Genomic DNA, 72,089 nt, shown 5'->3' on the forward strand with positions numbered 1-72,089 from the left:
GGGTAAGATTTAACAGCTAAGATCACATGCTATATCTATGTATAATGAAAACTAGTTTATGTCATTCATGAATAGCTAGGTCATGCTATTTTCAAACACATTTTTTCCCTTTATAAAATCTATGTAACATAAAATAATTATGAATGCATTATACATATTTTTTTATTCATGACAAAACTTTGCTGTCATAATGTAAGTGACTTACTCTTACGTATGGTAGTGTTACTATTACAAATGTCATCTACATCAAAACAAATTTTATCTTATTTGTTGGACGAAAAGACATTCTACAAAATTGTAGAAATAATGATAATTTAAATCTCATCGACTAACTGACCTTAAACATTTTCCTTTGTTTGTAATGATCAAAATGATTTGGTATATTTTTTTCATATTTCTTTCCATAGTGTAGTGTTAGTTTACAAACACACAACCAAGTGATCGCACAATCACACTCTTTCACTGTCTCCCCTATGAAGAAAATGATTTTTTGAATTTCTTTTAAAAGAAAAATATTAAAGAAAATGAATTCTCAAATATATCTCTTGTAACAATAACCCTGCTCTACTTTAAAATACTGAAAATGTAGTTTTATATTGGATTAGGGAATGGGTAGATAATGAAATTTATCGGGTCCAAGGGAGGTAACTGCTATAAGTGAATATAAAATTGTAAAGGCAGATTTTTGGGATGTTTACAGATATTAAATAATACCATTAAGAGAAGCATTTTTATATTGTATTTTTATAAAAGGTTTGTTATGTAAACCTCAAACTAAAACATCAAATAACTGACTCCTAACACCATTGTGACATTTCAAACCTCAGAACAATCCCTGTTATAGAATTGGCAAAATGTAAATTCTGTTGTCAGGCACAATGCAGTTAACTATAACACAAATCTGATAAAGCTGGACGGACTTTTGGCAATTAGAGCATATAAGACACATTAAAAATGTACAGGGTAGTAGAAAAACTGTCATCTTTGCCAAGATATGTAATATTTTCATAACATACCACAAAATATCAAATGATTTTCAATCAATCCAGTTGATGTAGATGAGGTATATGAACAAGATCTGATCTTCAAAACAAAAGCTTAATAATAATTTTTTTATAGTAATGGCCATTTTGTAAAATTAGTTGGGATTGTACACACAACTCAAAGCTCCAACATCTGCTAAATATGTCTGTATCTGTCAGATTCTGTATCCTGGACTAGTATTTTCATTTAGAAAGAAAGATATTCTCTCAGTCATTATTCCGAGAATCAAGGTCGCAGTGAAGATAAAGACCATTCATTTTCCTTGATAAGAAATATCTGTGAACTGATGCAAGACAATGATCTTGCAAGATTGAAGAAATTAAGTTTCAAGCCAAGGAATTGATTGACTTCAATTTTGATTTGAAAATATCAAAATATATATAAATTGTGGTAACTATATTTCATTCAGTTAGTCCATCCATCATTGCAGACACAATGTTAGATGTTAAATATTCTTTCATAATGTCTTCAGAAATGTTTTTTAATAAAGTCTCATTAATATAGTTTACAATGCTAACAAAAACAACACGGTTCATGACTTAAGTTGTGTATAAGAAATTACATTGTTATCAAGATAGGGGATTGCCCACTACAAAATCTAACAACATCTAGCACTACTGATAAGTGGCCATAATTTTGAAAGTCTCCTCATTTTTATCGTCTTCGTCATTGATAAAGACCATAACTTCTACACTACCAGGCTTGGTGACAGGTGTAAACCGTAACCCGATAGTCTGAGTCTCTCCGCCCTCAATCTCGAGCCTTGACTCCCGGAACTGTAACAGGTCCTCGCGGTTGTTGAGAAGGTTAAACACCTTTTTGTGTGGGTAAGGATTTGTATATGGGATTCGCTTGCTGCATCCCTTTCCACCGCCCATAGGGAGAACAACATCGAAGGACCGGGAAACCATTGGGGCGCGACAACTCACACATACCAGCCACGAGCGTATAAGCTGATGGTATTCCACATCCACAACGTTTATATAGAAGAATTTGTTGCCTGCTTTCATTGGTCGAACAGCGACAGTCAGCTCATGGACAGCTCCAGCTGTCAGCATAAACTGATCACTAGGGTGCATCTGCATTTCATTGGGGTGTGACGAGTAACAACGAACCAAGCGTGAAGCTTGTGTTCCTCTACAATATAGAACATGTATTTGTACCACATAAACCCGTGACAATCAACAACAATTCACTCCTGATAGATCTTGATTGAATAAACACAATATTCATAAATTACTTCAACTTAAATCATTTACCAAGAATCATTCTTTGACCTATGATCATCATAGAGAACCATTTCAGTATTTCACTGTTTAATTTGTCTAAATTCAATTTTTGAACTGTTTGCCTGTGACTTTTGTGTTTGTATACTGACCTCAGGAGAAGATCAAAGCGGCTAGTCTGGCCTTCTACACATGCCACGTCTACACGCTGTAAGGCGTGTACATAAAACTGCCATATCTGTACTGGTCGTGTCATGAATGGATCAAAATACATCGCCACAAAGAACCTTTTACTCTGTGGAGATGGACCCATGGCCACCTAGAACAAATAAAACATTTTTTTAAAAAAAACTCTTTTTTTCCAATATTTGCATAAACTAGAACACTGACAGGTCAGCAAGGGTCCTGTTGTGTGACAGTATTCCCCATAATCATCATAAACCCATCTGCAGATATCACTGAGATTGACGATAGACATTTTTGTCTACAAAACAATTGTAACTATGATGTGCCTTTAATCTTTTGTCAGTTGACTTCTTCCTTAATTTAGATCCACTTTATACTTGACATTTTGCCCCAAAGGTCAAAGTCGTTGACCTTGATAAATTGGTCGATAAATACCTAAAGCTATCAGCCAGGAACTAAATTTGTGGACAAACAGATGGACAGAGTACACCAATACAAACTGGGTAGGTACTCATAAATAAAAAAAAGCAGTACCATCTTGTCCTGGTACTCTACATTTTTTTTTTCTTCATTCTGCCAATTCCCCCGCCCCCGGTCGACAGATAAGCTGAAATTTTTGCCTATTTTTTTTGTCCACATCATATAGTTGCTGCTTCAGTATTTAAGCTGCACACCCAACTCATGAGGAAAAAGTTGTGACTTATAATCTTGAAAATACGATAATCACTATTTTGCAACTATATCTTTGATTCCAAGCCCTAAGTATCTGATTTCAACCAATAAATGCAATAGACAATTCTTTGTATTAGAAAATCTGTTTTCACTTTTCAAAAGCTGCTTGTATTAGTTTAACATTAATCACAAATGCCAAGATGATGACAAACCTTTAAAAAGACATCTGTAGGCTCCCCGGGCTGTGTACTCTTGCTGTCACAGATCACATGACTGTTGCTGCACCTAACAAACACCTGATTCAGGCCTGGTCCACCAATGGGAGCACCTGGTTAATTAACATAGATAAAACACCATACAGAAATGGAGCTAACATATAACAACATACAGATCATATCTGATGCAGAAACAGAGGTAAGGCTTACATCTGAATTGACATGAATCTATAGCTTTTAAGTAGTCATACATTTCATTATTCTGATTAATTCTGATGAAATATTTCTCAACCAATTTTTTTTTTCACATCCAAACATGAACTGATAGACTAATATTTCCTTGAAAATGTCTAAATATATATTTCAGCTGTCAGTGTTAACTCATTGTGCAATATTTTCTTGATCTGAGTAAGGAGGTGGGCTTATTAAAAGACAACACCAAATGATCTGCTGGTATTTCTATCAAAAACTGGAATAAATAAGGATAGGCTTATTGTAAAATAGTGTACTAATATTTCCTTTTTGAGTTCTGTTGCTCTCAATAAGTCCAGCTTACCTGGTAAAGACTGGAAAGGTGGCATGCGAATAGACTTCTTTAGGAAGGACTGTTCTGGATGGTAGAACCTGAAAGTCTGGTCAATGATGTGAGGCTGGGGCTCCACCTTTACATGTAGGATAGACACTGGCTTACCATCCTCACTCTTAAAGAAAACCTGTAGGAGAGAGAATATACCAATCATAAGAGGGAGGTAAAAAACAAACAGAAAACCATGACAACGTAAAAATGTTTGAGAAATATCAGACAAGAGGATAATGATCAAAAGGTACATTGTATACCCTTATTACACTAAATCAGCCAAGCGTAACCTTTGACAGTTTAACCCTGACCATTGACCAGCAAAATCTAATAAAGTACCAAAGTACCAACACTGAAATTCAAGCAGGCTCAAAAGCAAGGGCTGGGCTTATTTCAGTACCATCGTCAGTAATTCTAGTAAAGAACAATAAAAATTGGCAGGTTTACAACCAAACATTGACCTAACATGAAGACTTAACTTCACCAAGTATCACCTGATTCTGATACTGAGCAGAAACAAATTTTTTCCTATACAATGCATTGTAAATATCTACATCTGTTATGGTTTTTTAGGAACAATTGTGCAGGTTTATTACTTTCTCATATCAAATTTTCTGATACTTAATCTTGAGATTTAGGGACTGTATAGATCTGACATATTGTGTACTCAGTGTTTTAATCTAGTCTGAACTAGAGGAAAATGTTGTGGTCTTCATTCAAACTGACCTTAATATCTTTCTCATTCATTGTCTGTGTGGGAGGTTTCTTGATGTCTTCATCATCCTCACTCCTCTGTTTGAATGGATCCACAGGCCCCTGAAAAAATTAGCCAATGATATATATAGACACCACAGGGCCCTGAAAACATAACCCATAATATATACAGATATCACAGGGCCCTGAAAATATAACCCATAATATATACAGATATCACAGGGCCCTGAAAATATAACCCATAATATATACAGATATCACAGGGCCCTGAAAACATTACCCATAATATTAAGATATCAAAAGGCCCTGAAAACATAGCCCATAATATATACAGATATCACAGGGCCCTGAAAATATAACTCATAATATACAGATATCACAGGGCCCTGAAAACATAACCCATAATATATACAGATATCACAGGGCCCTGAAAACATAACTCATTATCTATACAGATATCACAGGGCCCTGAAAACATAACCCATAATATATACAGATATCACAGGGCCCTGAAAACATAACCCATAATATACAGATATCACAGGGCCCCGAAAACATAACACATACTGTATACAGATATCACAGGGCCCTGAAAACATAACCCATAATATACAGATATCACAGGGCCCTGAAAACATAACCCATAATATATACAGATATCACAGGGCCCTGAAAACACAACTCATAATATATACAGATATCACAGGGCCCTGAAAACATAACCCATAATATATACAGATATCACAGGGCCCTGAAAACATAACCCATAATATATAGATATCACAGGGCCCTGAGAACATAACCCATAATATATACAGATATCACAGGGCCCTGAAAACATAACCCATAATATATACAGATATCACAGGGCCCTGAAAACATAACCCATAATATATACAGATATCACAGGGCCCTGAAAACATGCCCATAATATATACATAACCGAAAACATAACACATACTTTATACAGATATCACAGGGCCCTGAAAACATAACACATAATATATACAGATATCACAGGGCCCTGAAAACATAACCCATAATATACAGATATCACAGGGCCCTGAAAACATAACCCATAATATATACAGATATCACAGGGCCCTGAAAACATAACCCATAATATATACAGATATCACAGGGCCCTGAAAACATAACCCATAATATATACAGATATCACAGGGCCCTGAAAACATAACCTATAATATATACAGATATCACAGGGCCCTGAAAACATAACCCATAATATCAAATGGCCCTGAAAACATAGCCCATAATATATACAGATATCACAGGGCCCTGAAAACATAACCCATAATATATACAGATATCACAGGGCCCTGAAAACATAACCCATAATATACAGATATCACAGGACCCTGAAAACATAACACATAATATATACAGATATCACAGGGCCCTGAAAACAAAATATCTATGAAAAATCTAATCAATGAACTTTGTCAAACACCCATGAATGACACAAAGTTTGATTACATGCATTAAAAATATTGTTAAACAAACGTCAACAATCAGTGAAAGCTACTCCTGACCCGATGGTGTTTGTAATACTGTCACATTGTACCTGTGGTTGTACACTTTCGTCCGCTGAGAATGTCAGGTATTTAAAAGGAATCTGTACAGTCTCCTTCGGTCGTAAGAAGATCTCCACGTGGTGTGACTTGCTTTGTTTGTTAAACATGCCCTCTTCAACCTCACCCTGCAGTTCATACAACTTCTTAAAATAGCGCCACTCTCTCGGATCTGTCACAACACTACAAAACAGAAGGAAAACTATAGGATGTCCCCTTAACCTGGAATACTGACTGTAATGTTAAGTGTTTATACTCCTATTAACTGAACACAATTTATCAAAATAATTTTGAAATTAAAACTTTACATCAATGTCTTAATCAAGGATTTTAAATGATTTTTCGTTTTCATTTTTTTTTTGCACCTTGGCATGCAAATATTAAAACTAGGACAAGTTTTGTAAAATCTTTAGTATGAAATAAAAGCACATCATCTTAGTATAAGCAATGTTTACCCCAAGTTTCCTTATCCTAGTTTTAATGTAAGCAAAGCAAAGTTTGCAACACAAAATTTTAACAAAGGACAATAACTCTGAAAATTAAGGAGTTGCAGGCTATAAATTTGATAGTGTGTACATTCTCTTTGTATGACCAATGTATACACTAAGTTTCATTGTCCTTGCCAAACCACATATGGACATGCTACCCTGCAAATTTTCAGGAAGATTAAAACAAAAATTGAGGCAGCCATTTTGTTGAACCATTTTCAGTTCTTGACATAACAAAATGTGTTTATTTTGTATATTACATGTGTGATATTACAATAAATTCTGATTATTTGCAGCCAATGAAAAATGCTCCAGGGTAAAATACACTAGTACTAGTGACATAAACAGAGACAAAATACAGACATTCTGAGAGGCTGGTCCTCAGAGACAAAAATACAGACATTCTGAGAGGCTGGTCCTCAGAGACAAAAATACAGACATTCTGAGAGGCTGGTCCTCAGAGACAAAAATACAGACATTCTGAAAGATTGGTCCTCAGAGACAAAAATACAGACATTCTAGAAGGTTAGTCCTCAGAGGCAAAAATACAGACATTCTAGAAGGTTAGTCCTCAGAGGCAAAAATACAAATATTCTAGAAGGTTAGTCCTCAGGGACCAGAATACAGGCAAAGGAGCTTTACCTAGTTAAAAAAACTTACTTTAATTCTTTATCCTCAAATTCAACAACTACGGTTTGCTGCACATTGAATGGATTTTTGAAGACATATTCAAAGAACTCGGCAGTGCCAAAGGATGGATGTAGTGTGTAGGTAGTAGATATAGTCTGGCTCAACATATTCATGATTCCATCTTTCTTGGTCTGTAGACGGTAGATCTCCATTGTCTTGTAGTCTCTCATACGTTCTGACTTTTCTGTTTTGTAACTCTGAAATGTTTAAAAGGTAGTATTACTTTGTGTCCTTACTGATGTCCTCATGAACAGAGATTTTACAAGGCATCAAATCATCCATTAACAGAATAGAAAAACAACTTGATAGAAGCTTTAATATTGTCTCATGCTTAAAAGACATAAAAATCTTAAAGTTTCATTAAAATTTGATTTATTGACTGAAGATGAGGTCAAATTGATTTCAGGTACAATATAATCATTTCTTAATGTCATAAATACGAGTACAACGCATTGATGCCATCTGAAGACCCTATTAGATGGTTTGGAAAGGACTTACATAGGCATAGCCTGTTGTCTGATCCTATCAACACATGAAAAGTTAATCAAATTTGTTGAAATTGAAAGACTGTATCAGTTTTCATGATCATATTCATTCAATTTGTCTACAATCCTGTACTGTAACAGATCTTAATTGCTATTTTAGCTATAAGCAAAAAAAAGCCCAAACTCCATAAAATAAAAGCTTTCTAGTTCATAGTTGAATGAGTTACCAGAAACAGCTCACCATTATTGTGTTAACTTTGTTGTCGATGCCCTGAGCTTGGCGAACAGCGTGGATACGGGACAACTTCCTGTTCCTCTCAGAATCTCCCTCACGGTTTGTGTCCTTCTCTGGTACCACCTGGTCTTTATGTGACGTCAGCATAGCCTGTACTTCCTGATTTGTGTCGGCCAAGTGTTTCGCTCGAGCTATCTTCTTCCACTGGGACATACCTATAAACAATCAAGACATGAAAGCATGATGATGTATGAATCTGGACAGATATATTTTTTTCCCAAAATCTACTTTTTAACACGATGGTTATTATATAAATAATATCATTTATGTCTGAATTTTTTTCAAAATAATTCCAGATGTCTGGAATACGAATTCTTATCATAAACAGGTTTTCTTAGTTATTTCACATCAATTCTAGTCATAAAATAATAAAAAAGATCATATATTTGCTACTTATAATACTGTTATAATCTGGATGAATATTAAAGATTTAGGAAATTCCTAAAACTTGGTAACAATTAAACAATGTAAAAACAGAAGTACAAAGATTGAACAGACAGTTAATTCTGGTACTCGGAAAGAAAATTAAGTAAAGATGTAAAAGTAGAAATAGTGACATCACACTGGGATCTATCTAGGCTGACTATATATATATACACGGAAATTCCAAGGAAAATTTACAGCTTGGAGACATGGAGCAATGTAGTTGTTAACCTACTGAAACAGTGAAAACTACAGGGACATTATTGCATCAAAAGGCTTTTCTATATATAAATGAGGGTCATTTTACTTCTGTATCAAAAAAGCCCATTTTATACAAATTCTGATGAACACAAACAGGACATTAAATAGGGCCTCTACCACTTTAATAGATAATCAAGTGTATCACATTGGAGTATCACTGCATTATTGTATCTTAAAAGAGAAGGGCATTATATAAAGGTTTCACTGACTATATGAAGAGAAGGACATTATATCAAGGTTTCACTGACTGTATGAAGAGAAGGACATTATATCAAGGTTTCACTGACTGTATGAAGAGAAGGACATTATATCAAGTTGTCACTGACTGTATGAAGAGAAGGACATTATATCAAGGTTTCACTGACTATGAAGAGAAGGACATTATATCAAGGTTTCACTGACTGTATGAAGAGAAGGACATTATATCAAGGTTTCACTGACTGTATGAAGAGAAGGACATTATATCAAGGTTTCACTGACTGTATGAAGAGAAGGACATTATATCAAGTTTTCACTGACTGTATGAAGAGAAGGATATGATATCAAGGGTTTACAGTGTTAACTCTACCTATGGAGATGGACATTTTCCTAAGATTACAAGAATTTGAGTCTTACTATAAAACTGGTATTCGTTTTTTTTTAGTTTCTATGACTATGTCCGAGATAATTCGGAGCAGAATTGTCAGGCGGAGAGTGTTAATAATGAAACTGTTACCAGGAGTAGTGCTAGAGGTAGAGAATGAACCCGTGAGTCGGCCACCTGGATACGAACTGTTGCCTGCTGTCTGGGACATAACCCGTGGGTTTTTCACTGTCGGGATCGTCTGTGCTGTAAATATCATAGCAAGTCTAGTCTAAATCTAGCTGGTAGAGCAGCTAAAGGTGATGTTCTGGTTAGACAGGTAAAATTAGTAATAAATATAAACATAAAGGAAGTTAATTAGAACTAAAAATGTAATCTACAAGTTAACTGACGATTGAAATAAAGTTGTCTTAATGATCATAACAAGAGGTCCACAGGGCCTGAACTGTAACCTGAGTCAACTCACCAACAATCGGAATAAATATAAAAAGATAAATCTGAAGTTGTGACTCATTGTTTTAAAAACTTTCATGACATAACGCTGACCTCATAAACAATTCTTTACTTTATCCCCTCCCCAGGGGAAAATGTGAGGTAGGGCCCTGGGGGTCATTAATTTTACAATTTTGGCAAAGCCCCTCTTAACCCTTCAATTGGGGAGTATTTGATTCTACCATATTTGGGTATTGAGAAGAATATTTTTGAAATCTCTTGACAATTCCATGCTTTTTGGTTCCACTGATCAGGCCATGGAGATCAGCTACTGTCAGTTATATAATCATGCATATCATCAGACTGTAATCCTTTACTACCAAAACTTATCAAGTTTGATCTATTTCTAACAGAAAATAAAAAATCATCCTCAAAATGTGTTTTTCCTCATTAAATCATTATAATACATACATCAGTAAACTCTTTATTTATCACAAAAACAACTTCCAGCTATCAAAGTGTGTACCCTTTATATACCTATCCATAAAGAGGTGCCAGGTTTTATAAATACATTCTTGTATGTACAATGGACTCTGTCTAAACCGTGCAATCTAGATATTTACCTAATCCGGTCAAATAAATAATTGCCAATTCCAACAATAGATAGATTCCACTGTATACATGTAGATTACAGCCCATAATTTCCTGAATTTATGCCCATTTTTGTTTTGTTTTTTTTTAGTTTTTGCTTTTGTTTTTTCAAAGGTACAGGTGGTAAACTTCATACAGGTCATACTGGTGAAGATGTAAGTCCAAAACTATAAAATCAAAAATTCCGATTTTCTTTTTAATTATTAAGACAACCAAATCACCTCAGTCATCAAACTTGCAGTTTGTTGATATTTGCACAGCTCTGTTGTTTGAAGCATCTTTAAATAATTCATACTTTTTAATTATCAAAAATTTATGTTTTCTTATGTCTTAAGTATTTTCAATATCATCACATCAAATTTCAATAAAAAAAAAGTAAAGATCTAACTTTAGATTTAATTCATGCCCATATAAGGTAATGATGCTTCAAACAAATGAGGCATGGTAGCAATAGCAGTAGGTAAAAATATAACTATAAAAAAAATAACAAAAAAAGTCAGCTATATATCTGAAAAGATGAAAAAATATATAGCAAACATGATGAATCAGAATGTTTAAGATGCAATGGTTCTATCAATAAATATTTTTCATATTTTATCATTTTTGTGACAATTTTATCAAAACTGATTTTTATCCAATTTGACTTATGATATTTTTTACTAAAAAATACCCCTAACTTAAAAGTCTGGACTGGGCTTATTTGTGAGCAAGCTCCTGTTTGAAAATTGGCAAAGATTGTTCAAAAGGAATATAGAAAAAAATGATACAATCAATTATTAGATCAACAATATTAAGAGAGATTCAGTTTATAACAAAATATTCCCTCTGTTAGAGCTAGTTACATATTCCACGTCAAACATTCCGATTCAACACGAGAGAGAGGTGTACACTAAGTAGATACAGTAAAAGTACAGATATCATAGTGGTTCTTTACTTTTCTTGCCTCCAACATGAGTTAACAGGGAGTTTATTGGTTTCAATTGATCTGCAATAAAAAATTCATGACAAAGTTTTCTTCATAATTATGTCATAAAAAGTTTTTATCAATCTTAACTCCAACACATACTTACCACACAATAAATATTTTCTTTTTTATATCAATGAACTTATTTACTGACAAATGATAAGATACAGAACAAGCCATGGACATTTTTCATGTTCAACTTTAAATTAAAAACACTTTTGAAAATTAATTTTACTTTAAAACCATGATAATCAAATAAGAAGTAGATTAATAATAAAAGATTCATGTTCTTGTTAAAACGATTGTTATGGAATAAGATACGGAAAAGACACCTTCAATTTTGCAATAGCCTGTTTCTCAGTAAAAGTTTTTTGTATCAATATTTCGAACATATTTCATCATTTTTTTTGACAAAATCCTATCTGAAATTTTATAAAATGAAACATGGAGTTTAATTCTAAAATCTGTATAATAAAACAGCCAAACATTATCAGGAATAAGTACTGTAAGATAAAGTATGTCATTGACGTACCTGCTAATGTTGACTTGGGATCTGTTTTTTGTCCAATGTTTGCCATTCGGAGGTGAAGTTTGCCTTTAAGGGAGGTTTTCACTCCAATTGGTTGAATTCCGCCAACATGGTTAATATTGCTGTTGACTAAATTTGGATCGTTTTCATACTCAGTTGTTATGACGTCAAGTTCAAAAGTCGTCTGTACAGCTTCACTTCCACATCGACACAAATACTAAAATGGAGAAATTTATTTGTGAATATGTTTTCTTACCATAGTTTTTTATACAAACTTACATAGCTATTTCAATTAAACATTAGAAAAGTTTAACGTGTACTCCATATCTTTTGATTACAATTTTTTCAAACATTGTATGATATGAAGGATAATGTTATTTTTTAACAATAACAGTGATTAAAATTCAAGTGATTCATAATTTAATATACAGATATGTAAAAATCAATAAAATATTTCTCAATACAATGTATCTTATAAAACCATACTACGTAATTTTTTTATGAACTAGTGAGCTTGATTTGATATAGTTACAATGATATAAATGGCGAGTTGACAGTGTTACAGACACAAATCACTTAACATTTCCTAAGAACAAATCTTGTTATAGTGTTTGATAAATTACTCTTTTTCCAATATGATCTGAATTTTCCTTCTCAAAAGACTGCAACCCACATTCTGTTTCTTTTATGAAGCACCTGACCTAAGACTCCAGCACCCAGATTTAACAGTCTCATTTTATTTGAAATCTGAATTTTCATCCTTGACCTCAAGTTTTACAGTGTTAATTGTATAGCTTTCTCCTTAACCTCTGACTCTTGACCCTTGACCTATACTTTCAAATGACTGCACAAGGTCAATCCTCTGTCTGACCTCTGACATTTAAGTTTGACCCATGACCCATCAGTAATCCTGACCTTAAGCTGCACGGCACATGATCCCATGAGTAGAAGTGTGTCTCCATCCCAAACATCTATATGTAGGACCTGCTGGGAGAGGTGTTTCAGGAATAAGGTATTCTCACCAGGCTTCATGCAAGCTGGGTCCATGTGATATCGCACCTGTTATTGGAAATTCTATAATTAGAGCTTATATCAAGAAAAAAATCAAAGAAAATTCTTAATAGGGCTGTATAGGAAGCAATGTAAATATATAACTCAGACAACTAAGAGCAAATGAAAAAAATAATTCAATGTATATAATTAGGCTGAAAGTTGAGACATGAATCAAAAGAAATAATTAAAATAACCAGAATTTTTAATAAAATATATAGCAAAAGAACATAATACAGACTTGACATTATGTCTGGATGTCTTCTGTATTGTAGACATAGTACAGACTCGACATTATGTCTGGATGTCTTCTGTATTGTAGACATAGTACAGACTCGACATTATGTCTGGATGTCTTCTGTATTGTAGACATAGTACAGACTCGACATTATGTCTGGATGTCTTCTGTATTGTAGACATAGTACAGACTCGACATTATGTCTGGATGTCTTCTGTATTGTAGACATAGTACAGACTCGACATTATGTCTGGATGTCTTCTGTATTGTAGACATAGTACAGACTCGACATTATGTCTGGATGTCTTCTGTATTGTAGACATAGTACAGACTCGACATTATGTCTGGATGTCTTCTGTATTGTAGACATAGTACAGACTCGACATTATGTCTGGATGTCTTCTGTATTGTAGACATAGTACAGACTCGACATTATGTCTGGATGTCTTCTGTATTGTAGACATAGTACAGACTCGACATTATGTCTGGATGTCTTCTGTATTGTAGACATAGTACAGACTCGACATTATGTCTGGATGTCTTCTGTATTGTAGACATAGTACAGACTCGACATTATGTCTGGATGTCTCCTATATTGTAGAAATAGAGATGTGATCAAAGAGCTTTCGACTGCTTTTTAAAATAAAAGTCGTAAATTAAATCTGATATATAATTCGCACTCCTATATAATGACGAGTCAACCTCTAGACACAATATATAGCATTGAGGTTTATCAGATACATAATATTTACAATAAATCAAGCTCTTTATATGTCATATTTAAATAATACACTGGTCTGTCAAAGTAAATATACAAATAACACTGAGACCAACCTCCATGCCTGGGGGACTCTGAGATATAGTTCCCTTGGATTCAATTCTCTGAAGGATGTATGGCACTGAGTAACGATCAGATGATAATTCATTTTCAGGTTTGGCCAGCATCATTCTTGAAGTGTGAAAACAAAACATTTGATTAAAAATGTGTAAATAGCCTTTTTATAGATAGATGTAATGCTAACGCATGACTTGTATACTTTAAAGTAAACTACTTGCATTATACCGGTATATACAAATCAAAATTTCTTTAACGTTCATATCACTCATGTTTATAAAAGAAAATGTTCTATCTACATGATGTGAATAATGAAATAGAAGGGGAAATACAATTATGATTATGCCCTCATTAAATTGGATGAACTAAGTATTTATAATGTACTGTTGAGGATTAATGACCGATCTGTAAATTGTCCTGAAGAGAGCAAAACCTCACTGACCTCTCACAACTGACTAATTAAGAAAGGCTCTGAGTGATTATATATACAGTTAGACTGACAACTTATACATGACCTATATATTGACATTTCTACAGTGACCTATATATTGACCTCTCAGTGTTGACCTATATACTGACCTCTCTGTTGTGACCTGAGGACATCGGTAGAACTGGAATGTGAAGAACACAGTACTTGTTTCAGTCTTAGGTCCTGTGGCTTCAAATGCCATCATTCTAAAAATAAATAAAAGATATTTTAAGAACACAGCACTCACAAAAATCACCCAGTTTTACAAACAATAATAGATACACCTTACAAGCATATATATACAGTTCTCTACTTTCTGGACAACTTTTCAGGAATATATGAGAGCTAGAATAAAAGGCTCAATTGCTTAATTGAAATGATTTTCGTTGATTTACATCCAGCATCTTATACATCTTATATAATATATACAGTTACTAAAATGTTTATCACAACATCTAATTATTCTTTAAATGATCTATTTACAAAATATTTGAAATCAGGTACATAATGAGATCTGTTGTTTTCAGCCTGCCTTGAATAATTGTACTAACATGTAACTGCTTTGTTTCACACTCTTGAGATTATTATTGTGTACTTTTGCCCCACAGACATGTTCTTGGCTGGAACCTTGAGGTTTAAATCATAACTTTTTTCTGTTGTAGAAGACAGCACTTACTTGGAAAACGCCAGAAATTGGAAGACAATTTCATTACACTGTAGAGGGTCAGCGTTCTCCTTAGTGAGGTCAAGTCTACGATCCTGTCTTGGATCAATGACTTCAGGTGGTTCACTGTTTCTGTCCAATATCGGCTGGAATCCTGCATTGAAGAGTCGGGCATACGCTGCTCTTGACAATCCCTGGGCGCTATGATATAACAAAGAAAGTGTTTTATCAGGCAGGGAAGATACAGTTTGTATGACAGATGCTACACCTTAATTTGTCAAACTCTTGATCAGAAAGTGCTATCTAAGCAGGATATTTAGAATGCTCTACAAAGTCTTTGACAATTTTTATATCCTTGACATTTCCTTAGCCAAAATTCTGTCATAATTTTTGTTTAACTCATTTCCCTTTTAACAGATACAACAATTCTGATATGGCTGTGGTTAATCAATTTTTTTAGAGTTATGATAATGAAACTTTTAATATCTTAATTTGATTTTCATTAAATCTTTAATATTTTAATTAAAAATTTCACCAAAATAACAAGACCATGGAGAATTGCAACTTACAATTATTTTAGTTTTTTATTCTTAAAATTTTGGAATTTAATGGATGATTCTATTCTCTTAAGGGAGATTACTCCCACTAATCAGAATTCCATTTTTTTTTTTTTTTTTTTGGTTGTTACAGATTTAGACTTACCCAACATTAGCATGGGGCTGTACCACTATGGGGGCATGGACAGGGGTGAAAGGCAGTTCATTCATCTCTGTGGACATCCCCACCTGTCGACTGCTTGCGGACTGAAACCAGACATACAGATCTAGTTTAAACCAGTATGACAATCCCAAGAATGATAAATACATATTTACCAATGTAAAAAGGAATAATGAATTTATTCTATATATGTATTGAAATATTTTTCCTTTCTGCTTAGAATTTGACACAATTTCCGTACCATGTGTGAGATTTCCATTCCATAGAGACCCTGCTGTGGACCATACATGGACTGTTGTGGCATGCCCTGAGGGAACATATAGCCCTGAGCCCCGGGAGGGAACATCTGGGGGGTTGACATCACACCCTGGGGGCCCATTCCTTGTTGCATCATCATCTGCTGTTGTTGCTGTTGCATCATCTGTTGCTGGTGGCTCATGCCACCCTGTTGCATCATCTGTGGCACCTGTAGTGACATTGGGCCACTACCCGGAGTTCTGCAACAAACAAAAGTTCTATAATTATATATACTGTGTACACACAAACTGAATGATATATCAGTCACATTTATTGGACTGGATGTTGTGACGAAAAACGAAAAAAAAAATATTGATGTAACAAATAAAGTTTCAGAAAACAGGCAAAAATTGTTTACTATAATTTAAGGAATTCAAAACATATTTATTAGATCTTTTTATTTGCTTTTTCTTTTCTGTTTTTTTATTGGGGTGGGGGGGAACTGTTTATCAATACATTAATCTTTACTTTATCATCACAGCAGTCACAAAACAATTATTTGCTGCAGGTAACTGATAGAAATATCATATCATATTTTCCCCTGAAGTTCCACGACTCGTTAATGACATGGACATAGGGGTACAATTATACATGCTTATTTTGAATTCATCCAAACGTAAGAAAATAAATAAGAAAAAGTTATTCCAATGTGATGTAGACAGAAAAATCTCAACCTATGGGATAAAATTTTTTAAAGTTAGAAATTTAGCAAAACCTCACTTTGTCAAATGAACATGTTTAAAAGCAAGCACACACAGAAAATTTCCTATTAACATTTCTTAATATTGACACAAAAAGCAATTTCCGAATGACATTATGTCAATTAGATGTAAATATCTTAAATCAAAAGTAGTGATAGAGTAAGTGTACAAATATTGATTGTAATCAATCACCTCAGTGTATGTGATTATAAGGTGAAGTGGTCTAGATATTGGACAGGGAAAACCTTCCCGTGGATAGTGTCTTGTAATGGTTGACTTACATAGGGTAGGTGCTAATACACATGATTATGGGAATACAACACAATTAAAATGTTTTGAAATGTTGTTTAGAAAACTTACTTCAAACAGGAATATTTACAGAAAACAAAAAAAAAAAAAAAAAAACACAACAAACATCTCTGCAGCATCTTGACCCAAAAAGGGTTTGTTTTTATAAGTGGCCAACCAGTTACAATAAAAGAGAAGATATACTGATATCGATAAAGTTCACAAAGTTTTCAAAATTAGACCTAGGGGTAGACAGAAACATTTTCAAATTAAATGGTAAAAACAAACATCTGTTCAGAACACAAATATTTTCTGTAATCTTCCACAGTGATATTATTACATTAATCAAAATCACAGAACATCAAATTGAAGAAATGAACCAAAGACTGGAATTAAAATTCACAACACACACATCATTCACAACAAAAAAAATGAGTGTTGTTACGGAGTGGTGTGAATTATTTGACTATAAATGCATAATCTTACAGCTCTGTTGTACCCCGTGCTGTGGTGGCCTCACTTTGGACTACTGAGGCCATACTAGGTCGCCTCATATCCATTACACCCTGATTACCATACATCCCAATACCTCTGTAAATATGTAGTAGCACCACATTTAAACAGGGAAACAAAATCTTTATTATCTCCCTTTACCCTTATATTTTATTCAACATAACCCTCCAAACAAATATGCACATAATTTACTTAAATGCAATTCCGATCTGGACCGCAGACAACCACCTATATGCTACTGTGCAATATGATAATACAGTAGAGACAATCATATTAAAATTAGAGGAACTTGAGAGATCTCTAGTAACAGGGATTGATGGGCTACCATGTTCAAGGTAGTTGTATAGGCTAAAATTTACACAATATTTTTCTGCAGACTTATTTTCAAACCTAGGCCTTCATTAACTTTATCAAAATTGTAAATAATATATTAACTATTGAGTCATTGCATCCACTGTTCTGTTCCACAGAGGAACCAAAGTTTACTATATTTTACATACACTGTACAAACTAGAACATATCTGCAACAAAATGCAACACATGAAAAGCCAACACCCCAATATATGAATTTGTATATATAAGCAGTAGTTTCTGTAAGTTTTATACATATAAGTCTAGAATATCATTTTTTTAAAATTGTTCCTCGTATATGAATTCCATTACAAAGGGAGAATGGGGTTTCTCAAAATTTGTGTAGTTTCTACAGAAAAAGCATGAACCAAAATTAAAATATCTGGGTCCCAAACATCAGTGATTGAAATGTGACCTTTGAATCGGTAACCATGACCTGTAACCATGACCGGTAACCATGACCGGTAACCACCTTATTACAATAAGGCCTAGATGTTATAATACTATGAGTTAAGTATGAGCCAAATCTGTTGAGAGGTCCTCAAGATATGACATTGATTCAAAATGGGACAGGACTGCACTGAATGGGAAAGACATGGATAGCATGACCTCCCCATAAAGTAGAGGGTGGGTGTTTCATACAAAACTATGGAGAAACATGAGAACAATTCCTGGGGTGTTGGGGACCAAGGATTAATAATCTTTTTTCTGAAATCTCTGTCTTACCTTGGAGTCCTGCCAGAGGGAGGTTTCCTGATGCCCGAGTCCAACATCTCACTTCCATCACCACTCTGAACCGAGGCCATGGACCCTGGCATGTACCCACTACCTGCGGGCATCATGCCACTCATCCCTGGCATCAAGCCATCAGACATCATACCCCCTGGACCGAGCATGGCAGAATTCGGCATACCACTGTAAACTCCCTCCTATAATCAATGTAAAATTGTAGCAAGTCCAGTAAAAATAAGTTAAATGTTGACTGAGAAGAGTTGTTTTTTTTCTTTTTAAATTAATAGACTCTTTTTTGCAAAGAAACCTTTAATTTTCAGTGGGAAAATTTTAATTTAGAGATACTCTTTTAAAAACAATGATTATGACCTATATACATAGTCTTGTTCCCTGAGGACCATTTCTATCTTACCTGATCTTGGAAGGAGAAAGAGAAAACCAGGATTCCTCTAACAGTTTTACTGACATAGTCTTGTTCCCTGAAGACCATTTCTATCTTACCTGATCTTGGAAGGAGAAAGAGAAAGCCAGGATTCCTCTAACAATTTTACTGACATAGTCTTGTTCCCTGAAGACCATTTCTATCTTACCTGATCTTGGAAGGAGAAAGAGAAAGCCAGGATTCCTCCAGCAGTTTTACTGACATAGTTTTGTTCCCCGAGGACCATTTCTATCTTACCTGATCTTGAAAGGAGAAAGAGAAAGCCAGGATTCCTCCAGCAGTATTACTGACATAGTCTTGTTCCCCGAAGACCATTTCTATCTTACCTGATCTTGGAAGGAGAAAGAGAACGCCAGGATTCCTCCAGCAGTTTTACTGACGTTCTCATGCTGCATCTTGGTGTCTGGCAGTTTGTAGATGAATTCCTCATCAGGGGCAGGACTTGGTCCTCCATTTAATGCCAATCTGATTTCATATGAGCTTTGAGCTAAAAATGGGTTCCATGCTGCCCAACGTATTGAGACGGTACGTGTGTTTCCTCTGGCTACACGGCTGGAAACCTGATTACAACATCAAACACACAATTGAAGCACTGTACTATTCAAAATCTAAAACATAAGCCAGAATATTAAAGAATTGAATTAAAAGAAAAATGCTCACAGAAACTATAAAATATATTCAGACATGTTTTAACTATTTTGAAGCCAATTTGAAGATTACATCCTGAAAACAGTAATGTTGAACCTTGACCTTACCTTTCTGTCTTCCTCTGAGAGAGGTTCCCCTATGACGTACTCCAGGGTAAATGTAATGGCTACCATGGGATCCTCCAGTAGGTCTCCTAGCTGTATCTTGTTTGGCATCGTAAGGAATGTCATTCCGCTGTAACAAATACAAGTTATCTCCCTTGAGTTGAATAGACAATTATATAAGTGGAAATGAAAACAAAATCGAAAAACACAAACCCTTGATAAGTAAATTCTATGAAAAATATCAGAAAGAACTCTGACAAATTTTTGGTATATTAGGTGAATGACAAAGAAGGAATGACATCGATGAACTTCTGGGTCAGTTACATTTGACCTTATAACATGTTTTCTACGCATTTTGCATTTTTTTAATCCATTTGATAAGACCATCCATATGTATCTAGTCGTAAATTAAATTCATAAATGAATGCTAGTTCATTGTCCTTTAAACTATAAGTATACCTCCAAACTTTAATAAAAAGTTGTGTTATGATTAGCTAGGCATAAATTGAAGTACAAACTCAATAAAACCAAATATCCATAACTGATACTATGATCTTTCACATAAAAAGCAAAACTGTCTACTCTATAATTCTATTAGGTACACATAAATTGTTGGATTTACAGAAATCCTTCTAGTGCGCTTCAAAATTGTTTGTTTGTTTGCGGAGTTTATCATCCAGTGAACAGCAAGGGTCATTTTGAGGTGGGGACTCCTTGTAGTACCTCACTGAACAACATATGAGAGGCCCATCACATGCCATAAAGAGCAATTAGGTTACAGTGTCTTGCCCAAGATCATAGCCACAACAGCACAGACTGGTTTGCTTCTCAGCTTCCTGAGAAACACAACCCACACAGGAGTGTTGAACCATGTACCTTGGGTCTCCTAATTTACATAGGTTAATGGTTCACTGACTCAGCTATTGCAGTCCCATACAATCTAATGGATAACTCTGGGACAACAAAACAAAGCCAGTTTCTCTGAATGTAGTTACCTGTCATCAGCCTTCTGACTAGATTGCTGAAACTTCTTGCTGCGACGGACACTTGGACTAGCTGTAGGTTTCAGAGATTTGGACTTGTCAGTGTGAAGATCCAGATGTAATATCTGCGGCTTGTCCAGGAAGCCCCAGCCATTGTGGATGCCAACCTACAGCGTTAAAAAGTTAAAGCATTACCTGACTTAGGAAAACACTTATTGTTTTACAAGTTTGATAAAAACGATTTTCTGATATCCTTATGATGACAATTTATAACTGTAGAACCTATATGTATGAACATTAGCTATAATGAAAAAGCTAAAAGAAATAATAATTATATGAGGTATGTTTTTGCAAAAACTTTCAAAAGTTTGTCTCTCAGTCTTCTGAGAAACACAAACCACCCCATGAACATTGTTTGCAGATACTGCTACTTCTAGAGAAATGTTATAGATACATTGTGGGGTCAAAAACTGTATACTCTTAAGACACATATTATTAGTGTTTCTAATAAGTGAACTAAAGACTGATGAGTTGCCCAGAGTGCAAAAATTTCAAACTTACCAGTAATCTCCTCTCCACGATTGTGACTTGTGTACCAGATGTGGTACGCCCGTCCCGTTCTATGCGGTCTTTGTGTAATAGTTCCGATAGCTCCTCTTCAAACTTATCCACAGTAGGATGGAGTTGAATATTCACATGCTCCAACTGGCAGCCTATCTTTCGCACTGATCTGGGCTTCTTTAGCTGGTCCTTGCCTGCGTTTACAATCAACAAAATACTTTAAATAAATTCTTTTACACCGAACTTATGTCATGCAAGTAAAATCTGTGTTCTCAATGACTCAAATTTTCATGGTTTTACGAAACAACACGTAGGTAAAAATTTTAATGTTTCATGGAGATAATGAAATGGACATTAAAAATTAAAGTTTTATTTTCAAAGTAAACAATGTTAAAACTTTTTTTCACGATTTCCACTACCCTCCAAGACAGCGAAAAGTAGAACCTTTTCAAAATCTAAAGGTATGATATATAATTTATATGTGCTGCAACTCGGAATTGTCAAAAGTTATGAAGGAGTTCTGTTTTTTGCTACTTTTGAGTAGTTGAAATGAAATACGTCAAACACAACACATATGTCTCAGCTATAACTCGAAACTCTAAACCACTTATTATTTATGCTTTAAAAGGGTAAAACAAATTTAAGTGCAATTTATACTGTACATGGTGAGGATTTCCCTGTATACAGTATTGCAGTGTAAACAGACAGATTGCTAATAGAGAATTTGTTAGTTAATATTACAACATAGTAACAAATATATCTGATTGCGAGAAAGGCCAGGAGTAATTTTTCACTATATTTAAAAGGATTGGTGACAAATTGTGCAAATCAGCTTTAAGTCCTACTGTACACAGAATTCATCTGTGTCTGACATTTTATTTTAATCATTTATAGGAAATCGTTTGATTAAGTAACCCGTATATATCATATTTTTTTTTATTTTCTAAACACTATAGTCATTTCAATAAATCACCATAACATGAGTGTACAAAATAATATGTTGTCATGACGACCACATCAACATGCTTACAATAACCATCATAGTAACAATTTTCTACAGCTTTCCTGGAACCTTCGACTTAAACAGCTTTGATGTTAAAACTACCAAATGTGAACAAGAAGACTTGCTGGTCTTAAATATTAACCTGGATTAGAAAGTAAAGAACAATGTAAAACATTGAATTCTGACAGGAAGAATTGTCTCAAAACTAATCTTTATATTTACAACGGGTAATGCTACCTGGAGTCTGACTCTCCTGGAGACCTGGGACCATATCATTGCTACCAATGATAACATTTTCTGGTATAAGGTTCATGACGTCCAGCAGGGCCTTGTGTGTTCCGAGCGTGTAGGACAACATACAGTCTGGGATGGGCTTCAGCATACTGTTACCTGTTGTAAACAATATAGAACATCTATGTACCCTGTTGTAAACAATATAGAACATCTATGTACCCTGTTGTAAACAATATAGAACATCTGTGTACCCTGTTGTAAACAATATAGAACATCTAGGTACCCTGTTGTAAACAATATAGAACATCTGTGTACCCTGTTGTAAACAATATAGAACATCTGTGTACCCTGTTGTAAACAATATAGAACATCTATGTACCCTGTTGTAAACAATATAGAACATCTGTGTACCCTGTTGTAAACAATATAGAACATCTGTGTACCCTGTTGTAAACAATATAGAACATCTGTGTACCCTGTTGTAAACAATATAGAACATCTAGGTACCCTGTTGTAAACAATATAGAACATCTATGTACCCTGTTGTAAACAATATAGAACATCTAGGTACCCTGTTGTAAACAATATAGAACATCTATGTACCCTGTTGTAAACAATATAGAACATCTGTGTACCCTGTTGTAAACAATATAGATCATCTGTGTACCCTGTTGTAAACAATATAGAACATCTATGTACCCTGTTGTAAACAATATAGATCATCTGTGTACCCTGTTGTAAACAATATAGAACATCTATGTACCCTGTTGTAAACAATATAGAACATCATATGTGTACTACCCTGTTGTAAACAATATAGAACATCTAGGTACCCTGTTGTAAACAATATAGAACATCTATGTACCGTTGTAAACAATATAGAACATCTGTGTACCCTGTTGTAAACAATATAGAACATCTGTGTACCCTGTTGTAAACAATATAGAACATCTATGTACCCTGTTGTAAACAATATAGAACATCTATGTACCCTGTTGTAAACAATATAGAACATCTGTGTACCCTGTTGTAAACAATATAGAACATCTATGTATCCTGTTGTAAACAATATAGAACATCTATGTACCCTGTTGTAAACAATATAGAACATCTATGTACCCTGTTGTAAACAATATAGAACATCTATGTACCCTGTTGTAAACAATATAGAACATCTGTGTACCCTGTTGTAAACAATATAGATCATCTATGTACCCTGTTGTAAACAATATAGAACATCTATGTACCCTGTTGTAAACAATATAGAACATCTATATACCTAGTCTTATTGTTGACATTTCTACTGATGTTTGTTTGTTTTGTGGGTTCTGTGTTTATCATGGGCTTCAGTCATTGTGAGGCAGGGTATCCTTGTACATGTAGTAAGACAACATACGTAGTGTCAAACCCTGAAGCTCAGATCTTCACCTCAGGTTATGTAGGTCACTGCTCTGTTGATTACATTAAAATGTGACCCTGAATATCAGTGGTAGGTAACTAACACATCATACAGGGACCAAACACATTTATTTAACTCTGGTTCAAAGTCAGGGCTGGATTATAAGGAAACAGATGCTGATGTTGATTCTACTGTCAAACTAACAGTAGGCGTAAGTGGGCTGTGACTTGGGATAAACATGAGCCAGTTTAAATGTTGTATTGATTTCATTGAGGGATGGTTTAAACAATGGCTTAGTCTTCCTTACTTTCAATTGGTTCCTCCATAAAAAGTAGAGCTCGTGGTGTCCCATAATACATCTGGATTCTGTAACAGTAAGGTTTTATATATATATATAGTTACATATATAGATTACATAATATATTACATATATATATATAGATTATATAATATATCAAAATATATATATATATATGTCTGAAGGAAACCTATATATATATATATATATATAGTTACATATATATAGATTACATAATATATTTACATATATATTTATATATATCCATGTGATGTGATATATTAAAGTAGGACAATATATTGAACGACTGCTGGTAAGGTGGTGTGGTCTGAAGGAAACCTAGGTCTGAAGGAAACCTAGGACAAAATATTGCTGCTAAGATCGTCAGCAAAAAGATAGCGGACCATAAAGCTTGATTAATATACATAGAAAAAAAATATTGTTTCAAACCTTTACAACTCAATACCATCTCTACAATAAATACTCCAAGAAGCTTAATATCAAAATCAATATTTCATTAACTTGGACTCAAAACAAATCACTTTGAAATGGTAAAAACAGAATTATTCAAGAAAGTTTTATTATCAAATCGTTCATGCTTTGAAATTATTCTTAATTATATGTTACATGACATTGGATAGAGCATGGCCATTGTAATTCAGAGAAACATTTTCTTGTACAAGGTCACCTTTTTATGTGGCTGATATTTCTCTAACATATCTTACATTGCTGGAATGTTCAAATCAATAAATGTTCTCACAACACAGAAATGGATTGTTGGTGTGACTTATTGACATCAGGTGGAATTTCTTATGATTAGTCATTATTACTAATTTAAGCTCAAAAGATTGCTTTATTACAGAGAGAGTATCCTGTAATAAGCCCGGGGCATCAACATCAAAGTAGAGGATGGGCTGATATTATCGTAGAAATTTGCAGGACCATAAAACAGTGTTTGTTCATATTTTTACTGAACTGCTACATATAAAAAAATGTAAATGCTTATAATTAGCCTTAGGTTTATTAACAGATAAATAGTGTTTCATTATATTCATTCAGATCAAAGTGAGGTGATATGTTACAAAATATTTACTTCTGCACTGGAAGGTTTGAAGCTCGTCCAAAGTCAGGAAGGTCCTCGTTGGACTTGAAGACATGGATGAGGCCCCAGCCACAGGAAAACTTCTTCTGTTTGCCATCTTCCTCTCTCACTGTAGCAACAACTTCTACTACACCAGCAATACTGGCATTGCCAAGGGATGTGTGGAAGTATACATTCTACAAAAGAAATTATCAACATTTACAGACCGTTGGAAACACACTTATCATTTCTTTAACTGTCATTGAGCAGACAAATTCCATAAAAAATACCCATAGAATCCAAGAAAATACCTTGAACTTGATAAGACAAATTTTAAAGATAAATTGCATTTAGAATTTTCACCTATTGAAATTTGACCATTTATTCTCTCTTAAGATATTTCATTTCCAGTCAATTCAAATTTGAACTTTGACCTTGAACCATGACTGAACTTTCAGAAGACCACTTAATGTCACAATATTATGAATCTAAAAATGTACTGATTCAAATTAAATTTGACCTTAATTTACCACATAATCTAAATATGATCACCCTTTGTTCTCAATGAGTATGTAGGACTGAAGACAACAGCATGTTTCCTTTTCAGAAGTCTGATATTTCCTGTGGCCCTCTACACTTTTCTTCACCTTTTATTCAGGTTCTTAAATCTGACCTTAAGACATGAACCTTTTAACAGGTCATCAATTGTACAAATCAACTACAAGATGTTCTTAAATCCGACCTTAAGACATGAACCTTTTAACAGGTCATCAATTGTACAAATCAACTACAAGATGTTCTTAAATCCGACCTTAAGACATGAACCTTTTAACAGGTCATCAATTGTACAAATCAACTACAAGATGTTCTTAAATCCGACCTTAAGACATGAACCTTTTAACAGGTCATCAATTGTACAAATCAACTACAAGATGTTCTTAAATCCGACCTTAAGACATGAACCTTTTAACAGGTCATCAATTGTACAAATCAACTACAAGATGTTAAAACAAACCTGGTTGTATTTCAGCTTTGGCTTCTTTTGGTTTGCATTCATAGAGGCAAATGGCCCGACCCATTGTCGACCGAAGAAATGACGAAAGTTCAGGTCATAGAGGCCCACACTCAGCTGGTATTCCACTGTTTTGGTCTCATTCTGAAATCATCCCAAAAAAAGAGTTGAAAGGTCAAGATTAAAAAGTCAAAAACATGTACCAACTCGAACCTGCTTTCAGTGACCACCTTTGTGTGATGAAGTCTGTAATTACAGTGGCTGCTCGAATAAAACAGATCAACAAATCTAATCATCTCACTACAATTATGACAGTATACACTGGGCTGACTTACAACACTTATTCTATAGAACCAGGTGCTCTCAAGCAGGTTGTTACTAATAGGATATTAGATTTGCATTGAGTACCTGTGGCCCAGCTGTACATTGGGGAGGAAAGATTCCCTCAACTCCCTGTAGGTGTACACACATTGGATGGTACACTTTCTCTGTTTCCACGCTCCAGCGCACATGTTGCACATACGGCAACACTGTGTGTTGTCGCCGTGATGACACATGGCTTAATCTTTTTTTTGGACTTTGGTTTGGAGGGTTTTGAGTAACTTCCAGCTTGCTCTCCATATTAAAAAAGTCACAGTATTTTCTACACAAGTTAACATTTCTTGCTCGGCTTCATTGTAAATCATACCAGTTTGTTTTACACTTTAATCTTGTCTTTTTTATATTCCTCTAATTTTTCAAACCATCAGGAATTCACTTCACATTTAATCACATCAAATGACGAACAAATTGTTAATTTGTATATATTCAGCACTTGACTAGATCGAATGTACAAGACTCTACACATCTACTATCCAAGTCTTATTTGGTCACTTCACCATAAATAGCACCTTGTCACAATGTTTGTACTATTAACAGCAGGTTCAAAGCAAATGACGTATAACGGTCTGATGCGAGACACAAAGATCCAAGTTATCCTCCAGGGTTATTACCTGCCATCTATAATAAAATATTTATAAGAAAACAATTCTTCCTACGCAAATGAATTAACCTAAAAAATCAGAGTGAAATATTCATTTGAAGGATAATGATGTGTTATTGTAACTACGTAAAGTGCATCGTATGTGTACACCTTGTCAGCACTTTTAATCTCATTACAGTATATAACACATGCCATAATGTAAACACCAGCTTCCTGTATCAAAGTACACTTAAAACTCTGGTTCAATCATGTTGATAATACTACACACACAGTCATAACTACATCATCAAATCGCACTGATCAAAACATGTTGGTATCCTGATGCTGAAACAGTAATTACTACAACTGAATCGTCCAAGTAAATGTCATAGTGTGTCACAGTAATTCCAATGTCTGTCATTTTGAGAATGTAAATATCGCCATGGTAACACTGAATTCAAAATTTAAACATTATCCATCTTTATACTTTTCGTAATTGCCATATGTTGAACTAACCACACAGATTTGACACTTACATCCAGCACCGCATTAATTAATATTGCATTAGATATAGTTCATGAATACTTAGGACATACGTCATGTACTTTACACTGACTGCAAGCTAAATCCCCATACACAGTACTCAGAAACTGCCAATTACTTCCCACAGGTAACTCATCCATATCATGTGATCTACTATATATACCACTATATTAAAACCAAGTTTATCCAGTCTAGGAGCTATAATCTTCAATATCCCATTGTATGTTGCTGCTGCTGTGACCTAATTAAGGACCCTCCAGGACACTCAATCACAAATATGGCTGTCACTACCATAATGAGCTATTACTGTCTATATTGGAATTTACAGACGTATATACATTTAGTGTAAGAGATTAAATGAGACTCAATCTCATTCAGGTTGATTACTTGAATTTATTTTTGTCAATAAACATCACCCCAGATCACATGAATGATTGACATTTTAATGATGTTGGATGAAATGAATCAAAAAAATTCTTTCACTGCCACTTTTACTAAAAAACGAAAGCTCACCTCTTAAGGCCTAATATATTGATCACAGTAGCCACATGATATTATAAATCAAACAATGTATTAATCTGGGCTCAAACAAATTCTATATCCCTGTTAATGTTCTTTTGGATCAGAAGATCATGTCATTTCATATCATTTGTTGTTTGATTGAGGCAAAGGCTTGAAGTATAGGTTTATTTTAAGTGAAGTTAAACCACCTTCAATTTTGCCCGGATGGAGACACAGTGACATATTCTTGACAAAGGGCTATAACTCTGTATATTCAGTGTACATAGAGAGTTTATTGCAGTACTTAACACTCTGCTATCGACAAAAATCAATTGAAATACTTACGTCAAGGAAACACAGTTACTTCTTAATCTTTAAGCATTGGTCTTAAGCACTTATCAGAATATGCATATAACACTTCAACTGTAAATTCAAATCCATCACCTTAAGGACATTTAAATTCAAACGTAAAATATCTTGAAGTGTGTGTATACATATGTTTGCCAAAAAGGTGTATACATTACACAATCAGACTACAGTAACACATCTTGATGAAAAGTTAGACCAATAGATAAAGTGGAGAATTTTCAATCATCTTTATGGCCATATCAAGCCATAGAATTAGAGATAAATATATAAAGTAGCTTTTTCTATTACCACTGTTAAGAAAATCTAACCTTTTAAAAAGAATGTTTCACTGATGGTACCATCTTGAAAGCACTTAATATTCAGTAACAGCTGGATATTGATAAAAAAATACATTTAGAAATTCCAAAATAATTATGTATGTCTTCATACAAAATTTTAAACAAATCTAGATAATACTACCGAAATTATAATTTCAATATTCATTTAGCAACTTTTAACATAGCATATGATTCAGCATAAAATAAACCCTTGATATATTTGATGAAAGACAATCAAATGAATTATGTTTACCTGACTGCATGCACGTACATGCAATCTGTGTAATTTGTGCTGTGGCAATCATGACCACTTCAAATGTTTATGTATTGTAAATTATCATAGATGGAAATAACTAAAATACAGTTTGAAAAATTGTACCTGTTTAAAAGTCATAAATTCAGAAACATTACATGTTGAAAAAGAATTCTGCTGTATGAAATAATCAATAGACATTTATGGCTGTGCAATGGCAACTCTAAGTATCAAATTACCCCCTCCCCCTCCAAAAAAAGGGGATTTGAAAATAACAGGAATCTACAGAACATTATGTAATAACACTGAGGAAAACATGAAAGTATTTACTATCTGTTTTGTAAATTATAATATTAAAAGCCAGTAGAGATCTGCATGCAGACAAGATTACAATGCTAAAAAAAAACCCCAAAAAACAAGAGGTCCATATGGCCTGTATCACTCACCATTCACAAGGCTAATTAAGTCAGTCTAATTTACAGTGGTCAAACGGAAGTCAGATCCACTACTTATTCAAAATTGAGTTCCATTCATCCAAGAATGCTTTGCAGACCAAATTTGGGGAGGGGAATAATTCAGCCTTGTTACAGCAAAATTTTAAGTTCCTTTCAACCAGCTATATTTTTGACCAAAAACGGAGGATTTTAACAAATTTTCTGTAGTAACCAAATGGGCCCTTCCCCAAAGAACACAGATGCAGAGTTAATCACATCACCCGAACATTATGACCAAGTTCTGACAGAATCCCAGCATTGCCTAGCAGAATATAGATTCTAAATAATTTGCTCAATAAATTTCTCTTATTAGGCATTGCATCCCCCATCCCAAGGTGACCAAGGCCAACCATTTATACAAATTCATTCCCCTTCACTAAAGGATACTCAGGACCATATTGGAAGAGAATCCATAAATTGTACTGATGAAAATTCAGATTTTATAGAATTTGTTCTACCTGTACTTCCGTTATTGGGCCTTGCCCTTCCTCCCCTCCTCCCCTTGCCTCTCCTACCCTCCTGCCCTTGCCCCTGAGGATGGTAATAGAACCATTTTGATACTATTCACTCCTCTTCACCCAAGGATTATTCAGACCAAATCTAGAGAGAATCCTGGCATTCCTACAGAGGAATTGTAGGATTTTAAAGAACTATTATGCCTATTTTGCTCAGTCTTCTCGCACCTGAGGTCCCGGCCCTGAGACCAACAATTTATATAATACTGATTCCCTTTCATCTATGGATGATATCAAAACTGAACACGGACAAAATCTGTAATTTCTACAGAAGAGTAAGGATTGTAAACGATATCCTCTATTTTCCCTGCAGAAACCTTCACACAAGGTGAGCTAAAAAGACTTGTTTCAAAAATAGAGTTGTATGTTTTGCGGTCAACATATATTTGCAATCCCATCAATATTTTTAAGTCCTTATAGCCAAGTGGAATTATAAAAATACCAAAAAATTATTTCCTATAATTCAAAGTTATAAAAAAATGAACTAGCAAAACTTTATTTAAGAATTTTGATGAAAATGGAACAAAACACAAGACTTATAAATTATGCAGGATTGTTAGTTTTTGAAAGTTAAAGGGAACTTTAAATTTAATTTATACCTATAAATGTAAACCTTATCTAATTGATGTTGAAACATTAAGTTTTGGGGATTGACACGGCAAACATCTACTCCAACAAGCATTGAAACTACGAAACTCCCTCCCTACAAATGAACATGTACCAACTTGTACCAAGTATATATACTAACAACGCTTTACAAAAACTTCAAAAATGTTAAAAACTAAAAAAGATTACGAAATTTCTACATCAATCAGTTTTCTAAGCTTTAAAGCTAGATTTTACGGACAAATTTAAATGTCATTATATATAGTTAGTACATTTATTACAACATATTAAATGAAGTCATTTTTCAAGATTTTTAAATATCAGTGTTAAGTACATATTCTGGGTAAATAAAAATTCCTAACTTAAGCTATAATCATTTCAATATCTGACATTTAATGACCTAAGTCCAACGCTCACAACAGAACAGTGGAGACATCAATAGATCAAAATACATTGGAAGTATATATAATCACCAACTTAATTTAAACATCAAAGTCCTAATTATTATTTAATTATAGCTTTCCATGTTTTACATCCCTCCAGACCTATTCATATAATGATATTAGGAAGTGTAAATACCTATTCAAGCAGGTACATACTATATCAATTCTATGTATATTTGTATAAATACATATATATATATACTTTTATATATACTTAAAGGGAAGAAGTCTTCGAGGGACTAAGATACCAGGTATATCACTCTAATTTATTCTATATACGTGACCATGTGTTTGATTTAATCCAAATTAAAATACTAAACCAACATAAAAGTTTGGGTCTCGTCACTAAAATTAGAATTTACTTCCTACATAACGGTTTGTAGTATTTGATAAATATACTACAAAAATATTTAATTTTGAGGGCAGAAATCTTTGCAGATATATTAGATTTACAGATTAAGATCAAATTTCAGTACCTCGTAACCCATTTTACTTCGTTTAGAACTATGGCCTTTTATACTCGAACTTTTACTTAGATTTTTTCACCCATATTTCATTTCATCATTCCTTCATTGGTAATGATTTGATAGTTATAATAATTTTATAATCCTTCTTTCTGACGGTTAATTGTTTCTTATTTCTCAGAATCATTACACATATAGGTTTTATAAATATTACTCAGGATTTTAAGAACACAATTGATTTTTACTCGACACGTAGTTAACACAGTCCTAACATTGAGATATTATGTCTGGTAATGTGTTTAAAAAATTACTTTCCAACTTTCTACCTTATCAGGAAAGACGCCAACTAAACCTTTATTAAGGTGCCAGCTAGACCTAAGAGTATTTGTAACCTAACAGCCTAATAGCTTACAACAGTTCCCACATCTGTTACAGTGGACTTGCTTCCTTGTGATCAACAATCTTTATTCATAGTTATCGTTTGGTGCAGTAAGACTGCATTTTGTACTTTATAAATGCAGTCAAATTTACTGGCAGTTACAGTTCAATGAAAATTTGAAAAATGGTAAACTGAACAAAAAATAAAAATGATCGATTGGCACTAAAATATTTCATTATAACTAGTAAATAAATTTAAAGCTTGATTCTTTGACCTCAATTAAGTAGTATTTAATGTGTCAATGTTAAGTATCTTGTGAAAAAAGAACCTTTTGATTCTTTCACAAATTATTTGATATTTTCTAAATCATGTCCTAAATCTAGCCAACCAATACACTAATATCACGTGTTAAGTAATTCCTCATACCCCACTTCACTGTCACTACATACATAAGATAACTTCCTGACCCTCAGTGCTGTGCCTACATGATATTGTTGTTAGGATGTTTAGAATGACAGCTGTGGTAATGTAGATAAACATATGTGAACAGTGGACTTGTTGAACGTGTATCGCATTGTCAAGTTTGATAAAGGTATATATATCTATCTCGTAAATTGTATATAATCTACCTGGTATGTATATCTACCTGGTATATATATCTATCTGGTATGTATATCTACCTGGTATATCTACCTGGTATGTATATCTACCTGGTATGTATATCTACCTGGTATGTATATCTACCTTGTACATGTATCTACCTGGTATGTATATCTACCTGGTATGTATATCTACCTGGTACATGTATCTACCTGGTATGTATATCTACCTGGTACATGTATCTACCTGGTACATGTATCTACCTGGTATGTATATCTACCTGGTATGGGGCTCTACCTTAAGTACATGTAAATGTTGCATAAAACTCAATTTCTCTATAGACATTGATATTGATCAATGACACATCTATTTCATGTAATTAAATGTTAACAGCACCAGTATTAATATTTATGTTATCACATCCAATTCCCTACAAAAATGGCTAGCAATATGGGTATATTTAAAAAAATATTCCAGCCAATTTAGCTTTCACTCCGTTAGCAAAAAGAATGTTTTTGTCCACGAAGACATCAATATTTTTTTGAGTACAGATGTAGGGATCAATGAGCGTGTTGGTCTCTTTGGCACATTCACTAGTTTACGTGTTGAACTATTGATAATGAGCCTGTGTAAATAAGGTTGATCATAATCAATATCAATTATATCTGTGGTACCAAGGTAAAAATCAGTGCAAGATTCACGTTTTCATTTCACACTACAATACACAGTCACAGCAACATTAAATACCCATTGATCCTGCAACTTTAAAATTAATTTTTAAATTTTTTAACTGATAATGATTTTCTTCCATCAACATTTTCAGAGGTTCATTTTAATCAAACCCAGAAGAGATTTTAAGTTTTAGTGACAGAAGACCTTTCGGTAGAAAAAGTAGGATTCGTATGAATATTTCAGCCTAGAACAATGTACAACCTAACATGTTTCACACCAGCTTATTGTAAAGATTTCTTATTTCATGGGAATATTATTTTGCCTTGTCCTAGATGGTAAGTGCGACAATGTAGTTTATGGGAGATTATTTTCTTCACTGCAAACTATAGAGTTAGCTTTTAAAAAATGATGCAATGTTTTCAGAAAACAAGCTTTAAGTCAACAAATTAAAAAAAAAAATCAAAATTTTGTAATGTGATGATCATCTTCGCTGTTTATCTTCAGTATGTACATGTAAATATAAGATGTATAGATACTGTTAAATAGTCAGTTGAAAGACAAATATGCCTTATATATATATCTATAATTATAAATATAGCCAATTCTTATAAATCATTGGTTAATGTCTGAGTTTGTAACTAAAACAACAAGAAATATAAACAAAATTACTCATCATTGGTAAAAATTACACACATCAAAATCATTTAATGATTTAATTATTGTTTCACTACAATGTACAAAACTGATAATCAAAATAATCTTAAGTTGATTGTCCTGCCTAGAAGTTACAATACAAAACAACATTAATACAAACCTCTGACAAATTTCAGTGATAAGAAATGCAAATTACATTGCTTAATAATTTTTATCACTATATTTTCGTTCCATTTATCTCAACATTTTATAAAAGTTATATCTTTCATTCACTAAATTTTCTCAGGTGCATTTTTTGTTTTCACAAGCACTCCTTTACTCCCTGTAGTTGTAACGAAATCCAATTAAAATCCAAGAACGAATGCACAACGCTAGTTTTCCTGGTATTCTCTCAGCCACGCCTGGTGAAACTGTATACTGGTCGTGAGCAGTAAGTATCTGTTCCGACTAATATAGATTATTTGAATAAAAGGGCTGCAATTAAATTTTTCAATATAAAGTGGTGCCTGATGATTCAAGGACGGTGTCACTCTAAACAAATATGTATATAACTGCCCCACTACAGGGCAGAGCAAACCGCTCTAGCCAGACACCGTATGGAACCCTAGTGAGTGTACAACATGTTAAGTACAAGAGTTAGAATTTGTCAATACCAAAAAAGTACAGGTCATAAGATATCAGCTACAGAATGTGTCACAAGTGGATGTTAATTTGAAGTCAAGTTAACATAGTTTAAAATTTCAGACCTATATATACAGATAACCCTCAGATTTGAATTGTCAGTCCATTTAATTTGTATAAGGTTTTTTCATCTTGTGTTGGGAGCTTTCATTGAAGGAGACATGTTATGCAAACATAAGTTTAAATAAAATCATTAGTAATACAAACACATAACCATTGAACTATGGTCTACATAACAAATAACCACTGAACCATGGGCTACATAAACACTGACAATACTTTAAGGTAGCAAAATTCTTTAATCTTGTAAACTTTTTTTACTAGTGTACAAGAAATGATTAACTTGCAAGTATAATTCATGGCTTTCAATTTAAATCAAGGAACACATAAAGTTGTATTCCTATTTCTAAAATACATATATAATGTAATGAATTTTAAAATAAAAAAATATTGATTATAAATCTACTTATATTTAAGTGCAGGAAGAGATCATTAAAAGATTTTTTTTTATTTCTGTATTTGTTTATTTTTGAAAAGTGAGTCGATTTTCTCTTATTGTATATATACATAAACTTTAAAATAAACAAACTAACCAAAATTCATGGAAAAGCTGGAGAATCAGTCCAAAAAAAGGTATAATAAACAACTATTGACCAAAAGGGAACCTGCATATGAAATTTGAGAAAGATCCATCCAGTACTTTCCCAGAAATAGCGGTAACAAACTTTTACTTTCAAAATAAAGATGGCCGCCTGTCGGCCATATTGAATTTGAATCAGTCCAAAAATGGTATAATGCACAACTAGGGACCAAGGGGAATCTGCATATGAAATTTGAGAAAGATCCATCCAGTACTTTCCAAGAAATAGCGGTAACAAACTTTTACATCTAAAATCCAAGATGGCCACCTGTCGGCCATTTTGAATTCGAATCGGTCCAAAAAAGGTACAATGCACAACTAGGGACCAAGGGGAACCTGCATATGAAATTTGAGAAAGATCCATTCAGTACTTTCCCAGAAATAGCGGTAACAATCTTTTACTTCCAAAATCCAAGATGGCTGCCTGTCGGCCATCTTGAATTTGAATCAGTCCAAAAAAGGTACAATGCACAACTAGGGACCAAGGGGAAATTGCATATGAAATTTGAGAAAGATCCATCCAGTACTTTCCCAGAAATAGCGGTAACAAGAATTGTTTACGGACGGATGACCACGGACGCAGGGCGATTTAATACCCCACCATATACGCCACCATCTGATGATGGTGGGCTAAAAATGCACAATTAGGGACAAAGGGGAGCCTGCATATGAAATTTGAGAAAGATCCATCCAGTACTTTCCCAGAAATAGCGGTAACAATTTTTTACTTCCAAAATCCAAGATGGCTGCCTGTTGGCCATCTTGAATTCAGATCAGTCAGAAAAATGTATAAAAAACAACTAGGGATCAAGGGGAAACTGCATATGAAATTTGAGAAAGATCCATCCAGTACCTTTCCAGAAATAGAGGTAACAAGAATTGTTTACGGATGGACAGACGGACCACAGACGCAGTGCGATTTGAATAGCCCACATCAGATGGTGGGCTTAAAATATATATAATTACATACATCTAATAGTTGTAACAACACATGTGAATTTTGTTTATATACTAGTAAATGTATATACAAATTGTCTGTTAAATATAATCTTGAATTAAAAAGCCTTTTGTAAATACCTGTTGCATATGATAACTTTTATTTTAAGGTAAGTAATTTATTTCAATCAGACAGAATGCATTTCCCTTTTAAGTAACAATGATTAAAAAAAACAACAAAGAAATGAAAAAAGTGACACTCGTCTAGTTTGTGTTTGTGCTTTTTTTCTCCAATTGGGTAACCTAGTAACTGTATTTACATATGAAGTTATAGAAATCTGATACAGCTTGTTTCCGAAGTGCATTTTCATGTGCATATTTGAACTCATTTTCAAATAAGGTGGAATTCTTTAACAACAATAAGTAAATCCCTTAGTGTTTGTCATGCCAGACCACTAACAGTTGTCAGCGAGGTAACAGCTAGGAATAGGAAGGGTCATGGCCATGGAAAATCTTGTAATTAAATCAACCAACAAACCAGCTACACATGTAAGTGTACTAAAAACACTTTACCTAGAAAAAATATATAATTTGCTTGTGTCAACAATTCAGTTTTTACTAAAAAAAAGGTCAGTCAATTTTTATTTTCCTTTCGACAATCTTTGTAAATAAGATCATCTTTGGATTACTACATTTGTATAATCTTAAATGCACCAAGAAATAATGCACCTTTTGTTCTCTAAATCAAAATACAGTCATTTTCATATTATTAAATTAATGCAAATTAGGCTTAGGTATAACTTCAGTAATCTTCCAACAATTGATTAACTTTTATGCTCAGAATCTCACATGTGTATAACAATACTCATTTTCATATTTGAGCAGCTGCACTTTACTCAAATGACTTAACGATGCATTGCTTTCCTTGCTACAAATGAAAGTCTTGTTTGTATTCATATTCCAAAAACCTTAATCTGGTCAGTTTGTATTCATATTCTAAAAACCTTAATCTGGTCAGTTTGTATTCATATTCCAAAAACCTTAATCTGGTCAGTTTGTATTCATATTCCAAAAACTTTAATCTGGTCAGTTTGTATTCATATTCCAAAAACCTTAATCTGGTCAGTTTGTATTCATACTCCAAAAACCTTAATCTGGTCAGTTTGTATTCATACTCCAAAAACCTTAATCTGGTCAGTTTGTATTCATATTCCAAAAACCTTAATCTGGTCAGTTTGTATTCATATTCAAAAAACCTTAATCTGAGAGTAAAGCTCACATACATGAGTTTGAATGTCATTTTGAAGATAGATATATAGCTGGTATATATATATATATCATTATTTTGTATGCATGCAAAATATTTTCTACTTTGTAATCATTTCTTCTCTTCCAATATTTTACATATACTCTTACAAAATTAACTGTTTTGATAAACATGTATTTGTTTGCATATGACCATGGGTGTTCAAGGTAAACAGGCAGTGATGAAAGAGTTACTCCCCTTTAGTTTTTAAGACCGACTTTCTAAATCGTTATACATGATGTAAAATAGATGCCTGGAAATCTGAATCCTGTTTCATGTACAGAATACAGATACAGCATTTCGTCAGTTGAAATAATGAAACAATCATTTATATTCTCATCATTTTACAAAAAGACTAACTATAAAGAGTTTTGGCCACAATTTATCATTATGCCATATTTCAGCCTAAGATGATGCAATAATGTATGAAGTATTCAGTGTTCCATCTCTCTCAGCAGGCGGATGACCGTGGAAACTGACCCCAACCCCTTGTGAATATGCACACTTTGAATGCAAAACTTCAGGTACTGTGATGCTGACTTCAAAGTGTTACAAAGCAATATTCTATTTATTTAGATACTAAGACACGACAACACAAGTCCTGTCTTTATTCATTTTCAAAATTGTTTTAAAGTGAAACTTATCTTGTATATAGAGTATTGTTTACATAATGATGTATCACAACACAAAAAAAACTGAAGTACTTTTTTTTTCTATTTTTTTTAAAGGGATGCAACAACTGGTCATGGCTATATGCAGTCAAGTCAAAACCCTTATCTGAGATGATTCATAGCATATATCTAATATAACTACAGCTTAACTAAATTTTTTCATGGTGTGAATTTCATGAAAGCAAATGTCATAAAAATGCCATGATTAAATGATACATATTATATACATGTACATAATGTACATTATTGTGTCATGGCCCTCGGAATCAAAGTAATAAAGAATACTGGGTATATAAAATCAGAATTCTTGAGGAAAAAAACGAAGTTTGTCAAATCCCAATATGTGCTCTCAGTAGCAATTAAGGTGATACATTTCAAGACCAAATCAAACCAATTTTTCTTTTTTTTCAGCAAAATAATTTAAGCGTTTGAAAGAGGAATAACCGAAGATGGCGCTCTGTCCAAACGAACCACTCCAGATAGACGACAGTGAAACTAATGACAAAGTAATAATTTGACATCACATGTACCATGTGACCTGTCACCTCATTAAATTTCACTCTCATGCATAACAGGAACTTTCAAATGCCTAGAAACAAGTAACAGGATATATTTGTGCTGCACAATCTGGGTGATAGTGCAATTTAGATTATGATGTAACAGAATTTAAAAGACATGTCCTGCCCTGTAAATGCTGTGTATTCTGGTATACACTTTCTTTAAACTAAATAATTAAGCAGTTTTAAAAAAGAATTTCCACTTCTAACACAATTTTTGCAATTACTGATATTAGTATCTCAATATTTTTCAAGCAAAGGTATTGTAACTCTGGTAAAATACCACTCAGCTAGAGAGAACTTCTCTTTAGCTCGACTGGTTGAGTGTCAGACTAGTACGCCAGGGGTCCTGGGTTCGATTCCTAGCGGAGGCAATGAGATGAAAAATGACCTCTGTTACACAGTTATCCACCATATCTTTTAAAAATGCATTAAATACCACACACCGCATTATACTCTAAACAGACGTTGAACATAAACTTCTGTAAAGTGTAAAATTTGCTTGAGAGAACATTGACTGGTACATTTTGTGTGATTATATCAGTATATACATTACCACATTCATGATGCCTTCAAATTTATTACTTGATCCATGATCAACCTATCCTTCAACCTTTCGATGTCATTTGTTGCTGATGATGTTTACAAGAAAAACAAATTACATATATTTTTTTAATAAATTGCATATCTGCATCTTTTTAACTTTCAGATCATGATGTTTTACTTTGATACTCTTGTCTTACATTTCTATGGTTTTAAGCTGCTCTATGTGATCATATTAAAGAGAAAATTTATGTGTCATTTGTTAAAATAGCAGGATTGTGATTTAGGCGGTATCTCCAATAAATAATTCTGTCAACCTTTTCTTGACAATCTTGTGCCCATGCAAGTTGCACTGATAATGTTAAAATAGTATGGTAGCAACAAATGCCCTCCATAGTCAACAAACAAAACTTGTATATGTATGTACACACTCTTTCATGTATCAGTGATGATATTAAGGTTGATATAGCTCCTTGAATTACATAGTCCTTTTATAAATTACTAAATGATTCTAATATCCAGTCAGTACAGGGACTATTTATATATATGGTACTACATATGCTTTATCTGCTGCTATGAGTCCCTAGTAAATGATGTTCATAATTAGAAATACAATGTACAAAAAAATCAAGAAATTGAAATAAAATCCATGTCAGATTATATATACTAGTATTTATCCTTACTATAAGCTTTGGCACCAGAAAATAATCTTTATATGTTTCTTATTCAACGTTAGATTATTCCCAGACACTGAATTGATATGTGTCGATGATTTTGCTGAACAGCAATGTGTAAGAGTGAACTTATTTACATACATAAGCCTGTTGCCTGATAAGTACAATATTTTACCAAGAAAGCATCCTTGGACTACATTACAGAATGCAATGGAACTCCAACATAATTATCCTCTTTCTTTCAGAAGATAAACAATAGTACCCTCAACCCAATGAAAAAAACAAATGCATTGTAATTGTAGTTTCTTCTCTCCTCTTGCAGGAGACAACTGTTATTAGTATTCTTCTACAGCTCATGCCATGAAATGCTGATACAAGTAATCGAAAAATTTTCTGGCCGAGACAGTTATATCATAACGTGCACCAGATAAAACAAAACAATATATGTTTGAAAAAATTGATTAAAAACAAATTACTACAGTTTTTGCATTTGTTTGCTAAAAATAGAAGTACTCTACTTTTATAATATTTAATAACTGCCGATAAATATACCATTTGCAGCTACAAATACTTGCAACTTGTGTTTTATTGCGTGAAACAAATTCTAAATTACAAATAATTTCATATCTTTAGTTTAGCATCCAAACATGCTCAGACACGCGGCAAAATATAAATTTGAAAATATAATACTTACACGGCCAAAAAGACCTTCCACACCAGTCAGACTTATACATATAGGAGTTGATATATCAGGGGCTGCCTGTTCTCTGCTTTCTGCAGGTGGCAAATGATTATTTTTCTCGAAAAATTCCTTCCACTGTTTACCAGTGGAGACGATCGCCGCCATGATGTAAACAGAATGTGTACTTCCGGAATTCATTCGATTATAATTATCGGAATGTACTCTTTTAAATCTCCGGAAACAAAGCAAAAATAAAAAAAAAATATCTTTTTATTAGGTTCCCTTGTCGTGGAATTGGAGAAGAAGATAAATATTATATTTGGAATGAACATAAACATTATGAATTCAATTAAACTTTGCGATATATTCCTAAATGTTTTGAATATTTACAGACATATTTTTCCGGATATGTATTTCAATGTGCTCTTTTCGTTTTTTAGAATTTAACAGCTGTTTTCCTGTCAGTGGACTGTGATTGCTGGTAGACTAACAACAGTTGCTTGTTAACACGTTAGTGTATCTGTTGTTAACGTAAGTCTTGTAACATGTAATATACTGTACTTGTGTTGTTGTTGTGTCTAGATATCTTGTATCTTTCTTTGGATCGGCTCAGATGAACTGGAACTCCAGCTTATCCCCCATTACAGCGAATAAAAGTTAAACCTCAGATCTCGGACAAATTAGTGTCCAGTTAAGTGTTAAAGCAGTTTTTAATAAAGAAAAATAGCATTTTCTCATCCGCAGTCCATCAGGCTTAGATACATTTAGTATATGGACAAACAATATTTTCTACCTTTCACACAATTCCGGTTGGGGGAGCACAAATTATCCTATATGCGGTTAACATGGTTTATTGAATTGTAAACAAAATTGACAATCTGTTTTGAAAAATAGAAAAAAAATCACATATATATATCTCATATTAACGCTAATAACTAACTTCATATGTTTTTACTCCAAATTTAAAACTTGGTTGTATTTGTATATCTTGGTAACACTTCTGTATGGCTTTATAAAAATTAAGAATATTTTATTTACGAATGCATTAAGTGAAGATCTAATTAAATTTATGTTATTTTCAAAAACTATGCTGAGTCAACTCTATGCATCAGTTTTCTTCTTACGCATTATACAGTAAATTATTCTTTCCTGGAACTATCTCAATCCAGAAGAATCTCCTGTTAGACCTACACGACAACAATTGGCTCTATGCATCATCTTTCTCACCTCTGTATTAATTAAAAAGCATTTATCAGTTTATATTGAAATTGATATTGTAAGGTATGATGATGGAGCTTGATCTGTTGGTAGAAGAATATCAGATGACACTTTTTAAATTCAGATTTACATTTTGTTTTTGTCTATAGCTGACCAAATTTAAAGAATGCCTGAACACTCCCCATCACCAACACCTGAACGTGCCATCTATGGATTTGTCCTGTACCTGCTTGCATTTGTTTTGTTTTGTAAGTGTTAACAAGGATATTTGTGTTTCTACTGGTGCGTCTAATTTCAATTTCTACATTTCTAGACAAATGATTCAGAGCCAAATTGATGTTTTTATAATTATTAGTTTTTACTTGAATATTCTATTTAATTTGAAAGAACATATAAGCAAATAGTGTAGATATTTCTGTTTTTCAGTCTAATTTTTACTGTAGGATTGTGATATTTGGTAGAACTCTTTTGTTTTCAGTTTTGTACCTGGTATGGGCGTGGGTACCTGATGCCTGGTTACATCAACTTGGGCTAGACTACTGGCCACAGAAGTAAGTGGGATTCACAGAATAGAAGAAATTGTACTATCAGGAATGTAATCACAATTGTGATGTAAGAACTACAGTTTAATATTCACTGCATCATTATATTCAACAACCTGAAGATTCAGTAGTCACAGTTTCAGTGATAAGCTTATGACTTTTGGCCTCGAGTGATTTTTTTGTAAATTGAACTAAAATAACTTGATCCACTTTTAATAAGTACAACATAAAGTTCAAATCCTGTGCTGTACAAAGTGTGTAATGTAATGCATGTCATCAAGCTCAACAGTCAATACTTCTTCTATATTTGCCAGAATCTAGCATCATACCAGAGTCCAAAATGCTGAATTTATTTATTTTTTTTTAATCTGTAGCTGGTCCAAAGTCTGTGAAACCTGCAGAATTTCTCTCACTTAATAATATTGTATGTTGTTACACAATGACTAAACACGGTGTTTACTTGGGTTGACCGAAACGTTTATTTCATTGTATAGTGGTTTTCCATAGTTAGTACTTCGCGTTAATATCCATTACAAAAGATAGTTCCTAATTAACATACAGCAGCATGTCATGGCACCAAAACTAACCACCTGTGTAAGGCAGACAAAAACTAAACACCTGCCCGTCCATATCAAAGAGTTCCATACAAATGTCCATGGGCCAACTTGGCCAGGGCCCGCTCCATCGTGGAGCAGGTCCCATATGGGACTCTGCCCGTCTCCACGTCCGACTCCCAACTCTCTCTAGCTACTCGATCCCAGATTCGACTAGACTTCTGCTGGCTATTGTCTTTGTATAAATAATACCCAAATACTTAATTTAAGCCTAGTCCCAATTGGACAACAATAACCCAGCCCCCGGAGCATCTAATTATGAAGGCATGTGCGACTAGGAGTAACCGTTATCAACTTCCCATCTTTATCTACCTTATACATTGTTTCTTATCTTGTTTACTTACAATTAAGTTCGCCAGCGCGAGACATACAATGAGAGCATCTACCTTTCCTGATCCATCATACTGGCAATATTCTGCCACGGTGCTTCACCACTTGGGTACACACCCCGCCCGTTATCAGGCGTGCATCACTACCTGTCACTCACAGGATTTTTACCTCGGCCAGCATTGACTGACTTTTGACCTGATGTACTTTAAACTTAGATGCTGCTATCTACGATACATACCATTCCAAAGTTACTATTAAATCCATTTTTTACTCATTTTGTTACAATGTGTTTAGTTTGATGACAATGAGGGGACCATGTACTTCCTGACAATACATGTCTTCATGTAATCTGGTGTATAATTCCTTGTTGATTTTGATTTACAGGCAATGGGCCATTGCTTTACCTACATTTCTATGTTTCTGCTTGTTAATGAGTTACCCCGTCTACTTTGGATTGACCTTTCTGAACTCACCACCTCTGACATCAAGGGAGATAATCAAAGGTTAGTACAAAACTCTATCGCAGTAAAAGACTTTGATCTATCCAAAATAAATAAGCTGCAATTCATTTTCTTGTTCAGCACTATGATATGCCATATATTGACAGAAAGTTGGTGACAGAAATGATATCAATATACCATACCAGTAGCTCATGATCAGAAGATGGTGTGTTCATTAGAAAAGACTATTCGACTTCTGGTGATTTCATTTTCTTTATAATTCTTCGAAATGTTTTACAGATTACTTGTTAGATTTTAAGACAATCTTTGATTTATGTTGCAGACAGCCACACCATTATGCAGACAGATACTAGATACCAGCCCGAGTCAATCCCTCCGCTAATTGACCTCTCCATCACAGAGGTCAACAAGAGGCTGTATCTACATGATCCCGACACGCCAATGGCCAACAAGTGACTGAATGACAACAGAGTCAAAGGTTACTGGAGACCTGAACTTCGAACATTCAACAAATGGCTGCATGCCATTATTAACCATAATGGTCAAAGGTCACTGCAGACCTGACCTTCCAACGTTGAACATGAGACTGCATGACAAGATAAACCAAATAGGTCAAAGGCCATAGCAGATCTGACCTTCCAATGATCAACAAGTGGTTGCATGACAGGTCAAATGTCACTTGAGGCCTCGCCTGCCAATGGTCAAGGAGTGGCTGCACAATGATTTTGATCAAGCCTCACTGGAGATCCTTTCTTCCTAAGCTGCATGACAACGTTAGAGTTAAAACTTGCTAGATATGAACAAGGGTCAACCGGAGGTTACAAAATGACATCAATCAGTTTGTCAAATGTCATTAGAGATTTTATTTTGATTTTCTCAAGGTTAACTTTAGTCTACATATTGACGTAAAACTCAACTGCAGGAAGAGGAAAATCAACTCAGATCCTTAAGAAAGAAGTTCTCACAGGATCACAACTCACCTGGCTTGTATATTCTTGATAGTAAATGAAACACAACTGTCTGTAGACTTCTATTAATTCCTACGATGATTTTACACAACTGGTCAAGTTGTTATAAGACTTGTCAGGGTACCACAATATGTACAATATATGAAACAATCAGAAACAAATTTTGTAGTACATCAAATACAAGTCGGTTGATATTAATAGGAATTGGGTAAATATGATATTTTCTGCCGATGTTCAGACGATACTCTTCATTTTTTTGCAACCACTTATAAGCCACATCAGTATATATACTACCGGTACATGCTCAACTGGGAAGTAAAAATCTGCAGCTTTTCACCAGGAAAATATGGTATATCAAATGTATTCAGGTGTACATGCAAGTTAATATCTGGAAGTTAAGTATTCAAATATCCTTCAATAGAGCGCTATTAAAATAGAAGTTTGATATTCAAATATTTGTTTACACAATGATTATTAGATGGTTATAATGAATATTACCATCTGAAAGATCACTTCTTTAAAGTTTTTCTGTTCCCAGTCTACAAATGTCCAATTTTCATTCTGAATCAAATTTTGTCAGATAAAACATCTAGATGTTATTAGTGTTCATCATCAATCAACTCATAATGGTCATCTCACAACTAACAATGGCCGACACTCTACCATCAGATGTAGACAAACAACTAACAGATGGCCAGCACACATTAAATGACAAACAACAAACAATGACAAACAACTAACAATGACCGTCGACACAATACTATCAGATGTAACTAACAATGGCCGACACACTACCATCAGATGTAGACCAACAGCTAACAATGGCCGACACTCTACCATCAGATGTAGATAAACAACTAACAATGGCCGACACACTACCATCAGGTGTCGACAAACAACTAACAATGGCCGACACTCTACCATCAGGTGTCGACAAACAACTAACAATGGCCGACACTCTACCATCAGATGTAGACCAACAACTAACAATGGCCGACACTCTACCATCAGATGTAGAAAAACAACTAACAATGGCCGACACTATACCATCAGATGTAGACAAACAACTAACAATGGCCGACACTCTACCATCAGATACAGACAAACAACAAACAATGGCCGACACACTACCATCAGATATAGACAAATAACTAACAATGGCCGACACACTACCATCAGGTGTAGACAAACAACTAACAATGGCCGATACACTACCATCAGATACAGACAAACAACTAACAATGGCCGACACACTACCATCAGATATAGACAAACAACTAACAATGGCCGACACACTACCATCAGGTGTCGACAAACAACTAACAATGGCCGACACACTACCATCAGGTGTCGACAAACGACTAACAATGGCCGACACTCTACCATCAGATATAGACAAACAACTAACAATGGCCGACACACTGCCATTAAATGTAGACAAACAACTAATAATGGCCGACACTCTACCATCAGGTGTCGACAAACAACTAACAATGACCGACACTCTACTATCAGGTGTCGACAAACAACTAACAATGGTCGACACAATACTATCAGATGTAGACAAACAACTAACAATGGCCGACACTCTACCATCAGGTGTCGACAAACAACTAACAATGGCAGACACTCTACCATGAGGTGTCGGCAAACAACTAACAATGGTCGACACACAGCTAACAATGGCTGACACTCTACCATCAGGTGTTGACTCACAGCCCTAAAAGGTTACAGCACGCTGTTGTCCTAAGTTATCGGTAGATACATGTGAGTTGTGGATATTGCTTCCAACCAATGTACACTGCAGTAAGAGAGCATTCACATGAACAGAACGATAAACACACAATGGACATGCTTAACCCCATGTAGAGATCGTTTAGGTAAGTAATATTGCGTTTACATGGTACTTTAGAGTCATCATATAAAAATATTGATTAAGTTCATAATTCGTGAACACTTAAAAAGAATCATCTAAACTTATAAAGAACGGAGTCAAACATGGTTATATAATATCGTGTATGTTACAGAAATACATACATTATTCATGGCCACCACGTTCATGTTTACTTAAAGAAAAACATGCCAGAAAGAGTAATAAAACACTGCATGCAATAATACAGTCGCCCATTCGCTCAATTTATGAAAGATTAAAATCACCTTGAATATTTCAAATTTAAATGGTCACTTACTTACATAAGTACCTAGTTGTACTGAATTTGATAGAACATGTAAAATAGGACGTCAGATATATATATATAAACATATTGTTTCAATATCTATTTTTTTAAATATGTCACAAAAAGGAGTCCTTGAATTCACAGGAGTCAATCTAGACGACCTATCTCTTGTAGGAACTTTCTTTGAGTGTGTTAAAATATGTTTTAAAAAAAGCACGTGTTTTTTTGTGACTGGAAAACAGATATTGCATACACATCCGATTTTGCTCTATGTTAAACATCAGTATATAACACTCCTATCGGATCTATTAAGTATCGAATGTCGTGATTTTGGCACTAGAGCCAAAAAAGACGCCAGACCGATGGCTATTTATAACACCTGTGCAATGAATACACCCACGGTTATTAAAATATGAACATTCTGGAAAATACCAAATATTGAATTAGTCACTGTCGGACGTGTTGTCAGTCTTCGCGTTCTGTTTCAAAATTGTGTCTCTGCTTGTACATTTTAGTAGCCAAGGTAAGTCTTTTTGTTAACACAACGACATGCTTAGAACATATAGATTTTGAAACCAGATTTAACGATCAATCTTTGAAAAATATTACCTTAAATGCATGGTGTATGATTGCACAGACGTTACGGAAATATGTACGTGTTCAGCCTTTGGTAGCGTATATTATAAAGGTATTAGAGCTATTCGGTTCAGACATTCAGGAAATCTTCATGACAGATAATCCGTTTGTTATCTGATAGCATTGATAGATTGAACGCGGATAACAAAAGCCTTCAATGTAGTTGATGTAACGATATTCTTCTAGTATCTTGTTTCAACGGCTACCCTGCAATACTGAGTGCTGCTAACGAAACAAAACAGGACCCCGCGAACTATTACATTTAAGTTATCTATAAAGATGAGATTGTTTGCTATTCATTTAAACAAAAAGACAATTATACAATTATTTTAAAGGGACAATGCAATAAATAAGTTTGAGAATCTGACAACACAGTCTCATCACCAATATGTGACCATCTAAAAGTGAACGAGGTTTGGCAAAAGCTATGTAAGGAATGAAGCTATGAGAGCGTTGATAACGATTTTCTAAAATATTACGTTGACCTTGACCTTTATATTTTGATTATGACGTTTTCGATTGGACTACGGAAATCAAACAAATCATCCTTTGTCGTCGTGAAAAATAAGGGATTAACTTAGATGCTATGAAGAAAGAAAAATACAGATACGAACTTATTTAACATGTAAGGGGTGTTGATGGGAATGCGGGAGATTGAGGTGTTTCGCACAAATCACTTGATAGATATTTGATAAAGTCTTTAACATCCAACTCACATTCTATTGACAAAGGCCTGGGTCGGTTAGTCATATCACAACTAATTACTTATTTTAAAAAAAATGTCATGCATTTTAAGCAATTAACAGCCGTTTGAAATTTAAATGACATAATGATATCTTTCTTAACGGAAATGACAATGATTGTTCTCGCTTGGACGATCACTGAATGCAAAATTGAATGCTTAGCCATATGGGACAATATGAATAGAACAGTGGTTTGATCGAACAAGGTAATATACTGTAGTAGATTAACATGTAGGCCTCAACTCTGGCACTGATTTGAAAGCATAGAAAACAGCCCAGAGTATAGCATTACGTTCGGCGTGTTTTTATTATTTTTTTTTCAAGTTTTACTAACCGAATGGTTTCATTATTTGTTTTCTCATTCTGAATCAGCGTTTAGGAAAGCTAACTCAAACATGCTAAAACTTTAAATGTAAAATTTGACAGCCACGTGTTTTTCTTTTTCTTTAAGGGACATTGAGAATGGCAGCCAGGGACAGGTTATTAGAACTTTTAAACGGTAAGTTACTTGAATGTTCCCTTTTCATTAATTCGTTGGATACACACACGCCAGTGTATTATCCGTGCACACTCTGACCTGTTAGAAAGTTCGACTAAGTTTCAAGTTTCAAGTTTATTGGATCCTCAGATACATGAAAATGTATAACATGAGGTAAAACAATACTATATCAATAGATACGTGACAAAATGGATGGTAACTGAAAGTCGTGACGCTTCACTGTATTTTGTTAGGACTATTCAAAGTACACAGTACTTCCATAGATCAGACTGATAACAACTAGAACAATACGATTTACTTATATAAATCAAAATGGTAGCATAACATCACGCTATATAAGGATACCATAGTGTTACTTCAAAATATATTTTTAAGACTTTAAAATAAACAGGATGCATTTAGTACTTTCAATTTTCATATTGATCGCAATTAGTACATTCAAATACACTTCAATATAACACCACATTATATAATGATAACACAGTATTGCTTCACAATATTTTGTTACGGCTGTTCAAGATAACCAAAGGGCATTATGTACTTTTGTATATCAAATTGGTTTCATTAAACCACATTATTTAAGGATAACATAGTATTTTGTTAAGACTTTGGAATAAAATGGGGTATTAAGTATTGATATCAAATTGATAGCAATTTACACATTATATACACTTTGCTATTATAACACCACGCTGTTTAAAATAAACAGAGAGCATCAGGTGTGTATTTAAAAGACTGATATCAATTAGTTCATCTAAATACCCTTTGATATTACATAATGATAACGTGGTGTTTCTTCACAATATTTGATTAAGATTGTTTTAAAGTAAATGCATGGCTTCTGGTAGGTTTTTTTTATAATGCTGATATACTTGGGTTTCATAAAATCACTTATATAATGAAAACATTATCTTTCTTACAAGATTTTGTCAAGACTGTTTAAAAATAAACAAAAGGCATTTAGAACTTTTTTATAACAAACTGAGAGCAATCCGTACATTTTGAACACGTTTGGATTTCTCCAGTAATATGAAGGTAAGAATTTCTGTCTCAGTTCAATCAATCTTATATCAGTTCACTGAAATAAGTAATGGAATTCGTCACCTACTGAGGTATTACATAGAGAACATTTCCTATCCTGTCTCTGAACATTGCGCCATCTTCCAGTTTCAATGGGAAATTCTAACATCTAATTTTGCATAAAATCCGTCTGTTGTTAACAGAGAGTTGAGTCAGGTATGGTTCAAGCAGTAAAGACTTTTTAAAACTACTATAGAATAAGCCTCTAAATGAATTTTCCGTTTCGTTTCTCCATTTCTGTATAAATTGATCTATTAAATTTTTTTTATACTGGTTTACAAACGGCGCATTGTTCTTGTTTATTGATTCACTCTCACGAGACGTTACCAAGTTTTATTTACAAGTTTTATTAATCACTCCAGACACACCATAAGTACATACATACATACATACATACATACATACATACATACATTTTTATTTATATTTTATTTTTTAATCAGTTTTATTATCACAAACACATAACAATACATTGTACATCATAAATCTTCAAACTACAGCAAATTTGTTGACTTTATGTTCTTCACACACAAAGCAGATAATTCATTTTTCACCACACACATACCAACAGACAACCCAAGTGCACACTGGTATTGAATATACCACACATATGATATTAACCACACATACAGCTTACATGTACATACACACTTGTAGTAGCCAAATGTCACACATACAACACAAACCACCACTAGTACTGATTAAAAAAATAATATATGTACTTGGTATGAGACCATGCATCCTCTGAACAGTATTGGGTTATTAATAAAACATATATATAGATCTATAGGAGAATAGTGAATGTACATGTATAATGTACATCTTACATACCCATTGTGTCAAAAATGTATCACCTTGCATTCATACTTCAGCCTTAATCAGAAGACATACATACCTGTTACATGTATACTTACTTACAGAAATAGTTTTCAAACATTTTCATGCAATTGTGTTGTGACTTATGAGAGAGATAGGGAGAGGGAGAGAGACAGAAAGGGGGGAAGGAAAGATCAGAGAGGGACGGGAAAGATCAGAGAGGGACGGGTGAAGGATAAAGATAGGAGGGATAACTGTTAATATTATATGAAGATAAACATAGGATTAACTGGATTTGACTAATTTATCATAGCAGGGGAAACAAGTAAAGAATAATTTATAATGCAATAAGTTTTCCCCATTTTTTCCAATATTAATCAAACTTTTCCTTGGTTTTTGGTATAAGTATTTAGGTAAGTATTTTTGATGTATTTCTTTAATATAGTCGTTTTCACATTGATAAAGGTAATGATACCCATCGCCAATATTTAAATTACATAATAAACAAATTCTTTCCTGGCGAGGTACACCTGTCCATCTACCAGTTTCGATTGGTAACTTACAATTAGATGTTCTAAATCTTCACAATGTTTTTCTGTCTTCTGGGTTTAGCTTAATTAAATAAGTCTCTAATTCCCATTTGCTTTTAAAGATTGAGTAAGTTTCTCCACGTGAAGAAATATCAGTGTCATGGTACCACTTCTGAATAAACTGATCAATTAATCTTTGTTTAACTTTAGACTTCAAAAAGATTCTATCCACATTACATATATGTTGGTTATTCCATACACTGCTATATCAGTGTTATCTAGTATTGACTTTATGAACTTCAACCATTTGAAATCGATTTGATCTTGTGACTGAGGTTTGTTCATTAAATTATAGAGTATACATGATAATTTGTTCTCATCTGTAATAATTCTATGCCAAAAAGTCACCATTCGGGTCTTAATATTAATTTCTAGTGGATAACGACCAAGTTCCCCATATATCATATAATTTGGGGTATTACTTCTCAATTTAAGAATTCTTTTACAAAATTGTAGATGTATTTTTTCAACGCTAGTTACATTCTTGAATCCCCATATTTTACATGCATATGATAGAATAGGTGACGCAAGTGAATCAAATAGTTTAAGTTGGATATCAACAGGTAGTGGAATATTTCTTATTTTCTTATATAGACCATATAATACCTTTCTAGCCTGTTCTATCAATTGGGTCCTAGCCTTTACAAACGTACCATTATAGTTAAACAGTACAGCAAGATATGAATAAGAGTTTACAACCATTAGGGGCTCATTATTATAAGTAAATGAATAAGTTCCAACTGCTTTTTCTTTTCTCAAATATGACGACTTTAGTCTTTTGAGTATTGACAGTCAGTTTCCATGTTTCACAGTATTTTTGAAAGCAATTTAAAGCATTTTGAAGACTATTTTTTGTCTCAGCCATCATCACAGTGTCATCAGCATACAATATAATGAACAATTCCAGATACAAACCAATATGTCTCAGGCATGTTGTTTCTATTTCTTGTAGAGGATTAACATTATTTTCGATAAAAATCGTTCTAGATCATATAAGTATAATGAAAACAAAAATGGCGATACATTCTCACCTTGTTTAAATCCGACATTGCAAATAAAAAAATCAGATGACTCACTTCTGTTTTTGACACAGGATTTAGTATTTAAGTATAGATTGTTAGTGACTTTTAAAACTTTCCCACATACATTAGACGCAATTAATTTCTTCCATAATCCTACTCGCCAAATGGTATCAAATGCTTTTTTAAAATTAATGAAGTTTTTTTTCTTTGTGAGAAGTATAGGGAAATTAATGCATATAGAACAAATATATTCTCTGTCGTTGAGTAACCTTTTCTAAATCCTGCCTGTGTATTCGATATAAGGTTAGTTTTATCAGCATATTTATTTAATCTTTCATTGATTATTGCAGTAAATAATTTTCCAAGACAGGAAACAAGCGTAATAGCTCGGTAATTATTTGGATTGATGTCATCACCTTTGTTTTTATCAATTGGTTTAATTACACCAGCTGTCCAGGATTCCGGGACTATTCCGGTATTTAGTATTACATTAAACAATTTCACATACACAGGTAAAAGAATATGGCTAGTATTTTTAATATACTCATTCAAAATACCGTCAATACCACTCGATGTATTATTTTTTAAATTTTGAATAGATTTCTGAACTTCTTCCCTTGAGATAGGCTCATTAAAACTTAATAAAGATTGATCGTCTTGTTTAATACTAAAATCAAAATCGTCATCTTGATTTGGAGTTGTGCTAAGATTTTTGAAATATTCATATAGCTCATTAATTGAAATATTTGCCTTTTGCGAATGTTTGGACCCATTGAGTTTACTAAAGGCATCCCATAATTTTTAGGAGTGTCTCTAAAAGCTTCTCTTAATTTATTTTCACCACGAAATTGATAAGCTTTATAGCATTTATTCAATTCTTGTTTATACCTTTTACTACATCGTTTTAGTGCATTCCTATTAAATGAACTTTTGACAATGTGATATTTCTTTTTTGCTTCGTGAAATTCTTTTCTTCGCTTGGCACAGTCATTAGTAAACCAGGGTTTGTTATTATTTCTTCTATTTTGCTTATAGGTACTCGTATGGACATGTTTAACACCAAACGCTAAATTCGCTGACGACGTGAATAAATCACTTATACAAGAAGTAATACTATTTACCTCAGTACTGGTTACGTCATCATTTGGTTTGTTCATCAAATCATTTAAACGTCTATCTATATCAGACAATTTTCCTTCATTGTCATTTTCAATAGTAGTTATATAAAGTTGTTTTTTATCATTTTTCCATTTTACAGGTATCTGTGTAGCAACATAATCTGTATTTTCTTTAAATCTATTTTGATTTGTACAACAAATGGAAAATTTTACTCTACAATGAGTATCAGAGAATAGTGGATTAAAAAGATACGACGAGATAATCAATCACAGTTGCATCATTACAGGTTTTTTCCCAATGAACTTATCTTTTCCAATTCGTCCATTTGCTATATATAAATTGTTTTGTTTACAGAGATCAAGTAACTTAATACCATATGTATTAATTCTAGCATTACACTCACTATATCTTGTCAATGGTATATCATACAATCTCAAGTTTTCATAGTCATACATGAATTGATAGTATAACTCATTGTTTGTGTCTATGTCGAGCACATCAGATAGAGTATTATCAGGCTCAATGTAATCAACACGTTTTTGTGTTTTAGCATTAAAATCTCCCATAAGGGCAACATGACAGTTATTTTTAGAAAATAATGACATCTCATTTTCAATTTCTGAAAACGCATCAGGCGAAGAAAATTTGGAGTTTTCAGGGGGTATATAAGTACACCCAATTAATAGATGACAATCAATTTTTGAAAGAGTTAACCACTGGACATATTCTGATTCAGTTTTATGAAAAGTTAATTGTGACTTTAATGCTGTTTTGTATATTATGACAATTCCTCCAGATTTTCTGACACATTTCTGTCTATTTTTGACATAATAAGAATAGTTATCTGGCATATTAAGAACATCTAAATCATCGGTTTTGCTTTCAACACAAACAATAATGTCACATGACTGAATAAGCTTGTCAGCTTTAAGTCTGGCCTGGCGATTATTTCTCTTAGCCTACTTAAATACTGGATATAGCACACGACATCGTTCATTTATTTCCGGGGGTAACTGTTCGTTAACACTGAACTGACGTTTTGATGAAAGCTTAACGGGGGCAGCCGTAAGGACTCGTTCACGGTCCTTCCTACTGACAAATTTGGCAAGTATTGACATCGGCCTACTATCCATTCTCTTACCGATTACAAGTATGAGAAAGCGAATATTTTTAAAAATTAGGAAATATTAATTTCGACCATATGATGTTAATAAGAAGTTATGTAACAGGGATTTAGTTCATCAGATAAGCTGTCAGATACTTCCTCTATAATAAAATTCGAAATAAAAACATAACATACTATTGGGTACAGTAAGACATACGTTTTAAGTTTTTCCTTTTCTTACACGCTCTAAGATATCCAGCGCCATGGTGAATTTGATGACATCCAGGAAGATTTCGGAACCAACGAAGACAACGGTCCGGAAATGGCGCCAAATGACACAGAGGATGTAGATAATACTGGTAAAACTGCTTCTTTTCTAGAATATCTTTATTTTTATACAGTGAATATTGCATAATATGACTTTTATGGTTTATCATGACAGTGACAAAAACAACAAAACACGTGTAATTAGTTCGGAAACAAGGAAACAATCACGTGTTACCTTTGGTTATTTTTAAGAACATTAAATTAATTTAAAAGCAGTACAGGAGAAATACCGACATTCAACGGAATCATAATTCAAAATAAAATCCAATGACATCAGGGAAAATATGAACAAAAGAAGAATGTACCAGCTGTTTCATGAAAAAGTATAAAGAAACTAAGACCAAGTGTTCCAGAAGAGAGAAAATGTCACGTTCCCGTATGGAAAACAACAACAGAACCACCAGGCAAACTAATGAGCATCGACTTCATATCGCACAAGAAGAAAAACTTGTGAGAAGAAACAACTTTAATTTATAATCAGATCAGCCCCATATACATGTACTCTACCTCAGAAATAAACCAACCTTTAAAATAAGTTCGTTGTTTCTTACATAAATAAATCGGCCTTTGCTTACAATTAAAGGTCATAAGCCGCGTCTTATTTTCGAGTTTTTCTAGAGTATGTTTTAAACATTTCTTTGAGCCCATTTGAACTTCCTAATTCCCATCTTCGTTTTAAAACTCTTGGTCCTTAGCACCAATAATGAGTTCAAATAACATGAGTACAGCAACAATGACAAATCGTTGATGTAAACATTTCTTTTCAACCCGGGGCCTTCCTTGTGGGTGTTCACGGAACATACAAAACGGGAATGTTATCTCGATCATACGCATTTCATTGATGTAGTTGTGGTGTGCACAATTGTGTATACCCGACAAATTAAAGAAAATAGGAGAACGTTTCATGGTCGACACCGTGGTCTGCACTGGATTCTATATATTTGTGATTGTACGTTGGTTCGTTTGTATACCCATTTGTTTCATTGTTGTAAACTATGTTCGCGTTTGATAACGTGACTTATATCCTCGGATTGACCAAACTTTACTTGACGATATTATGCAGAAGACGCCCAGACATTTAATGGCAAAACGTTTCCATTTCTACTTGCTTAAGGTGACATAATGCTTTAAAGTGACTGACTGTTCACAAGGCAACATACACAGCAAACGAGCAAAATATTGAAATTATGATACGCATTACTTCAATGAACGTTTTCACCCCTTTGTGATGCATTTACTTTCTTTCACTCTTCACGAAAGGCATATCACTGAAGGATGGGATACTTGGTGTGGGGTTTGCTTTCCTATTGATGGCAGTGATCACAGTTGGGGTGTACATCCACAGTTTTCCCGCCAATGTCATCCTACCATTTGAGGAAGGTATGTTTGTCAACATATTCATTTATGTGAAGTAATTAAAAAATATAAAGAACGAAAAACCTGTTTTGAAGATGTAAGAAGGTCAGAAGTCATTTTCATGCAACATTTAACTTCTTTTTCTATTTTTCTAATGTGAAAATATTGAAATTGCACTTGAACATCGAATCTTTTTGTCGATTTCATGGGGTGATGAATCGAGTTGCTCTTGAGACAAATTTAATGAACTGCTAAGACTCTCAAACCAATGAAATGTTTAAGTGTCAAAGAATGACATATCATATATATATATATATAGAACTAATAGATGGTCGAACAAAGTTTAATAATTTTTATCTCTTTAAAGTTGAACAGGTGAGTATGATATGCCGACCCAGGTCAAGAGAGGAAGTGTACCAAAACAGAACAATTTCGAAAATCAATGTGCATAGAACTCTTTGCACCTTCAATATATTCCATTACGACTTAAGAAATAGAAACAAGACATATTTTGCACTTGACGTAGACATTGATATAGGAAATGCATATGGTGTCGGCAAAGTTGGAAAGTTATTTACGATCAAACTATTTCACTTAAACAAACAACGTGACACACATCATAAGCAACGTAACATATACTGGTCTGTTTCTTGGTGCTATGAACTCTATAGAAAAGAACTTGCCTTATGTCTGAATGACATCAACTACAAGACCGAGACAACAGTGTCACAAAAGCTCATCAGCACTGTAAGCATGGGAGAGAAGAAACGCGTTTCGTTTCTTTTTCTAGTTGATAACATTCGAAAAATTATGGATATCTTTTCACCAATAGTTCTGTGGAAGGATATTGTTTTTCTCGAACATTACTACGAGCAACGCTCTCTAAGTGTCTGGATTTCACTTGCCGATTCAAATAATGATAAATACGTATCAGCCAAAATAAGAAGTGGAACCAGTGTTAAAATAGGCGATCTACCAAACCCAGCGATCGTTTCAAACTACGAGATTATCAAAGGTGTGATGACATATCCATTCCGCAGCCTTTTTGATTATCTTTGGGCAACACCGAGACTTAGTCTCACTGACGAAGAAATTCAAGGAAAGGAGAAAATGTATCCATAATGAAAATCGAGTGCTCCACTTATGACATCATCTGATTTCGGTTTACTTAATCCTCTAGAAGTCCAGTTGGTAGATCATTAGATTTAAGTGAAGATTCATGTTAAGTGGGTCGACGTTTCGTTTTTGGAATGGCTTGTGAATTTTTTTATGGAAGCAGAGAAAAAGATGGTCATATTGTCATAAACTCAACAAAAACAAAACAGGAGAAATACGCTCACCACTGAGAGAGATGATATCCTTGCGGGCTGAAATAAAGGAAGAAACAGTCGCCTAAGATAAACACAATTTCATGCCATACCTATGACGCCCAAAAAGGTTATAGAAATCAGTTGAATCCTGAATCTCTGGCCTGTGACATTAAATAATGAGTGACTCTAACAAATACACCTTAATGAAATTGTCATTCAGTGGAGCAAAACATTGGTGCCATGGCTATTAAGCCTAAACAATTCGAAAGCGATCGGTTGAAAGATGATCTCTGAACAATACTGACATTATGAAAACATTGGGCAGTTAAATCTCTTCGATTCTGGATGTGTTGCTAAAAGTTTAATAAATATTTCATACAAGATTGTATTAGTCAACATTAATGTCTTATATTGTATGTTGTTTTGTGGATGTATGTGGATATTTAGAGGAATTAAGGTCATATCAATATGCCCCAACCAAACAGACCCATGGTTGATATATATAGTGACCTTAAAAATGACTAATTCGAGTGTTTGAACAAATGCCAAATGGACAAATTTAGACTCAGACACACCTTCATAAAGTACGTTTATCAGGTGTGCCTTCGACACACAGGCCTGTTTTATTACTTCATGAACACAACCAAAAAAACGCCATAGCCTATGACTATTTATAACGCCCTTGTAATGAACACACGTAAGGTATATAAATATATTATTATTATCAGGATGTTTTTGAAAACACGTCATACTTTGTTCAGTTTACAAGTTACTGTAGGGAGGATTGGCTGTCTTTATTTTCTGTCGCCTGACCAGCATTGTAACTGCCTGTACTCAAGGTAAGTTTCATGGTAAAAACAGCATGAAAACATCTAGATTTTAAGAGCCAATTTACTGGCGAGTCTTTTGATAAATATCTCATATTGATATGCCTTATGTATTGCATACACATTATGCAAAACAACTGTCCCTGTTCAGTCAGCTGTAACATGTATAGTTCATTGGTATTTAAGCTAGTGACAACTTTACTATAATATCTAGATTAAAGTCGGTTAAGTCATGGTAAAAACGTTTTGGATGGATCGTTCGATCTCTGGTAGGGACTTACTTTATTCAAGATGAACTCTTGACCTCTCTTTCCGAATTAGACCAGTCATCATATAATACTGTATATGATAATGTTTTGTCGATATCTCGAACCTACTGTCATAGTGCAATTAATGTACCAACATTATCTTCAAATCCTACTTTCATTTTCGTCGTTACTCCGTCTCTATTGCCGACACCACATTGTGTTTACACTGCACCAATATCATGGGGTCAATTTAAAGTGTCATAACTATAAACAGTCTACATAGGTTCGCACTATTTCATGAAATTGAATGTTTTATTACGTTATGAAGATTTGATTGGGAAACAGAGGGTGTCAAACTTACGTCATATAGACGATCTTCGGATCGGCCTAAAGACATGAAAGAAATTCTTTTCCGGAAAAAAAGAATATAATTACTCAAGAATGCTCGAAGAAAAGAAAATGTCATAAAAAATATACAACATGATGCAACGAATGCATTTCTTTATTTGTGGGTAAGGAGTGGGGAAGTTGTTACGGGAATGCGAGTAGGGTGTGTGTGAGGATAAAGTTATTATTTCAGAATAATTATGGTCAGATGATGATGATGTTCATTATCATGGAATGCCTCGAGTGTTTTATGGTCTTCAATCACAAGTTCACATTATAATGATAATGATCCGGTTTATTTATAAAAAAGACCTTATCTAAGCGTGCGTTTTAAAATGGTAACAAATGTTCAAAATTTAGATTACATTACTAAGTTTTATGTAACGGAAACAACAAGTGGCGAAGACCATCGCAAATATATTGGAAGGTTGTTCAAGTAAACATAAACTAAAATGGTAAACTGACATAAGACTTACGTTTAGGACTTTATTTGGGGAGTAAAAAAAGAAATTCGGGATCACCAATTAGAACTTTTAACGAAAAGAAAAAATAAAACAAAATAAAAAATGTGTATTTGCCTGTCACGTTCTCATTTTTAATTGAAAGGACAGTCGGAATGGCAGCCATCAAAAGACTGTTAAGGGATTTAAGCGACGAGTTCCTCAAGTGTTCCAATTGCAGTAATATGTTTGATGAGGGTATGCATGTGCCACGGTACTATCCATGCCTACACTTGACCTGTCATGAATGTATGGCTCGACAATTCAGGCGAGTGTCGGCAGACAAAAATATACTTATATGTCCATTGTGTAATCGATTCTCAGATGCCTCTTCCGCAGACTCATGCAATTATGATAAAGTTAATATCTTGAGACAACTGGAAAACTTCATTTCTACAAAGGAGAAGGATTTGTGTGACACGTGTTCTGATAATTTGTCGGATACTTTCTGTTCAGACTGCAACTCGAGTCAGTGTATATCTTGTAGTGAGGCTATTCATGTTGGTGATAATTCAAACCACAATATCAAGTTTGGAATCAATGATCAGGGCATTTCAATAGGCATCTGTCATATGTGTGAAAAGGGTCAGATATCTACTGCTCCAAATGTAAGCTTTTCTTCTGTTACCCGTGTGGAGATGTCCACCACAATGACAAATCTGTTGGTACCCATGAAGTTTACAAGGTCAATGATGACGACACATCGATATTAGAAACGGCACCGGCGGCAACGGAAAATACCACAGGTAAATATGCGTCATTCCAAATGCAAACTTATTTGGCGTAATTATGTTTGTAGGCTAGATGTTTCATGTTAGCAAAACTGACAACAAAACCGCTGTAATTGTAAGTAAGTTACATACCGTATCATATGGCCCTTATGAAGTACGCGTTTGAATGACAAGAAGTACGATAAAAAACTTGTCGCAGCACTAAATATAATGAATAAATGTATTCTATTTTGTGGGTTTTCGATGTTTAAAAATTACACCCGAAGTACATTCAAATGGTTCAGGCAAAAGCCTGAGAGAGCGGACGTCCCGGCAGTGAAGACTAGCCACTCTCTTGTCTGGCCTCCGCTCTTCTCTTCTCATTTGGCAGACCAATTGTATTTATACCAAAATGTTTTGAAACGATTGCTTAAGTAATTTTACCCAATAGATAAACCAGGGTTTCCACAAGTATATATTGACCTTCATGCAAACTTGTATAGATTAAGTAACAACAATACACATCTGGCCAGTGGTCAATACATAATTTGTCAATAGATGTCAACAACTAAACAGACATATGTCACAATTTGGAATCATTTGATTAACTTTGAATAGTTCAGAGATCATGCTCCACACCGTACTTGTATTTCTATTGTTTCAATGTACATATAGTATCTTAATTTGACTGACACGTGTTCCTTTCTTGTTTCAAGGGACAGTCAGGACTCCAGTCATGACGAAACTACTGTCAGATTTAAGTGGCGAGTTTCTCGAATGTTTCGTTTGCTTGAATCCGTTTGATGAGGATACGCACGTCCCAAGGTACTATCCATGTTCACATTGGACATGCCAGGATTGCATGTCTAAGCAGCTGGTTTCGATATCGCCTAGAAAATTTATAATTCGTTGTCCATTGTGTGTGCGAGAATACATAGCCTCCACACAAGATGCTTCCACTTTTGAGAGAGTTGATATTTTAAGGAAATTGAAAACGTTTATTTCAACGAAAAATAGAGTGGAGTTTTGTGACAGATGTATAGATAACATGTCGGATGCTTTCTGTACAAATTGCAACTTGAGTTTGTGTATGATATGCAGCAAAACTATCCACACTGGCGTTAAGTCAAACCACAACATAAAAACTGGGATCAAGAAACAGAACATACCATTAGACGCCTGTCATGTGTGTTTAGAAAAGTCAGATATGTACTGCCCAAAATGCAAGTTTTTCCTTTGTAACACTTGCAAAGACTTCCAACACAGGGACGAGTCTGCCGGTAGCCACAGATGTGTGAAGTTCGATGAATTCGACACGGGGGTTGTGCCGGAAGTGGCCACAATGGATAACACTGATGCAGGTAAAACGCATTACTTTCAATATATTTTTAAAGGGATTAATGACATAAAAAATCATCAGAAATGTCTTTTTAGAAAAAAAAAAAAAAAAAAAAGTATCGCAACGAATTAAATTAGTGTGGTAGCTATAAAAAGTGTTGTCATCAGTTCCACACAATCACAAAGAGGCTAACACAAACATATTGCAATCTCCCGAAAGTACACACACTCAATTCACATAAGTCGAGAGGTTTCATTTGTTTTATTTTTGTATTGTTGTACCAACAGCGATAGTTATTGAATACCTCATTATGCGTTAAAGATGATTTTACGTGTGGATGTGTGCATGTGACCTGGGAAGACTGGTGTAAATCTCGTATCATAGTTCAGAATCGAGGGGTTTGTTACCAAAATACTTTGTACTTCATTTAAGTGGCTTCTTGGATGATTTCCCGAATGATAGACACCACAGCAAGATATTATTGTCTCCTTAAGGTGATATAAACTTGGTGTACAAGAAAAGTACAAAATGTATTAAACTAATGGATCAGATCGAAATAATTAGTGATCCTCACTAGTTCAATATAATTATGTGATATCTATGCATGTTGAAGTACAAGAAAAGTACAAAATGTATTAAACTAATGGATCAGATCGAAATAATTAGTGATCCTCACTAGTTCAATATTCGCTAGAATGTTCAATGTTTCCTTCTTTTACTTAAAACAGGAGATATACCTATGCATGTTGAAGTACGACCAATGAGAAAATATGGTGTGTATGCTGTATCATCCATGGTGTTTGTTTCCCTAGTGATGACAGTTGTACTCAGTATCTATATCCCCAGAGTTCCTGCCTACATCATCCTACCACTTGGGGAAGGTATGTATCCTACAATTTTGACTGAATACTTAACTTAGTTATTGATGACAAAAAATTTATATGGGATGCATATATATAAATATCATATATAACATATTGTAAATATTGTTGGATAACTCTCTATAATAAAGAATTAAACGGTATCGAGTTAGATTCATTACTACTATTATTACTACTAAGACATACTATGATTACTACTAAGACATATATCAGTATATCATTGGGGTCCTGTGACACATGATACAGTTGGCAGGGTTAAGTATTTCATCAAGATAAATGTATAAAACTGTCCGCTAGGAAACGATTTTTGGTACATTATTTTGGTCTTAATATTAAAAGAGACAAAATATATATGTATAGAAAATGGTCCAAATGTCACCAGTAACATCATCCAGGATATTTCAAAGTTCGCCACTTTATCTGAATTATGCTCACCGAACCTTGTCATTAATGGCGTCGTTTTACCGAGAGCCAGGAAGCAGACGACGATTTGAAGTGAATTCGGAACTAAAACATTTAATTATATTTTTGTATCTTTTATCTGAATTGAAGTTAAAGAGAAATAATCGATATTTGATTGATGGTTTGAGCATGATCGATTGGAAGTTTTGCTATAATGACTCTCTTAAACATTACAAATCAGTGACAACAAATATGGCGATGGCAGGAATCAATTGTCGGACATTTAACAGTTTGATCAAACTCAAAATGAAGTAGTTTTTAAGGGAGATGACTCCAGTCAGTTTGGACTCGACATTACGTAACCTTCGTCGTTTTCCGGTCGTAACGAAACGGTTTTGTTCCGCATAAGAGAACATATCCGAAACTTGTTAAGAGCAATAAAAAGACACTTAATATTATGCAGATTTTACATATTTTAAACAGAATAAATAATAATTCATTGTCAGACTTTTTGTACTGAAAATACCTCTAAAATCAATGCACCGTTTGAAAGTCTCATCCAATAACTGTGGATAAACCATTCATATCTGATTCTGCTATAAATCATTTTGTTCTTATTGTTTCTATCATCTTATTCGAGTATATGTGATTTGATATGTAATTTTGAGAAAGTTTTGTAGATTGTAGCTGTCGTTTTAATGAATATTAATAGTTTTGGTTTGATATCAAAAACTTACATATTACTAGAGTTTTTATATGTTATGACAAAACAGAGAATGAAAACGCTTGTTTTGCTTACGCAGAAACATTTTTAATGGGGGATTGAAGGACATCATCAATGAAAACTGAAAGATTCCCTGTTTGTATTTGTTTGTATTTCTTAAACGATATATGATCAGCATGGGTATTTTGAGTAAATATTTTCTGTAGTAAATCAATGTTATCTATGTATCGCGTAACAATACTACACTCAAATAAAAGTTTATTTCTTTCAAATCACTTTACTCTAAAACAGTGATTGAGAGCCTACACATAATTGTATATGTTATGTACCAATATGAGATGCCGAAAAATGATGTTTCTAATTTAGATAAAATGGGTTATTGAATCCGAAATATATTGCCTAGGTGAAACTCTTAATGTATTATCAAATTGCAACATATGTTGAAGAATAAGTGTTACATTAGAAATAGATAAATGAGAGATGGAAAATTATTTCTAATTTTGCAATTTTGAATAATGTGTTTGTTCAAGTCAGCTGAAAATATTGATATAACAAAGCCAAGTGTCTAAGTCAAATAATTCAGCTTTATTATTGTGGGTTGGTTATTAGTGGAAAGGATATGAAACTATTTTCATTTGTCCCCTACAAATTTCACCATGCAGACTTCTTATTCTCAAGAAAGATCTAAGCAACAATTTTACTAGACTTACTTGACGATTTACATTTAAAAAGTTTGCAATTAATTTACGTTTTAAAACTTATCATATTCATTGATATATCTAATACAACTTCGGTATGAGGAGATGACAATGATACGACATACAAGTATGACTTAACGAAGTTGTTATATATTTATATATATATATATATTATATATATATAATGCAAACAACATATTATATCAAATTTAATTAATATAACAAAGTATTAAAAAACACAAGCAATATTACTAATATAATATCTTTATCAGTAAATATGTAAGACGAATGCAGGTCAAATTCTTACCAAATCATTTACTGGACCCCACAGTCAAAGCGTGCCAGACACTGAAAACGAGCTGGAAACAAAACGAACTAGTTAGGTTTATTGGTTCAACCGGCTTGTACATTACAACTGCATAAACGAAATGGCATCTATATTTCGGCAAGGAAAACTTGATATCCAAACTTTAAAAAGCATATCTAGGAAACTTGGAACATGAAATAAATACACTTTAAAATGTCTTTTTACAATTCAGTTGAACAGGTGAACATGATATGTCGGCGCAAAACAAGAGAGGAAGTGTACCAAAACAGAGCAATTTCGAAAGTCAATGTGCATAGAACTCTTTGTACATTCAATATATTCCATTACGAATTAAGAAATAGAAATAAGACATATTTTGCAGTTGACATCGACATTGATACAGCAAATGCATATCGTGTAGGTAACGTTGGAAAACTGTTTACCATTAAATTATTTCACCTACACAAGCAACACGACACACATCGTAAACAAGGTAACACGTACTTGTCTGTTTCGTGGTGCAACAACTTTCTGAATAAACTAGCTTTATGTATGGATGAATACCGCTACAAGTCCGAGACACCCGAGACACAGAAAGTCATCAGCATTGTAAGATTGGGACAGCAGAAACGCGTTTCGTTTCTTTTCGTGGTTGATAATATTCGAAAAATTATGGACATCTTTTCACCGACAGCTCTATGGAAGGATGCTGTTTTTCTCGAAGATTACTACGAACAACGGTCTCTAAGTGTTTGGATTTCACTTGCTGATTCCAAAAATGACAAGCACATATCAGCAAGGATAAGGAGCGGAACAGATATTACAATAGGCGATCTACCAATACAGCAATTGTTTCAAACTACGAGATTTCTAAAGATGTGGTAACACCCCCATTATGTAGCCTTTATTTTCACCAGACACTAAAGACGAGAATAAACAACGTATCTGTAATGAAAATCGGGTGATCCAGTTTTGACTCAAGCTCGCTATGTGGAATATAGTGCTTCGTTTAGGATTCAGTCTGTAAAATTTATGCTCCACTCATTTACTCTTTGATGAAGGGAACCACTTAATTGAAACTTGGAATCACTTTATTGTGAGAAAATGCATGGCAAGTTTTTATCTGATTCCTGTTAACGTAATTTTCAAAAAAGTTTAGTCGGTAGAGCATTGGCTTTTGAAACCCGAGGTGAAGATCTCTTGTGTGTAGTTCGATGAACCACATCAGGACGTATTTTTTTATCCTACAGAAGCAGAGAAACAGACCTTCCATCGCTGTCCTTGTTGTGTCCACCGGAAATACAATTTACTCCCATGGTTATAGATTGCAAACTGCTGGCATCCCATTCGTTGTTTAATGAAATAACAATCGGCTACAATAAGGAGACTCCATTTTAAATGACTGATACTTTTATGGAGTGCCAGACACAGTAAACAAAACTTCATATTTTACCCATATCTTATAACTCGTATATTCTGAATGTTTCTTTTTTCTCCAAACCTTTTCCCATAATCAAGTTTGTGTAACAGAGGTCATTATTTATTTCAATGCCTTCGATAAGAACCGGGACCCCTGGCTTATTAGTCTGACGCTCAACCAATCAAGCTAGAGAAGTTCTCTCTAATCGAGTATTATATTGCGCCTAGTATTTTACCAGGGTTACATTTGAGTTTTTGTTTTGAATTTCTAATTCAGCTAATGCATAATTTATACAAATTAGCGTTTTATTATTATCACTAACATGTATACAAATAACACTTTCCTGGTTATAAGAAAACACAGCAATCCTGTGAATCAAACTAAGTATCTTGACGTTAAGACATAAGGTACATAAGTGTATGCTTAGGATGTATCCATCAGAACTTCAGGACGAATGAAGCTCATTGGCGAAGGCCGTTATGAGACGTTTCATGGACATGTGCATTTCGTTTGCATCGTTTATTAGTTTGGTGTCTGAATGCTTACCCGTCAATTACTTGTAATACGGCCATATTTTGCACTTAAGTTTATATATATATATTGGTTATATGCATGAGTGTATTATTCAATTATTGCGGACACATCGTTAGTGTCACGTTTTACCTGCGCATATAACGTTTATACGTATTGGCGAATGCGTCCCTTCTTCTAATATGTTCGCCCATGTGAGCTATGAGTGTTTGTATGAACAATATAATTGTTGCAATAATGGTTTAACTGTAACTGAACGTTCACGGTAATATTTGGCATCAACGATTATATATTATAATATTCGTAAATCCTATACTTTATGAATTTATAAGCGTTATGCATTTCTTTCTTCATCAGTATATAATTTGCATAAGAGGTTATTTATTATTTGTAGTTCTACCAAAACTCGTGGAAAGAAAGAATGGATGATGATCGCGAGTTCTGTAGATTTAAATTAATTCATAATAATCTGGCTCCCCACATATTCTGGAGACTGTTAATTAAGTTTCCTCAGAATAAGGAATCCATAGTTAGCATTATGAAACGTATTGTATCCATCAAAAATGTAAACAGTTGAATTAAGTCACAGATGTTGCCAAACGTATGATGATGTATATACTCAAAGGTCTTACAGTGAAGAAATTCGAGATCAATTATGGTATCAAATGGTCAATATCAGTGATAATGAGTTTAGTGTTTATTTGTATGATCACTCAGATTTTGACCGATTTCATATCTTGATTGGTGGAGAAGTAATGAATGAAATGAGTTTTAAAGAAATATCAGTTTTACCGTAATTCAGTTCATTATGTTTTATAAACGCTTGAAGCATGTCGTGGCTAAAATGTATATGATACAATTTACAATGTAATTATGACGCATCTTATATGTTGCTTTGGTATTTTGTTACTATTATTATCATACTTATATCATAATAATCACGGTAATGTTAAACTGATGTACCTCAATGCTACGATGAGATTTTGTAACGACTTAATTGTTATCATTATACTGATGTTATAATATTTTGGTAATAATTTGATTTTACATGTGAATTCAACATTCTCTTTAATTAAATTACTATCATAAAATCTTCTTGGAGGAGGAAATAAAGAGAATAATAAAGTATTTAATTGTATCCTATTTTTCACCGAAATGAAGTAATATTATTGTTTCACTCGGTGAAATGAAATGACTTAATGAAAGAGAAGTATGAATTGTTGAATATGTAACGAGAAATTTGTGAGTTTGTGAGGGTGTTTGATTATGTTTATTGTACATTCCAGAATGTATATTTTACATCAATCAAGTGATTAAATATTAAATGAACCCAGCGATTTTGTCTTTATTGGCACAATACAACCCGCTACATACTCGACATTGCGAATGGCGTTTTATTTGTTCACAGCAGAAAGCAAATTAAAAGGACTACACAATAGCGATAAATCTAACCGTTAAACGGCTGTTAACTAAGTTATAAATTAAGTTATTTTTAATCCAAATTTGTAAACGATTCTAGAAATTATCTAGAAGAACATCTCCATAAAAACATTTCTTTTTTTACTCAGTTTACGTTTCTTTGTTATCTCATTATTCAAAGTCTATTTCCAATGTCCGGCTTGACCATTGCTGTGGTCTAGGAAACACCTCTAAAAATTATTGCTGATAACGTTGCGTAATAATTTTGAAAAAGAAGCAGTTCCTTTTGTAAACACGAACACGTGATGGCGGGAAGAAATGACAGTTACAGTGGTGACACATAATTACGGTGTTTTGTGTACAGAAGAAGTCACAGTCGCCTCCCTTTAAACAGTTGTGAATTATTTCCACAATAACGTACTGATAACCAGGTGTGAGTTTGCAGCAAGAGACAATTTGGAAAATGTCAGTTGGTCCTGGAGAAGGAACGTAACAATCTTCGTTTGGTCATCGTCAAATTAAGACATGTTCACGTGAAATGTTTTAAGGTTAAGAAGAATCACAAAAAAAAAGGAAATAAAAAAGAAAGTAAATTCATAACAAAGCAATTTTGACATTTTCAATTTGTCGGCCAAGAAATCCAATTCTTCCCTTCTCTAACAAGATCAAAGACTCATATTAGGACCAGGATAAAACAAAGCCATTTGTAATCAAAACAATTTTGTGTGTTTATTTTAAAAATGCCATAGAAACAACACAGCTTTATTCTTCTCAAAATACGTTCTCTGCCTTAGATTTTTCGGCCTCTAAATGACCGCAGTGTGTTGACAGGAAGTAAATCCTATAATCATCCAATTTTGATGCTTAAAACGGTACCGGTGTAAGTTGCATGAGGCTACAAGCTTGAATTAGTTTCTGTTCTGATTAAAGAGGATGGTCATGGTAATTTGTTGATTGAAACAATAAGTGGAAATGTGTCCTGAGCATAAGAATTGATGTTATATGATGCAGAATCAATAAAGACAACCCATGTAGTCACCGACAGAAGATGACAAAGTAATGTGCTTGGTTTTAAGATGAATCCTAACTCTGATAGCATGCACGGATATAATTGATTCGAAGGCCGTTTCAAATATGTAACAAATATGTGAACGTTTATCTAGTCGTCAATGCATGCTTATGTCTTAAGGTTCCATTATGGTTCTAAATTCTACATACCGGATACAGTGTAGGTCTTCTTCAGGTACATTATGACTGTAATGAATAAAACACACCTATAGGCCTATGTGGACATACTTTGTTACTTTATGAGATCTTGGAGCTGCAAGCAAAATAAATTAAAATTTATATATTCGTTTATCGCAGGTGGTGCAATGTAGATTGCAGGTTGTAGACACTGCTGCTGGACTTTTAGTCCACGAAGTTTGTCGTCCTCTATCTGACATGTTTAAATCAATTAAAATCGTAGCACCGTTCAGAACATTCGCATGTACTAGAAGTTTTTCTAAAATATCAGATTTATGAAAATGCTCCTTACCAGCAAGATTTTGGCATTTCTTTCGATCCATTGTTATTTAAATCCGTCGCTTTCCGGTATTAAGTTTAACACCATTAACATCAGTGATGAAACTTGGAAGTTCGAAACAGCTGTGTGAATTCAACTTTTTTGTAAAAATCAGGCTTTATGCCGACAGCATCCGATATAAACGAAATATAACGGAATGCTAATAAATCAAATTTATTGTACGAGGATCTATTATGTATGCCTCCACCTGAGAATGAATCCTTGGTTTTACTCGTCTCACTTTCTACCGATCATGCTTAAGAGTATTACCTTCAACCAAGCCTAGGAGGTTAACGAGGAAAATAAAAAAGATCCAGACGGTAAAGTTCACCAGCCCCGTAATTCAATAAATTTCGTAATTTTCGTTTTCTGACGATTTTAGAAGAGATATCGCCTGATAGTTAAGGTTAAGTTTTGAAACATTTACTTATGTCAGCCATGCTGTCATACCTGTCATTTTCCTGTTTTGATTTGGGAGCTGTTTTTCACGAGGTTCAAGTTCAATCTCTCACGTGACCACACCGGTCACTCGATACTTATTATATCATATTTAGTACGTCATTTAATATATAGAAATAACCGTAAATGATAAACGTTCGTCAATAACAGATTTCTAGTGCCATCAATCCTGGTCCAAAGAAAGTATATTCTCAGAAGCTTACAAATCTGAGACATCTCGATCACCTTATCAACCAGACTGGAAGTGAATTTAAACTTCGTTTTACAGAAGTTGAAACATACATAGTTACATTTTGAATGTCATAGTGGAAAATTAGGAATCAATATACGAACAACGAATTCTATTTGATTGAACCATCTATTGATAAATGGTCTTCTTGTTTAAGAGAGTGGCACATAGCGATGGTAGTCCTTTTTGGACGGGTCATTAGAGTCCCAACCGTTTATAATTACATAAATATCCAGTAGATGATGTCTTGGTAACGCTGTACATCTATTTCATTTCATTATTCCAATGATTTCTTACATTTGTATTTCATTGTCATTCTTGTAAATATCATAAATACAGATACACCGGGTTCATAATGTGAGCGTTAGTACGGCAGAAGGCACGAGATACGCGTGAGAAAGCGGAGCGGTGGAATGGTTGTTTGTGAGTGTTTATGTTGAAATGGAATACACCAGCGCAAAATACAGTTTGCGGTAAGTCTTATAGCATGTCAAAAGTGCCTACGTTGAGTTATATACCCAAAATCTGTTGCATTTGTAGCATATCAATGTAAATGTATATTAAGTGCGTACCGAGCAGCCATCGTCAATGAGAAGAATGGGAAGAGAACATCCGTGGACATTTCTGTGTATTGGTGGACATTTCTGTGTATTGGACGAGGACATTTCTGTGTATTGGACGGGGACATTTCTGTGTATTGGACGTTGTGTAAATGACTTCTGAGTGACTTAGTGGATATCAGACTGTTATTTGCAGTGATAGTCAATTTATATAGAAGAATGAACATTTTAATATGGTTAGAGTGTGCATGGCTATGGGGGTAGTATTGTGATTGATGTGTATCTGGGAGATGTGATAATATATATATACATATATAAATACATTCTTACATCAGCGATGCAAGTCGTGCTTGTCCAGGTTACAATTGTTATGTTACACATTCATACATGTATATACGAAAGAGTGAAGACATGCCTCCGATCATATCATTCAAAGAACCATTGACAGCAAAATATGTTTTATTAACAAATTAAGTTTCAAAACACCTGGCATATATTGGTATTATATTTTGGTTTAATTTCCTTGTACTATCAAGGAATCTCCATATAACACTTTCTACTGTACATTGATTTTGTTGGATGATTTAGGTTATTTTGGACCATTGTTTGCCAACAGTTTGTTGGCAAAAAAGACATTTTCTTTGTACGTATACCCTCTCTTTCAATTTCTCTACTTTCGCAGTAGACATCGGAAAACCCGGATGCGGTCCAGTGGAATGCAGAACGTTCACTTTTGTCATCTTCAATTTGGACGATTTTTAACATTTTCTATCGGTCAGAGATCAGAATGATTCTCACTGGAGCGAACGCGTGCAATTAAAGCTAATAAATATGTTTTTAACGTTGCAAAGAAATCATGATAT

General features: G+C 33.9%; 4 protein-coding genes across 6 annotated transcripts; 3 read left to right on the plus strand and 1 right to left on the minus strand.

Moving 5' to 3' along the window:
- Positions 1-1,437: 1,437 nt before the first annotated feature.
- LOC132552353 (nephrocystin-4-like) lies at positions 1,438-41,273 on the minus strand. 3 transcript variants are annotated; one of them, XM_060216513.1, is made up of 27 exons: positions 41,121-41,273; positions 26,651-26,791; positions 25,648-25,832; positions 24,564-24,622; positions 22,861-23,013; positions 21,621-21,814; positions 21,072-21,226; positions 20,080-20,206; positions 19,651-19,884; positions 18,877-19,079; positions 16,242-16,497; positions 15,986-16,086; positions 15,296-15,484; positions 14,730-14,825; positions 14,150-14,264; positions 12,943-13,086; positions 12,031-12,244; positions 11,469-11,519; positions 9,584-9,697; positions 8,131-8,339; positions 7,375-7,601; positions 6,220-6,409; positions 4,647-4,736; positions 3,900-4,056; positions 3,341-3,456; positions 2,423-2,589; positions 1,438-2,181 (listed from the first exon to the last, which is right to left on the minus strand). In XM_060216513.1, exons 1-27 carry the CDS (start codon positions 41,271-41,273, stop codon positions 1,659-1,661), a joined length of 4,563 nt encoding a protein of 1,520 aa, XP_060072496.1. In that variant the 3' UTR covers positions 1,438-1,658. The 3 variants fall into 3 exon arrangements, with proteins under 3 accessions (XP_060072496.1, XP_060072494.1, XP_060072495.1); XM_060216511.1 differs by lacking the exon at positions 41,121-41,273 and adding an exon at positions 27,056-27,268; XM_060216512.1 differs by lacking the exons at positions 11,469-11,519; positions 41,121-41,273 and adding an exon at positions 27,056-27,268.
- A 300-nt stretch (positions 41,274-41,573) lies between these two features.
- LOC132552354 (phosphatidylinositol N-acetylglucosaminyltransferase subunit P-like) lies at positions 41,574-45,840 on the plus strand. The gene is made up of 5 exons (XM_060216514.1): positions 41,574-41,639; positions 42,476-42,574; positions 42,805-42,877; positions 44,197-44,315; positions 44,596-45,840. The coding sequence occupies exons 2-5, from the start codon at positions 42,493-42,495 to the stop codon at positions 44,727-44,729; spliced, it is 408 nt and encodes a 135-aa protein (XP_060072497.1). The 5' UTR covers positions 41,574-41,639; positions 42,476-42,492; the 3' UTR covers positions 44,730-45,840.
- A 180-nt stretch (positions 45,841-46,020) lies between these two features.
- LOC132552349 (uncharacterized) lies at positions 46,021-46,392 on the plus strand. The gene has a single exon (XM_060216508.1). The coding sequence runs from the start codon at positions 46,021-46,023 to the stop codon at positions 46,390-46,392; it is 372 nt and encodes a 123-aa protein (XP_060072491.1).
- Positions 46,393-49,259: 2,867 nt separating this feature from the next.
- LOC132552350 (uncharacterized) lies at positions 49,260-57,833 on the plus strand. The gene is made up of 4 exons (XM_060216509.1): positions 49,260-49,296; positions 55,280-55,387; positions 56,616-56,735; positions 57,079-57,833. The coding sequence occupies exons 1-4, from the start codon at positions 49,260-49,262 to the stop codon at positions 57,831-57,833; spliced, it is 1,020 nt and encodes a 339-aa protein (XP_060072492.1).
- Positions 57,834-72,089: the final 14,256 nt, after the last annotated feature.

The sequence above is a fragment of the Ylistrum balloti genome, unplaced genomic scaffold (genome assembly GCF_031769215.1).
Source record: "Ylistrum balloti isolate Yb309-2 unplaced genomic scaffold, AGI_CSIRO_Ybal_v1 Utg370244, whole genome shotgun sequence".
Lineage (NCBI taxonomy): Eukaryota > Metazoa > Mollusca > Bivalvia > Pectinida > Pectinidae > Ylistrum > Ylistrum balloti.

Excerpts from the sequence above, each read along its gene's own strand:
- LOC132552353 (XM_060216511.1), bottom strand. The coding sequence starts at position 27,268 with ATGGAGAGCAAGCTGGAAGTTACTCAAAACCCTCCAAACCAAAGTCCA. Across the intron at positions 25,833-26,650 it reads CAAAGCTGAAATACAACCAG|AATGTATACTTCCACACATC; the intron begins GTTTGTTTTAAC and ends TTTCTTTTGTAG. Across the intron at positions 12,245-12,942 it reads CATGTGCCGTGCAGCTTAAG|TATTTGTGTCGATGTGGAAG; the intron begins GTCAGGATTACT and ends TCTCCATTTTAG.
- LOC132552354 (XM_060216514.1), top strand. The coding sequence starts at position 42,493 with ATGCCTGAACACTCCCCATCACCAACACCTGAACGTGCCATCTATGGA. Across the intron at positions 42,878-44,196 it reads CTAGACTACTGGCCACAGAA|GCAATGGGCCATTGCTTTAC; the intron begins GTAAGTGGGATT and ends TTTGATTTACAG. Across the intron at positions 44,316-44,595 it reads ATCAAGGGAGATAATCAAAG|ACAGCCACACCATTATGCAG; the intron begins GTTAGTACAAAA and ends TTTATGTTGCAG.
- LOC132552349 (XM_060216508.1), top strand. The coding sequence starts at position 46,021 with ATGGCCGACACACTACCATCAGATGTAGACCAACAGCTAACAATGGCC.
- LOC132552350 (XM_060216509.1), top strand. The coding sequence starts at position 49,260 with ATGGCAGCCAGGGACAGGTTATTAGAACTTTTAAACG. Across the intron at positions 49,297-55,279 it reads GTTATTAGAACTTTTAAACG|ATATCCAGCGCCATGGTGAA; the intron begins GTAAGTTACTTG and ends ACACGCTCTAAG. Across the intron at positions 56,736-57,078 it reads CATCCTACCATTTGAGGAAG|TTGAACAGGTGAGTATGATA; the intron begins GTATGTTTGTCA and ends ATCTCTTTAAAG.